The following is a 72,089-nucleotide window of genomic DNA, read 5'->3' as shown; positions in this document are numbered from 1 at the left end:
ATCATAGTAGGGCGATCACCTGGATTCTCTTGTACGCATAATAGGCCAATATTTGCACACTTGACAAATTGATTTGCAATACAAGTATCTTGTAGGGTCTCGTCCATTAAATCCAAAACCTTTTTGTCTGTCCACAGTCTCCATGCCTGTGACAATAAAATGGTATGAATAAAAAATGACCAAAGCGTAGAATGATCCTATAATTAAGAAAATTATGCACACTTACATAACCTAGAAGGCTCATTGCTTGTTCTGACTGATAAAAACTTGTGTTCTTTTTCCACTTATAATCTCAAGTAGAACAACTCCAAAACTGAAAACATCAGATTTGACTGAAAAAATTCCTTCTAATGCATACTCCGGGGAGATATAACCACTGCATTGCAATGGTCATAATAAATTATAATATTAGCAAGGAAATTATGGGAATATTCTCTAAATAATGTTTTAGGATTTAAGATTTTCAAAATGTTTTTTGATAGATAAGATATGCCATAATATGTAGTAACATAAACAACTGACTACAATAATCATGTTGTTTGTAAGAAACATACTGTGTTCCAACTATTTTAGTTGTGTTTGCCTCAGTTTGTGTGCCACCAACAATCCTCGCCAATCCAAAATCAGATATTTTGGGTTCATTTCTGATCTAGAAGAATGTTACTGGTTTTCAAATCTCTATGAATGACCCTTAATCTAGAGTCGTGGTGAAGCTAAAGAAGTCCTCGAGCGATTCCCCAAATGATGTTGAAACGCATCTCCCAATCCAAAAGTACGCTTTGCTTTTGATCTTGCAAGTTTTCATTTCCATTTCAAAGAACGGTTTTAGTAACTATAATAAGCAATCAATTACTAAAATAAGAAACAATGTGAACATAACATGGATAGTAAAATATTAGGGAGTAGGTTTAGAAACTAACCAAATATAAAGAAGTCTAAACTTTTATTCGGCATGTACTCATAAAGTAAAATTTTTTCAGTCCCTTTTATGCAATATCCATAGAGTTTGACAAGGTTTCGATGTTGAAGTCTTGCAATCAGTACCACTTCGTTCTTAAATTCTTGTAAACCTTGACTCGAGACCCTTGAAAGCCTCTTTACTGCAATTTCTTGACCATTTGGAAGTTTACCCTGAAACCGAAATTCCAATAAACAATATTACCATTAACCAAAAACTATTTCATGGTATGAACATTAATGACCAATAAATGTTGCTGAAATTACCTTGTAAACAGGCCCATAGCCTCCTTCTCCAAGCTTGTTTTCATTTGAGAAGTTATTTGTAGCAATTAGTATGCTTTCCAAATCAAAAAAAGGAACATCTATGCCTTTTTCATCTTCTTCAGTGAACTCACTTGAGTCTATCAAATCTTGGACATGTCTTTCACTGTTTAACATCCTTTGTGCTCGATTTCTTTGATCAATGTTTCTATTTTCTAAATTCAAAAGATACTTCTATGTCTTAGTTCACATCTTAATCACATGGAAGAACTTATAAATATTTGTATTCATATTCAAATTGACAAAAACTATAAATTGTGCATAGCATGCGTTTTGTAAGGTAGTTACCTTGTCTCTTGGCTATGTTTCTATGCCATATGTAAACAGAACTAATGGCACAGAGAATACTCACACTAGTTATTCCAATAATCAGAAGCAATGTCACCCACTTTTCTGATGGCAAAGAATAGACAGGAAAGAAAAAACACTTTTCATACTTTATAAAATGAATGTGAACAAAAGCATCTTAAATCATATTTTGTTATCATGAACATGCGCAAATGATTGGCTTAAACGATGATAATTAGCAGGATTCAATTGATGTTGCTTTCATCAACTGTGTAATTATAATGTTATTGTTGTGGAAAATACAAACTTTGCAGTGACGTAGTTAGAACTCTTTTTTAGGGGCGACCTTTAGGGAAAAAATGAAATTGTATATATGAAACTCAAATTACACATAAATGCGTGCGCAAGCAAGTGCGCACACATACACACAATATATACTATCTTTCATATAAAATTGAGTAAGTCATATATTATTGAGTAATGGCAAAACCTGTGAGTTTTATTTTTAAAAAAATTTTAAATTGAACATTTATATGATATTTGTAATGTTAAGATCATTGAGTTTAATTTAATAATGTGTTATTAGATGATTTTGCTTTATTGAAACTTTTAATTTCTTGAACATTTAAATTGTTATTTTTGAAAAATAACGAACATTTATCATTCATAATACTAACAAACTTATGGAATACACTGGTTGCCTTGCATATATAAAAGTATTTGACCCACAAATAACAAAGAATACATCAATTAAAAATCATTTTAGGAATACTATCATTCCAATCTATTTCTCGAAAAACTTAATTTTCTTTTAAATTGACATGTCATGTAAGATTGCACTCTAACTCTTTACTATCCCAAATCTCAACAAACTATATACTAGAAAATAAGAAAAAAATAACAATAAATAAATTAAACAAAAAAATTATTTTATTCAAGAAAATTATGATAACTAAGTATGTTAAACACACAAACCAAAAAGTGCATTGTTGGAATTTGGTTACAAAACCTAAAACTCAGACAATATTTTTATCACTCAAATCAAATAGGAACTTTATTTTAGAATTGGCATTGAAATTTCTTTAGCTAGTGCCTTAAGGAAAATTATATTAAAACCACTGAAGATTTGTTATGCACATTTTCATAAAAACAGAAGTTAAAGAAAAATAAAAACAAAATTAAAAAAATTAAAAAGATAAAATGATTTCTAATTTTTTAAGAAATGATTTTTAAATTGATAAATTAATTTTTTTTAAATTAGACGATGACATGGCATGCTGAGGTGGTTTTTTTATTATTATTTTATTAGCCACATCAGCATCTAGTCAGCAAACAGTGCATTCCGTTTGCCACGTATACATTTTCTGTTACTGGGGTGACGGCAGGGACCAAAATAAAAACGATTTTCTGAAATCAGGGATTGACCTAGGAGATAAATCAATTTAGGGACCAAATTGAGAATAGGTCCAAAATGTAGGGACCAAAAGTGCATTTTCGCCTTTTTTTTTTTTATTGTCTTATAATCTCTCTATATTATAAAGTTTTAATTATTTTGTTATTTTAAGTAGAATTAATAAATTTAGCACTTTCCTTTTAGAAATACGGAAAATATGGACCTTGATATGATGATATTGACATGTACATGTGGTCTTACCAAGGGAGTCATTACTATACTGGAAGCTGCTTCAGTCTAGTCAGGAAAATGAAATATTTCGGTATCATTTAATACCAATGTACTATTTTGGGATTACCGCTAATTTGATATAATTATATATAAAATTTATATATATATATATATATATTTATTGAAAGCTCAAAAATGTATTGAAAACAAGAGCTGTTTAGACCCTCAAATAAAAGTTACGGCTCAATAGATTTTATACTAACTTAATACTAAGTGCGGAATAGTGTAAATGTCAGTGAATAAACAAACAAGCTATTTTAATTCATAAATATAGTAACATAGTAGTAAAATGGAATGTAAAAGAGTAAGGAAGAAAGATACAAACACAAAATAACACATCGATGTGTTATTGAAGAGTAAATCGAAGAACTCGGTGACAAACCTCTCTGCCGCCCTTCAAGCGGTAATCGATTCACTAGATAATCAGTTGGGATACATGGATTAGCAAAAGACCCTCCAAGCCTAATTTACCCGATGTACCTAAGCACCTACTCTAACAAGGTTTCTCGAAACCATGTCTTGCCTAACTCTCTGGATCCCGCAACAAATTCCATGTTGCATCTGTCATCCTTGTCTTCGTCCAATACTTTCCAGCAGCACCAAAACCTCACTTGACACTCTAAAAGGGTGTGGTAAGTGTTTGGGCTAACAACTTCTCAATGGTATGGAAATGGAGAGGTAGGAGTTGAGGAAATTTCACAAGCAAATGTGTAGAGGATTGTGGGTACAACAATCTCTAACTCTCAAGGTGTTTGGTTAGTGTTTTCTCTTAAAAGCACTCCTTAACATTTGTAGGTAATGTGGGTATAAATAGTGTAGGCATAGAAAGTGTGTATCAGAATTGACAGTCTGGCAAAACAGAATGTCTTGCGAGTGTCTCGTGGGAAGGCCTTACCTGCGAGCTACTTACCTGCGAGACACTCGCGAAACACAACTGTTGCCATCTGTCCTGATTCTTCGCATTCTAGTCATGTGCAGGGCACATGGCTCACTTTGCGAGATGCGTAGTCGCGATCTACTCGCGAGAATTCCTCATTCTTCAATTGCTTGAGTCTTTACACTCTCTCTTTCTATTACACAACCCTTACAATTAAATCCCACAATAAATACAGGGTACAAAAAATTGAATGAAATCACAACCAAATTTGGCACGGAAGAAAAGCCAACAAAACACATAGTTGTAAATCACAACTCTACAATCTCTTCATTTGGCTATTTCATGACAAAACCCCTAAAACGGGCTCTAAACTTAAACGTAAGTTTGGGAACAATGGCAAAACTCACTCATACCTAATCTAGATGCTGTGAGGCACTTTCACATGTATACCTGTAACCTGAAACATTTGCACACAAACAAAAACTTTCATTAAGCTTATGACAAGTTGAACACAAGGTACGTACATGAGCAAGTAAAATGCGATCAAGTTTGTAAACACTATAAAACATGTAAGCATATCTTGATCATACAAAAACAGTCATTAAAGAGTGACTACAATGAACATTTAGCTAGTAAATGCTCATCCGGACACACAATGCAATTAAGAACAATCACAAGGATCAATTGCATGTCCAACACTCAACCAATGCAAAATACACGAAGTATTAGCATCTAGGATACAAGATCTTACTAGGATACAAGATCTTACTAGGGTACAAGAGTGAGGTACTTAAGACATATTAATAATATCTTAAAAGTACAAAAAAATGCTACAAAGCATTGAGATAAACTCAACTGAATATTAAACTGAAATAAGAACAGAGTATTAAAGCTTTAAACAAAAACAATAAAGACAATAAACAAACAACAACTTCAAACTTCTCCTCCCCCTATCACTACACTCCCCCTATCAACGACATCATCTCCCCCTTTTTGTCATGGAGTAGCTAGTCTCCATGTTCTTCTAGCTTCCTTTGAATTTGGTCCATCTGAATTTGGAGAGAAGTGAACTTTGTGTCGAAGCGAATGTGCTGGGAGTGCATGATGGTAGCTAATCCAAATATTTTGGTATTAATTTCTTGAAGTACAGCCATGATGTTGTCTAGCTATTCATCATAGGCATGGGAGGTAGAGGTTGAACTTCCCAGAGCAGCATGAGTTTCTTGCTTGGTACTCTTCTTAGTGTGACTCATACTTACATGGAGAGTACAAATGTTAATCGAACTTGACCTTGGATATGGGCGCTCATTTTCCAAGGGATGGACACCATTGAGCTTCAAAATCCTTGAGATAAGGCGACAAAAAGGAATACAATTCCTTGAGGCAGTCCAGTCAATCATCTTTGCCAGAATGTGAAAGATATGAGAACACACATCAATCTCTTCGTCAGTGATTAGATCATGTAAGAATAATGCTCGACCGAGATTCATGTAACCGATGCTAAACAGAGGATAGAGGTTGCTAGACATGATCATTGTGAGCAGCCTTAATTCGGGAGAAAGAGATGCTACACTTATTGACTTCCCATTGGAGGAGAATTCCAAATTAGCTCCTAAAGCTTCCCTTAGAACCTCCTTATCCGGATTCAGTTCATCATATATCGATGGGATAGGTAATATTGGCCTGTTGATGTGTAGAATATCAGCCAAGTAGACGGGTCTAACTGAGAACCGCTTACCTCTCACCCATCACTTGATTTCCTCTCCTTCAACAATGGCATTGGCATAAAATTCTTTCACCAAGTTTTCGTATGCATCCTCAAGATTTGAGAGAAGAAAATTTCAATCCTTGGTGGCAAACCATATGGGAATATTGGTGTCTAGGAGAGATGGCTGATCAACGGCCCTTTCAACCAGTAATGGAGCATCTCGAAAGTAGTTTGTATAGGTCTAAAATGCAGCATAAGATCTGAACAAGTCAGGGTCATACACTCCCGTTGAAAAACAAGTCCTCTTTGACCTCGGTGACGGGTCATCAACATCAATTACCAGCTCTTTCCCTTTGTTGCTGCCTTCTTTCACAACTGAGCTTTTAAACGGAGAGATCTGCAAATTTACACAGAGAACTTTTGGAGAAGCTTGCCAAACAGGTGGTGAATACATCAATCATTTTCATCACATCCATCACACCGGAATCACCATCTCGACCTCTTGATTGCTCAACAGCCCAATTCCGTTTGTCATTTCTTGGTCCTCTTGACCTATGATCACTTGCATTCTTCAATGCCCTCAACTTATGACAATTTGGTCTGGTGTGTCCTTGAAGTCCACAGTGATGACAAAATGTTGAATTCTTGGACCTCTTTGTGATTTTGGAAGTGATTTCCCTTTGACTTCAGACCTACCCACTAATTGGTTACGAGGCTTATTCAACACCCTTTGGTCAGCCACATTTCTATTCTTCTCCGGCTTTACTTTGTCAGCCTTCGTGGTAGCTACAATTGGCTCCTTGGCTTTTACAAACTTCACTTCTTTGGTTATATTGACAGCTGAACTACTTTTTCCAGTATATCCCAATCCGGTTTTGTCGGAGAAAGGTTTTTGATGAGAAAGGACTTCATCAAGCTTCTTGGAGGAGACTCGCTTTACTTTTACATTGGCTTGAACCACCTCAAGCTCAAGGAATTTTATCTTTGAGTAGGCTTCGGTCAGCTCTCCATTCAATGTCTCTATTTCACATTTGGCTTCCTTATATCGCACTAGGAGACTTCTATAGTCCTCCTCTGCCTTCTTCATCTTTTTAACTACTACCTTGGCCACCCTTGTATATTCTCCTGACTTCTCAAGGAGGGAATTGTAGTTTTCTTGAAGTCCCACTATACTTTCATATTCTTCAACATCAGATTCTTCAACTACTCCCATTGACTCTACTTTATTATGTTCCCCGAGCTCTTCCACTAGCAAGCTCAAGTCCTCCGAGGACTCAACATGAACAATAGTCATAAATGGGGAGTAATTCCCTTCTCCATCACAGCTCTCTTCCGAATCTGAATTGGAAGAATTCGAATCACTAAGTGTTGTCGCATACGTCTTGCCCTTCCCTCTTAGATAGTTAGGACACTCCTTCTTGAGATGTCCATGACCATTGCTCTGAACAATTTTAGACCCCTTAACCTAATTAGATTAACCTAGTCAATTAGCCAAGTGATTAACTTAGTCAAATTGTTCAAGCCTAGGTTAACAAATCAAAAAATCATATTAATTATATAAAGCAGCGAAAAAGTAAATAACACAATGATATGATGACCCAGAAAACCACACGGTAAAAACCTAGGGAGGATTTGACTTAGCTATCCTCAAGGTAAACTTGAATCCACTATATGAAAGAATCAAAGTTCATACAAAAGGACTTACAAGCACCCACGCTCGACTTCCTAATGCTACCCACCAGTAGAACTTACTGACACGACCACGTGCAAGCTCTGAATCCACGGACTCCTTCTTTCTTAGATTCTCCACCAGATACAAGCACCTATGCTTGTTTTTTTTTAAGATTCAATGGCAACAACTGAGTTGATCATCAAGGTGTTGATAATATCTCTACCTTGAAAACCCTAAGTTTATGTGAAGGAAATCTCCTCAAGGATCTCACAAAAGATTCACACAAACTGCAAAATATGAGCAACAATACACCCAGAGCAACTCTAAAAAACGTGGCTAGGGTTTTGCCTTATATACTAGGACAAAAACATAAAAACCAAAACATTTAATGAGATAGGGCTGAGTTGGAAATTCTGTAGAAAAAACATTTTGGCCGACTTTCGATCGATCGAGTCTATCCTTGGATTGATCGAGCCAGGCCGAAATGCACCAATACATCTGCAGCCTCTCGATTCCAACTTTACATGAATTACACAACTTTGAGCAAGCCTAAAACAAGAATAAACATATTGTTTTGATCATGGTTTGCCAATATTACACATTAGAGTTCTAAATACATCAAATGCTAAGTCTTTAGAACCTAACAAACTCTCCCTTTGGCAATCCGTGACAAAACTCAAATTAAAAGCTCAAAGTTTACAAATAAAAGCATTTTACAAAAATAATGCTCATAAACACAAATTCTAACTACTATCCATCAGTTGCAAGAGTAGACAACAGCTCAATTGAATCAACCTGTATATTCTTGAAACACTCAACAAATGCATAAACGCATGTGTGACAGAAAAACAGTAAATCAACAGATATGTAAACTAAATCTCCCCTTAAGTTAGATACAACAAAAATAAAACATTCTTGCATGTTTCACACAACACATAATAAAGACATATATCAATGAATAACTCATAAATATAAATCAATAAGCAGTGAACACAAGAAACAAGAATCATATATATCAAAATCAATGTAACTCCCCCTAACATGAATAGCCCCAAAAAAATGATATACAAAGTGAAACACCTAAATAAAATCTAATATCTCCACTAGCTCCGTAAAATAAAAGAAATACTCCCCCTATCTACAAAAACTCCTCTACAAGTGACAAAACTCTACTCCCCCTTTTTGTGACGAAATGCCAAAGGACAATCACACGCCATCATCAAAAGGAGGTGGTAAGGGTGAACGAAGATGCACTAAGTCAGCTCGCAAAGCACATACCTCATCAAGCAAATCCACCAAAACTTGACCATGAGCCGCTTGAACGGTCAGGACAGTCTCCAAGGTACGACATATATCAAAGTCATCTGAAGGACCGAATGAGGTGGAGGAAAATCAGCAGCAGCAGCATCACCAACAGGATTAGCAACATCCTCACCAGCAGGACCTGTAGAAGAAGAAGGAGGAGGTGCGCTACCAGAAGGCTCAGACCTAGGGTGTTTAGAGCTAACTTGAAGATGAGTAGCCCTCTGTCTAAGAAAAGACACACCTATGGGAGCAATAACATGTACGAGCTCAGAGGAAGGAAAACCATCTAGACTAAGATATAACAAAATCCTATGAATAAAAATAGGATGGACAAGAGCATGAGAAGAAGATGAACTCCTATAAACTTCGTTCAAAGAACGAAAACACAAGTGAGGAAAACTAATAGGAGCATCAGTAACAAGAGCGTACAAAAAGACACACCGCTCAAGAGGAATGGTGTGAAGATGAGAAATGGGCCAAATAGAATGACATGCTATCCTAAAGAAGAGATAATGCAACTCAGATAGCTCAACAATGGTGATCTGAGGATCAGAACCCCACTGGATAGAAGACCCAATGATGTATGACATGACATCACTCAAAAGAGGAGACTCATCATAAGGGAAGACAGGGTGCTGGACCAAGGGTACCCCTAGAGTATCAGTCACTACAGTAGGAGTGATGGTGTACTCTACATCTTGTATCCAACTCTTTACTAAAGTGTTGGAATTATAGATGCGGATAGAGATGTTTGAAAAGAACTCTCTAATCAGGGTAGCAGGAGGAGGAGGATCAGAAATATTCAACAGAGGTAACCAGCCCCGACGCTCAAAATTTGCCCTAATGGCAGGATCAAGCTCATCTAACACAACAGAACGCTCAGCCCAAATCTTTCTCCTAAGGTTCAATGTATCAAAAATCTCTTGGTTTTTCTCACTAAGAAACTTCTCACAATCAAAAGAAGACGGGGGAGGTGAAGGTGAGGGGACAGACCTATGAGCTCTAGTCTTCCTAGGCATGATGCTAAGGAAAGGACAAAGACACAAAGATAGAACCAAAAGATCAAAAAAGCACAAACCAAGGGCAAACTACAAGTTAGCATAAAAAAATATAGAACAAAAATCTATATGATGCATGATCAATTACAATGTCATGATGCATGTTCTAATGCAGTAAAACTAAGTTCAATTTAAGCTCAATTTCACAAAATTGGCTTGAGCACAGAGTTTTTAATAAAAACCCCAAAATTGAAAATCACTTGTTAAGATTTTGAAAAAAAAAAAATGACAAATTGATCATCACACAAGCTAGAAAACAAAATATAATGATCAATGATATCAATTCAACAAGCCAATTTCATCAATTGAACCCAAATTGAACAAATCTCCAATTCGGATAAAAAGCGAGCCCTAGAATTTTCAACATTTCACAAATCACAAAATTTATCAAATTAAACCATCAACATCAAGTTTATATCATGTTCCAACAAAAACCCAATGATCAATTTTACTTGAAAAGGCTTGACTCATCAAAAACCCTAAAAAGAAATATGTTCGAAAATTTCAATGAATAATGTATGAAAAATGCATGAAACATGAAAATAAGAGAAAAAAGAGGGGTATAGTGGACATACCAGCCTTAGAGGACAAAAACCTTGCAAAAGATTTGGAGGAAAACGACAAAAATTTGAGATTTAGCCTTGCCGAGTCAGAGAGAGAGAGAGAGAGAGAGAAAAAGGTTTGAAACTTTTTGAAAAGTGATTTGAACAAGTCAAAGTCTGATATTTTAAAAACCTGATTCGCGATATTCGATTGATCGAAAATTACATTCGATCGATCGAATCAACCCGAGACTTTTAAAAGAATTTTAAGCACATTTTCGATCGATCGAAAAATAGAATGGATTGATCGAAACAAGAAGAGGTTGACAAAAATTTTGAGAAAAAACACAGTTTTAAAAAAAAAACTTTTTGCCCATAAACTTCTCAAAGTATTAAAAAAAGATGAACAAAATGCATGAGTATGAGATGAAATGCTTTTTCAAAATCCCAAAATTTAAACCCAATACTCCCAACGATTAAGGTTTCAAACAAACTCCCTTTTTAATTCTAAAGCAACAAGTCAGTTGTGCATAAATCTCAAGGTATTTTTCAAACTTGGTTGGTCAGACCAATAACACACACAATAACATGTACAATGTTTAGCAAAGAGTAACTTGTGTAGTGCGTGCAACTAGCAAAAGCTTGAGATACATGTGAGGTGATATGTGAATAGCAATCAATCACAAAGTCTACAAAATCTATAACATAGAATTCAAAAGAGACTATCATCTAAAGAGTTACATCATATAACTCTCACATCTCCTAGAACATAAGCTTGCAATCATATAAGTTTCTTGAATTTTGCCTCATAATGTACACACAGATTTTAGTTATGTGATTTGGCATCAAGCCTAATAGTACACACCAATTTTAATTATGTGATTTGGCATCAAGCCTAATAGTACACACCAATTTTAAGCATTAAGCAATTAAACCGAGGCTACACCTTATGTTCTTTTTTGTGCATGTGTTACACTTTCTCGAGTACAAAATCTTACGATATGCACTAAGGTGTTCATGATTGGCTAGTGAACAGTGGTGAGATGGTTATTTATGCATTTCTCAAAAGGATCAAGTTCGACAGTCAACTAACACGTGACTTCAAGATTAAGACAAAATGATTAAAAATCATAAATATCTTTCCCACACAACATGCACTACAAAGTTTCAACTAGTCAAGTGCAATAAATAAGCTCATCAAAGCTAAACAAGGTACACAAAACATGTTATGTGTAAATAAATTGACCAACCTTGTTTACAAAAACTAAGAAAAATAATGCCAAACACAATTTGCTTTCCCTTTTTTTTTTTTTTTAATTTTAAAAAAGAAAACAAAAATAAATCCTAGAATGAAATGCATGAATGTTATGCAATGAAAATCCTAGAAACAAAAAAAACACAAAAACCAAAGAACAATGGTCACAAAAGAGAAGAGCAATGAAGCACAAGGACCATGTCAAAAAGACTCAATTAGATCGAGTTTTTTGCATCCAAAACCTTTTAGATGCACCATGGGCATTGGAGTTCCTATTCACATTCGAGTGATTTCCAAATCCAGGAGTAGAATAAAGGTTTAAAGCCTTTACCAATTCACCAATGAGTGCCATAGGATCTTGTGCTTAAGGCACAGACACTTCTGGTTTGTTTGCTCTCTTAGCAACTTGAAGCTTGTAACAGTTAGGACGAATGTGTCTAGACTTTTCACAAAAATGACAAACCTAAGCAGGTTTATCATGCATCTTATCCTTAGAAATGGTAGACTCCTTAGGTTTAGACTCATTCACATCAACCCTAATCTTCCTAGATGGTGAAACTTCTATAGGTTTGACAACCTCACTCACAGGGGGTTTGACAGTTTCACTCACAACCTCACTCATGGAAGGTTCAGAAGAAGATGAAGGAACAAAGTTTGTGGAATTAGGTGTAGAAACAAAGATACTTTCAACAAAACCTAATCCAGATTTATCAGAAGGAGCCTTTTGAACATTCAGCATTTGATCAAGTTTAGAACTAGCAGATCTAGCAACAGATAAATCATGTTCCAAAGTTTTAACTTTTTCAAGTAGGAGCATATTCTCAGATTTCACATGGTTCAAAAGATCGTTAGCATCAAATAATTTAATAAGCAAATTCTTCTTATCAAGCTCAGGAGATTCAATTTTCTTTAGGCTAAGTTCAACATTCATAGCATCCTTTGCAACAACTTTGCAAAGTTTATTATAGGCCTCTTGAAGATCTGCATCCTCAGAGAGTTCCCCATCAAAAGGGTTCTCTTCAACAGACACGCTTTCATTGACTACAGCAGTAGCAGTGAAAGCAATGAAGTTTCCATCCTCATCACATCCAGACTTATCATCAGAAACCTCATTATCACTAAGGGTTACAACCATAGCTTTACCCTTAGATCTCAAGAATGTAGGACATTCAGATTTAACATGACCATACCCTTGACATCCAAAACATTGAGAACCCAAAGAATTATTGAAAGATTGACCTACTTTTTCTCTAGGTTTGTCAGTGTTACTAACCTTTATGGGATCATTCTTCCTAAAATTTCTAGGTTTAACAGTGTTTGTATTTCTTGCCTTTCTGTTATTGTTCCTAAGAAAGTTTCTAAAGTTCTTGGCAAGGTAAGCAATCTCTGTAGCAGATAGCTCATCATCAAATCCACCAACCTCAACATCATCAACTGACTTAGGAGCCATTGACTTGGATTTGCTAGCTTTGGGTAGGTCTAACTCATAGGATTGAAGAGATCCTACAAGTTCATCAATAGGGATGGAGTCCACATCCTTGCTCTCAGTGATGGCAGTCACTTTGGGCCTAAAGTCCTCAGTCAAGGATCTAAGAATCTTCCTAACAATTTTAGGTTGATCATAGATTTCACCCAGATTAAAAGCAGAATTAACAATATCATTCAGTTTAGCATAGAACTCATCAAAAGATTCATCATCAGACATCCTAATGCTTTCAAACCTAGAAGTTAATTGCTGTAATTTATTAATCTTAACTGCCTTTGTGCCTTCATGCACAGTCTGGAGGATTTTCCAAGCAGTATGAGCAACCTCAACATTAGAGATTCTCTTAAATTCCTCCATAGAAACAGCGTTAAAGATGGCATTCATAGCTTTACTATTGAACCCAGCTGCTTCTTTTTGAGAAGTTTGCCACTCACTCACAGGAGTAGTGGGCTTCTCCCATCCGTACTCAACGGAATTCCAATCCCTCTCATCAATAGATTTCAAGAATGTTTTCATCCTTACTTTCCAATAAGCATAGTTATTCCCATAAAAGTGAGGAGGAACAACCAGAGAGTGTCCATGTTCCATGATAACAGGGGTCAAGGATCAGCTCAGAGATCAAAAGATCTACAACAAGAGAGCTACCCGCTTTGATACCACTTGAATAGTTTTAGACCCCTTAACCCAACCAAATTAACCTAGTTAATTAGCAAAGTGATTAACTTAATCAAATTATTCAACTCTAGGTTAACAAATCAAACAATCATATCAATTATATAAAACAGCGGAAAAGTAAATAACACAATGATATGATGACCCAAGAAACCATACGATAAAAACCTAGGGAGGATTTGACCTAACTATCCTCAAGGTAAACTTGAATCTACTATATGAAAGAATCGAAGTTCATACAAAAGGACTTACAAGCGCCCATGCTCAACTTCCTAATGCTACCTACCAGTACAACTTACTGACACGACCACGTGCAAGCTCCGAATCCACGGACTCCTTCTTTCTTGGATTCTCTACCAGATACAAGCACCCACACTTGTTTTTCTTTAAGCTTCAATGGCAGCAACTGAGTTGATCATCAATATGTTGATAATATCTCTACCTTGAAAACCCTAAGTTTATGTGAAGGAAAACTCCTCAAGGATCTCACAAGAGATTCACACAAACCGCAAAATATGAGCAACAATACACCCAGAGCAACTCTAAAAGACGTGGCTAGGGTTTTTCCTTATATACTAGGGCAAAAACATAAAACCCAAAACGTTTAATGAGATAGGGTTGAGTTGGAAATTCTGCCGAAAAAACATTTTGGCTGATTTTCGATCAATCGAGTCTATCCTTCGATTGATCGAGCCAGGCCAAAATGCACCAATACATCTGCAGCCTCTCGATTCCAACTTTACATGAATTACACAACTTTGAGCGAGCCTAAAACAAGACTAAACATATTGTTTTGATCATGGTTTGCCAACATTACACATTAGAGTTCTAAATACATCAAATCCTAAGTCTTTAGAACCTAACACATTCATAACATACAATGCCTTGAGGGGATTGAGAATCCTTCCTATCTTTCTTTTTAAACTCCTTCCTATCACCTTTGGAGGATGAAAACTTCCTTCTGCTAAACGGTTTCCCACTGTTCTTCATCTTCAGAAATTTTCGAAAGTTCTTTGCAAGGAATACTACCTCCTTCTCCACATCATCTCCTTCAGAGGAATCATCCATTCTCTCGGTGATGGTTTTAAGAGCAAGAGATTTGCTCGATTTATGAGAAGGCAGACTCAGCTCATACGTTTATAGAGATCCAATGAGCTCTTGGATTTTGATCTCATCCAAATCTTTATTTTCCTCTATAGCTGTGACTTTTGCTCTGAAACTCTTCGGCAATGATTGAAAGATTTTCCTCACTATCTTTGAGTCCTTCGTTTTCTCATCCAAGTTGAACTTGCCAATAACCACTTCATTCATCTTACTATAGAAAGAGTCAAATGACTTGTCCTCGCTCATTTTCAGCTCCTCAAATTTGGTGGTTAGCATCTGCAACTTTGTATCCTTCACTTTCTTTGTTCCTTCATAGGTGGTATCCAATATCTCCCAAGCTTCCTTGGCAACTGTTATGTGAGAAATCCTGTGAAACTCATCTGGAGAAACACCACAAAAAATTGCATTCAAAGTTTTACTATTAGCGTTAGCTGCCGCAAGTGCTGCTTTATCCCAAATGGATTTAGCAGCCTCCGGCCTAGTCCATCCTACTTCTACTGCATCCCAAACAGTATCATCAATTGAACACAAGAATCCCCTCATTCAGACTTTCCAAAAGGCATAGTTACTACTATCAAAATATGGTACAACATTTAAAGATTGAGACCGGTCCATCTCAGACAAGGTCAAGGATCACACTAAGATAATTAAACCACAGCTAGTATACCCGCTCTGATACCAGTTGAAAGCTTGAAAAATGTGTTGAAAACACAAGAGCTGTTTAGACCCCCAAATTAAAGTTACGACTTGATAGATTTTACACTAACTTAATATTAAGTGCGGAATAGTGTAAATGCAAGTGGATAAACAAACAAGCTACTCTAATCCATAATCATAGCAACACAACAGTAAAATGGAATATAAAAGAGTAGAGAAGAAAGATGTAATCACAAGATAATATGCTGATGTGTTATCAAAGAGAAAATCGAAGAACTCGGCGAAAAACCTCTCCGCCGCCCTCCAAGTGGTAATCGATCCACTAGACAATTAGTTGGGATACATGGGTTTGCAAGAGACCCTTCAAGCCTAATCTACCTGATGTACTTAAGCCTTCCAAGCTCCTACTCCAACAAGGCTTCTCGGAATCGTGTCTTGCCTAGCTCTCCGGATCCCGCAACAAGCTCCATCTTGCATCTGCCATCCTTGACTTCTTCCAATGCTTCCCAGCAGCACCAAAACCTCACTTGACACTCTGAAAGGGTGTGGTAAGTGTTTGGGCTATCAACCTCTCAATGGTATGGAAATGGAGAGGTCGGAGTTGAGGAAATTCCATAAGCAAATGTGTAAAGGATTGTGGGTATAACAATCTCTAACTTTCAAGGTGTTTGGCTAGGGTTTTCTCTCAGAAGCACTCCTCAACATTTGTGGGTAATGTGGGTATAAATAGTGTAGGCATAGAAAGTGTGTATTAGAATTAACATTCTGGCAAAACAAAATGTCTCGCGAGTGTCTCGCGGGAAGGCCTTACCCCACGAGCTGCTCGCAAAACACAGATGTCACCATCTATCCTGACTCTTCGCATTCCAGTAATGTGCAGGGCACATGGCTCACTTCACAGGATGCTTAGTCGCGATCTACCCGTGCGAACTCCTCATTCTTCAATTGCTTGAATCTTCACACTCTCTCTTTCTATCACACAACTCTTACAATTAAATCCCACAATAAATACGGGGTACAAAAGATTGAATGAAATCACAATCAAATTTGGCTTAATAGCCAACAAAACATATAGTTGTAAATCACAACTTTACATATATGTTCAATAGTAAAAAAATATATATTTCCTTAAAAATATTTAAAATTATAAATCTGTCTCATTTAATATGTAAACTCCTGATTGAAATGCTAGTTAATTAAAATAATATGCAATCTACTTAGATGATGATGATGTAATTCAGCAAAAAAGAAAGAAAGAAAGAAAAGGTGATGATGATGAAGATTTGATAGTCACCAGTAGGGTTATCCACGGGTCAGGCCGGGTCGGGTTTATGCCCAACCCAGACTTGACACAAATGATTCGGGTGGATGGAAATTTGACCCGAAATCGACCCGGCTTATTTGGTCGAATTTTTTGGTTCGAGTCTTGTCGGTTTCGGGTTGATTCAAGTTGGCCTCGAGTTTTATCACCGAGGTTAAAATCTGGCCAGCTCCATCAAGATCGGATAGAAATAACAGATTTATCCTAGATTTCATCGGATAATGGCGAGATCTCGCCGGATCTGGACTAGATCTCGATGAGATCTCACCGGATTTGGTCTGAAATTTGTAATAATTCGTTGGAAAGGATAAAGGTTTCGGTTCAGGTCGGGTGTCAGAGATTTTGAAACCAAAAACCGACAACCAACCCACGTGGGGTCGGGTTAGAGAGTTCGGAACCTACGTCTGACCGTCAAAGTCATTGGATTGGGTGACGGCGGGTCAAACACGGGCGAGTTGACCAAGTTGAGCAGGTTGGCGGGCTGTGTGGACTGCCCTAGTCACTGGTAGATCACATGTATATAAAAAAATTAATTAGTTTCGCACTATATTTTTTTGAAACTTGAGTTCTAAAAAAGAAAAAAAAGATAGCTCTTTGGAAGTTGTAACTTTGAAATGTTAGCACTTTGTTCACATGGGTAAGTGTTAATGCACACTTGCCACACCACCACACGAAATAAAGATACTTTGCTTTTTATAAAAACAAATGAAAGTCTCAGAATGCATTTAAAAGAAGCGCAAGAGTCGGAGAGAAGTGCAAGAAGAAGATGAGTAGACAAGGACGACGGCAAGATGGGACCAGTGCTAGAAAATTAGTGGCGTCGACAATATGTGGGTTATTTTTATTTTCTTTTCCGTTTATATATTTTTTTATTTGTTTGAATTTTAGTTACTGGCTGACTTTCATTTTTCAGCCAAAATCTAGTATACAACCTGGTACGGCCGAAACGAGTTCGATATGACCGATATTTGAACCAGCGCAAAACACCAGTGTTCTTGTACCAGTGTACATGCCGGAACAATAAATACCGGCCATTCCAGTCGGTATGGTACGAAATCGACTTCCTTGGGCATGACTCATTCATGGGGAGATGCTCAAAATGCTATTGAAATTTTAAGACTCTTAACTCATAGATGCCTTTTCTTCATATTATTTAGCTATAAACAAATCAAGTTGCTTGAGTTAGTTACCATGGCTTTTGAGTGGAGTCGTGGTATGCCTTTGTGTTAAAATCACTTTCCCTCTCTCCTGTGTGTGTGTGTGTGTGTGTGTGTGTTTGTTTCTCAAAAAAAGAAAAAGAAAAAGAAAAAAAGAATTGGTAATTGTCTCACATTTGCTTAAAAGAGTGTGTTGTATGTAGTATAACTTACCCACCATCCCTTAAAAGTTATCATGGCTTTTGAGTAGAATTGTAGTGTGCATTTGTGTTAAAATCCATTTTCCTCTCCCTTGTGTGTGTGTTTGTTTCTAAAAGAGAAAAGAATGGGTAATTGCCCCACATTGTTTAAGAGAGTATGTTTTGTGTAGTATAACTTGCCTCACCCTCCCTTAAAAGTTACCATAATTTTTAAGTGGCGTTGTGGTGTGCCTTTGTGTTAGAACTCCTTTCCTTCTCTCTTGTATGTGTGTTTATTTCTCAAAAAAAAAAAAATCTCAATTCATTATTTTTATTGAATTGATGAGTTGAGTGTTGGATATCGCTTATTTTGCTGAAAATTAAAAACTGAAAACAATAAAAAATAAAATAAAAAAGTTACTGTAGAGGCGTGTGTTACTGTTCATTGGCCTAAATGCATTGTTCATATCCCATGAATAGTGCAAGAGGCGCTGGTTCAAAAAAAAGAAAGAAAAAGAGGCAAACGCAAGAGAATAATTTGAATCTAAACGCTCACTAAGTCTTGCTTTCAAAATTGTTTTTTAAACATGCCAACTAAAATAAATAAATAATAACATGGTTGATCAATTTATAATAAGAACCTTGACCATATATCAATAATAAATATTTTTGAAGTTGATTCAAATTTTGTGTAGAAAGAAAAATTGTTGCTTATCAAATAGATATTTTAATATTCCTTGTCTAAGAGGAATTGAAGTATAAGTTAAATAGAGTTTGAAATTAAATATATAGGTTGTGACCTACATGGGGTGACGAGAAGACTCTTATAAGAGTTTCGTAGTTTGCTTTGGGTTGAAATATATTTGTGTGTGAGAGGTAGAATACGAAGTTTTGTTTAGTTGATTCATTGTGGAGATTTGTTGGTAATCAACTCATATTCATAATTGGGCATAGTTAGCAATTTAAGTATTTCTAATGTGGAAAGAAAGTCTATCTCTTATCAAGGAGGTAATATAGTGTTCATTGTCCATTAAGAAGTAGGAGTTGGAATGTCCTATGAATGATTTGATTTTTTTGACCCACGAGGTATTCTTGATTTTAAAGAGAAGAAAAATTTTAGAAAAAAACAAAATGAATTTTTTTTTTTTGAATATATAGTAGTTTGCTAGTTCTTTTAAGGCTAAATATATTCATGTGAAAGTATTAGAAGACAAGACTTTGTCTAATGTGTTAGTGTGGAGCACTTTTGATTTGTGTTGCTAGTTAATATAGTCATAGAAACCAATAGTTTTGTAGCTCAATTGACACCTCTTGGTGTTTTCAATAGAGATTTCCTAGGTTCAAATTTGCCACTCTCAATTATCAAATTTTCAAAAAGAATGTATAGTCATAAAATTTATCATACCATAATAAATTTTGTATCTTATGGTGCTTCTTCCCCCCCACCCCCCACCCCCTTTTTTTTCTTTTATTGCATATTGCTCATAGCAAAAATTGTTTACAACAAACAAATGATTTACATTGAATTTTATTAATCTTATAGGTAAAATTCTTTTCTGCATCTTTTAATTTTTTTTTTCTTTGTTATTAACCATCTTTACTTGAAAAAAGTTAACGCATGGTGTGAGGAAAGAAACGCAGATCATATATAAGCTCAAAATCAGAGGAGTCCGATCATGCGCATGGCAATTATATGTCAACAACGTGCTTGTGTTGATTTGATAGTATTGAAGGTGCAGATGCTGGCATGGCAAATGATAAAACGTGATTTCGCCTTGTCAATATGTTCCTCGTTAGTGTGATGGATGACCTTTATATCCTGTATGAGAGAAAACACTAAGTAGATAATGACACTGGTTTGGGGCTTGCCAAAGACCCTCTGATACTTAAATTAGCTTAAACTCTTTAGAAATCTATAATCTGTAGAGCAATTTGTGTGTGTTCAGCATCAATCACTTACTTGTCTCTCCTGACTTTATATAGCCTTTGTGTGAGTAAATGTCCAATCTATCAGCCTCTCTTATGTTGTACTTGAGCTGGAGGATTTATGGCTCAATAATGACCACTTAATCACAGCCCTTTAACTTTGTAATGGCCATTAAATACACATCATTGGACAACAGTAACAACTCCGCGCTCATTCATCACTTGGTCATTAAATGCTGTCTAGAATAAATGCGCTTACGCTTGTCCGTACTTTTACTTGTCATTAATTTGGACGGTTTGCAATATGGACGAGCATTTTATCACTATCCATCAAATGCTTTGTGCATTTATCTTCTCAGGCGTTATGGTTGAGCTGGAGGGTTAAATGGCTCATTTAATAGCCATTTAACCTCCCCATTCAATGTCTTGTAACGGCTGCGTAATGGTCAGCTTGAGGTGGTTGTAACAGCTGTGAGTTGGTGGCTGGAAAGGCTATACGTCCATTACACTTGTGCCATTTAAGTGAGAAATTTATATATGGGTATGAATGTGTGCTTACGATCATCCTTACTAATGACAATCGTCCTTAGAAATAACGGTCACTTTATAGATGACCATTTTACACTACTCATCAGTTGTCCCCTTATTCCTACGTTGACCTTTTGGACGGTTGTAGGAATATTGACAGTTTACACCTGTTTTGATGAAGACTCCTATCTTTGGATGCCATTTATAGCACATGCTTCTTGCTAATCTTGATAATTAGGTAGAGCTTTTGTTTTTTTCGATCTTGCTTGCTTCTTTGAAAATTTCGCCGAAGCAGTTATGCCCTTCAGTTTTTATAGTTATGACTTTAATCATACAACTTTTTATCGCTTTGAGAATTTGATCGTCATATGATTGAACTCGTTGGTTTTTAACCATGCAAATTTAATCATATGACTTACTCTCACTTTGACCATGCAAATTTAATCATATGACTTACTCTTACTTTGAGAATTTGATCGTCATTATGATCGTACTCGTCCGAATTGAACCTTATGTGACAATTTTACTCTTATCGAGATTTTTATCGTCAACTTGGTTTTACATGTTGGACTTCAATGATAGGCTTTCTTCTAGAATTTTTTTTTCTCTTGTATGGTAAATAATACTTTCAGATATTTCAAGAGAACGACATTTATTCATGTGGGGAAAAATGCCCCCTTATTCATTCCTGCTTAGAAAACAGTTTGATGAAAGAAAATTGAAAACGTCATCTAACTAGCGATAATATCTCTTGAAGTGCTCTACATTCCATGGACGAGGTAACTATTTGCCGTTGAGTGATTCGAGGTAACGAGTTCCTCTTCTGGAATATTTGACGATCTTGTATGAGCCTATGTATTTTTGTTGTCATTCTTTTGACTAGGGGAACAATCCTTCTTCTCCTTCTTTTTGTGTTGGAGCTCGTCGATTTCTTCCATCTTTTGGTCAGCTTGAGGTGGCTGTAACAGTTGTGAGTAGGTGGCTGGAAAGGCTGTACATCCGTTACACTTGTGCCATTTAAGTGAGGAATTTATATCTGTGTATTAATATGTGCTTACGATCGTTCTTAATAATGACAATCGTCCTTAGTAATGATGGTCACTTTATGGATGACCATTTTACACTACTCATCAGCAATGATTAGCAGTGGATTTGGTAGATATAAAAGTGACAAAAATGCTAACATTATACTACTAATGCGGCAAGAATGTTGACCTAGATACTTTTGTGTCAATTATGGCTGACGTGGCTGAGCAAGTGATAACAAGTGAGCAATGTTGTGTCTTAACGAGTGTTGTCTATATGAATTATTATTTGAATCACCAGCATGGGTGGGTGTGTGACTAAAGTTGGCGAATGGGTGGGAAGACAAGCAGAATCTTCTAGAGGGTTTTGAGAATGGTAAATCCTCAAAACTAACTCTGGTTTGAGCTGAATGATCAATCTACCATTTGGAATTGATTTTGGGATCAATTTGGACAAAAGTTGATCATTTATGGTTGCAAATGGTCGATCTCATTGAAAAATGTACAGGAATGGTCCTGACTCCAGAGTAGGTTTCGAGTGTTGTTGGAGCAGAGCAACCAAAGCATGCTCAAGTGTAGGAATTTGGCACAATGACCGAAGAGGACTTCTAAAAGCAACAGAAACGCAATTCTAATACCATTTTTAAATAACAAGAAAACAAAATCAAATAAAGTTTTAAATAAAACTTTTAATATACTAGCATAACTCTAATATTTTAAAAAAAATTTAGAATGGGGGAAAAATGTATACTTACTCACATTTTTTTTAATTAAAAAAAAAAAAACGGTTATTGCCCCCATATTTTGGGCCTTTCTATATTAGGAGACCTTTTGCCATGACATAGGGATAGTCCTGGTTTTAATCTGTGGCGTCCGCTCTTGATAATTATATTTTGGGTAATTATATTCTCCTCCCTTAAGATTTGGGGAAAATAACACTTCACCTCAAACTTGAAAGGAAAAAACAGTTTCCCCTAAACATTCAATTGGCAAAACTTTATTAAATTAATATTGAAAATGTTGCGTACTAACCAACCCTTTGCTTAAGCGCAAGTTTCTAAAATTATTTTATTTCATAATTAAAATTCATTGTTTTAAATTTTTAAATAAAGTGTATTTTAAAATATTAAGTGTGAATTTTAATTTTTTTTTCTTTTTTCAACAGGTTATGGAAAGATTTGTCATTGCAAGTGTTTTGATAATTGATAAATTTTTGCATTTTTATCCTAAATTCATTAGCTTTTTTTTTTTTTTTTTACTAATAATGGTTAAACTTTTGAAAAGAAATTCTTATAAAAATTTAGAATATTTAATTACTATTATAAAAATTTAGAATATTTAATTACTAATATAAACAAAAGGGGAAGAGTGTTAATCTTTTCAAACCTCAAAGGAGTTAAATGTTTTTTCCCTTCAAATTTGGAGTGGAGTGTCATTACTTATTCCCCAAATTAAACCTCAACCCCAAACCTCAAGGGAGTGATGTGTAATCAGTTACCCTATTATTTTTTTATCATCGGATCAAAACACAAATTGGTTTTTTGGTGTAATTAAGGATCCAACCTCATATTTTTTATTCAACTACAAAAGACTTTACCAGTTGAGCTAACTGGAACTCACTATTAACAATTAAATGTGTTTATCATATCAAAAAAAAAAAATTGTTTTTCAAGATGTCAAGAGATTCAAAATTTATAAAATCTAAGTACCCTTAAGAAGCTAATAAATGAAGATGAAACAAAGATGCATAACTTGAATGAGAGTGTCACAAGTATGGTGTGTGATGGTGGTAGCGACTAGGGCTGTAAACAAGCCAAGCTCAAGTGAGTAGTGCCTGTTTGAGCTTGGCTCGAGCTTGAGACAAGCCTAAATGGAAAACCCAAAAGCTTGAGCTCAACTTGGCTTGGCTTGATAAATTAATCAAGCCAAGCTTGAGCTTAACATCAAGCTAAAACTCAAGCCCAAGTCAAGCTTTTTTGCTTGGGATCTAACAAAATTGAATTATCAAGTGCTCAAATCTGCTCAAATCTCCAACAATCAAGTAAACAAAAATAAGAAAATAATATACTCATTTGTTCATGCTTCTAATTCCACCTGTGATTAGCAATTGCTCAAATTAAAAGCTTTACATAATTAAATCTATCCGTTCATACTTCCTTGTCTCTAGCTTTAATATTTGTTCAAAATACAATTCTTAAATCCACATTTCTCATCTGTGCAGCTCTAATCTTCAAAAAAAAAAAAAAAAAAAAAAACCCTCTTGACATGACATTTCAAAAGTATCCATATCACCATATGCTAAGTTATCATATGCTAAGCACCATGCCATTAACAAAAAGAATATTTAGTTTTTTTTAAAACAAAAGACCATCTATCATTCACAAATCTAGGTCTTTATGCACCAGATCAAAAAACTAGATCAGAATATATTCTACCGAAAGTCTTTAATATGCACCAGATCAGAAAACCAACAACCTGCATACAAAACAACCAAAAATAATAAAAAGACATTATAAATTATAGGGGAAGATGATAATTATAGTCAATATTCAGTAAATTAAGAGAAAATCAATTTTACATTATTATAGTTATATTATCAATATGCACCATATCAACATAACATTCCCTCCCCTCTCAAAAAAAAAAAAAACATAACATGCCCTTTGCAAGTATAAGAAAATCATAGATATAAAAGACCATTATCAAATAACAAAGCACATACCAATTACACCCTCTTGCAAACACAAAAATCTAACATCCATAACAAAAAATCCTTCAACTCATTATCCTTCCAACTGTATGCAAAAGCAAATATAAGCTTTCAAAAACATTATTAAAATAAAAAAAAGAACTATAAAAAAACATTTAATGAAAAAAAAAAAAAAAGACACACGCACACATACTAAACAATACACTTAAGATAGCATCATTTTGGAAAAGGTATGGCTATCTCCGTGATGCTAGTAGACCCCGGTTCAACCTACAAAACAAAATTTAGAAGCTTTAGATTCCAAGTCTTTGTTACAATAGAAAAAAATAAAAATAAATTTAAGTTGTTTTTTGGAAAAGAATTAATAAATGTGATGAACACTTACTTTTGATTGTTTCTTAGTTTTGTAAAGAGGTCGCACCCAATCACCGCCATAAAGTAAAGCTTGTACAGTTTTTGTTGATAAAGAAGCTCGATACACATCAATTACTCTACCTCCTATAGAGAATGCAGATTCTGAAGCTACTGTGGTTATGGGGATGGAAAGTATGTCAGATGCCATTTTTGAGAGAATACGAAATTTTAGGTTGTTAGCCTTCCACCATTCCAAAGCATCAAAGTCTAAGTCTGAATCATCCGAGCATAAAAAGACACCTTCTTCCAAGTACACATCCAAATCTAATTTTGCTGGTTGTATGTTATCAACATTTCTAATAAACTGATCAAACTCCATTCTACCTCTAGTTTTAAACTTTAAATTATTGCCACCAACACTACTTCTACCTTCAGTGGATTTAGATGCACTTTGTCCAGCATTGCTTGAATTATAATCCACAACATATTCATTATAAAGTTCATATAAGGAATCATGAACACGAACAATGTTTCTAGCTACTTCAAACCCTTGATAGATCTTTGGAAATGAAAAGTTTATCAAAGTCATTTTGAACCGAGGATCTAACACAACAACTATGGCCATTACAAAGTTGCATTCACCCCAATATTTGATGAACTTTTACTTCATCTTACATGCCATAGCACTAATGTAATCATTTTCATCAAGTGACTTCTCATTTAAAACTTCTTTTATCTTCCAAACCTCAGGAAGGAATATATTTGTAGTTGGATATTCACTTCTTGATATGACATTTGTGACTTCTTCAAAAACTGATAAAAAATTACACACGTGTTCTATCCTATCCCAATCTTCATAACTAGGCAGCCAATTATACCCTGCATCTCTATCTTTGTACCTAGGGAACACCTCTCTAAACTCCAAGGCAATAGCCAATAGTGCATATGTTGCATTCCAACGTGTGCGACAATCTAAGATCAACTTCTTGGACAATAATTGCAATTGCTTTGCAATCTCACCAAACTTTATAAGAGGAGCTTCTTATGCAAATAGATACTTCACACTTTCACGGACATTTTCAATCACTGTTTCAATCTCACTCAACCCATCTTGTACCAACAAATCAATGATATGTGCACATCAACGTACATGAAAGATCTTGCCACCCAACATGAGCTTCCTTTTTGAACGGTTTTTAGACCCCTTAACCCAACCAGATTAGCCTAGTTAATTACCCAAGTGATTAACTTAGTCAAATTATGCAAATCTAGGTTATCACAATCAAACAATAATATCAAGAATATAAAGCAGCGGAAAAATAAATGACACAATGATATGATGACCCAGCTAGGTTCTAAAGACTTAGGATTTTATGTATTTAGAACTCTAATGTGTATTGTTGGCAAACCATGATCAAAACAGGTTGTTAGTCTTATTTAGACTTGCTCAAAGTGTGGGCGTTTTATGTAAAGTTGGAATCGAGTGGCTGCTGAAGTATTAGTGACTTTCGGCCTGGCTCGATTGATTGAAAATTAGACTCGATCGATCAAATCTCGGGCAGAACGTTTTTCTGCAGAATTTTCCCACTCAGCCCAAGCCCATTAAGGATTAGGGTTTCAGATCTACTTCTCCCACTATATAAAGGAAACCCTAGCCACGTTTTTAGAGTAGCTCTTGATGCTTTTGTTGCCCAAAATTGCGGTTTGTGTGAATCTCCTGTGAGATCCTTGAGGAGCTTTCCTTCACATAAACTTAGGGTTTTCAAGGTAGAGATATTATCAACACCTTGATGATCAACTCAGTTGCTACCATTGTAGCTTAAAGAAAAACAAGCGTGGGTGCTTGTATCTTATGGAGAATCCAAGAAAGAAGGAGTCCGTGGATTCGGAGCTAGCACGTGGTCGTGTCAGTAAGTTCTACTAGTGGGTAGCATTAGGAAGTCAAGCGGGGGGCTTGTAAGTCCTTTTGTATGAACTTCGATTCTTTCATATAGTGGATTCGAGTTTACCTTGAGGACATCTTTCAAAATTCTTACAGTTGCATCATTGTTGTTAGCATTGTCCAAGGTTATTGTACACACCTTGTTTTCAAGCCCCCAATCAAGCAAAGACTTAAAGATAGCATCAGAAATTACAATTCTGGAATATGGAGGTGGTACATAACAAAAATTTATAATTAGCTTTTGTAATTTCCAACTAGAGTCAACAAAATGATAGGGGAGACACATATACCCAATTTTTTGTCTAGATTTCCAAAAATCTGTAGTAAGGCTAACTCTATTGACATTGCCAAGCATAGTCTTCAATTTTTTCTTCTCCAACTCAAAAGTAGAAATGCAATCATTCCTTGTAGTATTGCGTGAAATTTTCTAGTAATATGGAGTAGTGGTTTTCATAAAAACATTAAAAACCTCATGCTCCATCATATTAAAAGAGTATTCATGCACAAGGATCATATGTGAAGCCTTTTCCCTAACCTTGGCATGGTCATACTTAAAGTTTGCTATTGCCACCTCACTTTCCACCCCACCTTCATTTATAGCTAACTGTTTTTGCTTCTTATCAGCTAGTTTACGACTTAGACAACATTTCAAGTGCCTATGGTATTGTGTTGTTGCACCATTATTACTATAGGCAAGTCTTTTAAGGCAATGAATACATTGAACCTTTTTTGTTCCATTAGGAAGAATAATTTCATTAAAGTCATTCCAAATCATAGAAGTCCTTTTCCTTTTCTTTTGTATAAATGGATTTTCTTCAAGTTTAACATCATTATTTTTTATAGATTCTTCATTCTCATCAATATTAATTACTGCATCTAGATTTTCAATAGCAGGAGCATCCATTTGTTGACTCTTCACTTCATAAATCTAAATAAATTAACATTCCAAAAAATATATGAATAAACAAGAAATCAAATTTGATATCCAAAAACACATAGCACATAGCACAAAACAAATCTACGTACAAAGAAACTATAACATTTTTAGTAGCTAACCACAGAGGACTCTGCACCTTAGGAAAAGAAAAGCACAAACCCATTCCAAAACATACCAGACTCCACAACCACAATCCACTAATTACAAAGTTAAGTTATTATCAAACGAATTCAACCAACAAGATTTTTCTAAGTTATATAGAAATTGCATAAACAACTATAACTTGGAAATCAAAACGATTTTGCAATATCAAACAAACTACAGTGCAAACAACTATAAAAATATATAGAAAATTTTTAAACATGAAAATTTACCTATGGTGAAAGAACGCCATGAACGTCTTGGAGGAATGAGGTAGAGAGTGAAGATGGTAGTGATGCCAAATACTACACCAGATTTAGAGCTGTTGTCAGAGCTCTTTGCACACCCACTAGAACCCTTAAATTACATGGTGATTCGGTAAACACCGGACTCTAAATCCTCTTTGCTAGCATCTAACTCTTCCAAATCTAGGACTTGTTCATTTGTTGCAAAGAGATATAGGGCAGATTTGGTGGAATTTACTTGGCCTCACAAGAGAGAGAGAGCTAATCAATTCTTTGTGAAAATTTGGGGAAAAGAAAGAAACTAATGATAAAAGAGAGAAATATTGAAGCTTCTCAAAGAAACTTCGGTCTTTCCAAGAGAGCCTAAGAGTTTTAGGTTGCGGACTGCATAGGATAGACATGGACTCATTGAGTGATAGCCGAGAATTTCAGTTTGAATAAAACTGAATTGGGTTTTTTTTTTTTTTTTTGTTCATTGATAGAACTAAATTGTGAAGTTTCAGTAGAGAGAACTAAATTGTATTAAGATATAGTGTATTTAGATGGAAAGGATACGTAGTAGACTAAACTAGTAAACTATAACACACGAAAATAATAGGAAAATACAACAAAGGGATAAGATAGTGAAGTCCAGTTGTATGCATGAAGTACTACTATACTAGAGAACTCTAGAAGTGGAAATTGAAAAGTCTAGAAAAAGCGTGAATTACAAAATGAAGTCTCCGGTCTTTTTTTTTCCTTTTTTTTAATAAAATGTTTTTTTTTAAATAAAAAAAAGGAAAGAAAAATACTAAAAGCAATGGGTACTGAAAAGTTGTCTCATGTGGGAAATTTTATTATTAAAATATGTGTAATGTAAAAATATTTAGTTTATTTAGCAAATATTTAGTTTGTGTAAAAATATGTGTAATTTAAAAATATATACGAGCTTAAGCTTGGCTTGTGTTGTATCGAGCCCGATTGTTCACGAGCTTGTTCACGAACAAATTTTTTTGCTCAAGCTCGGCTTGTTTATCAAACAAGCCAAAAACTAAGGCTCAAGCTTGGCTTATTTATAAACAAACAAACATGAATGAGCTTTTTACCAAGCCGAGCCTGAATTGTTCATGATCGGCTTGGTTCGTTTATAGCCCTAGTCACCGACTAGCGACAATAGGGGGAGACAAATTGGAAGGGACCAGCAGAGGGGAAACCTTCTACCTTACAACTTGTCCCAATTAATTGGCTCATCCACGAATCTTCCTCATCCTAGTTTATCTCGTAAAAGTGGACCACAAGACCAAGTTCACAAAGTTGCCTAATTGAAAGAAAATTAAGAGAGCTTTGAAACAAGATATGTGTCACCATGATAGATAAATGTGAAGAGGAAATGAATCCTATGTGGCTTATATAATTAAAAGATTGGAAGCTAATGAATACTTGTGTGAAATTAATAAATTAGGTTCATATAATTGCATGTGCATGGTTAAAAAACCAAAAGGTTATACTTATGGCAATGGAAAGGTAGTAGAAGAATGGACCAATTTTGGCCAATCTATGCTCAAAGTTAGCTAATAAGGGTAGTAACTGATGAAGAAGAAAACTGTAGCTCGTCAGTATGTTCTTCGTCACTGGTATGGATGACCGTTAGTGCCTGTTTCAAAGAAACAATGTAAGAGGGCACCAAGCATCCCTAGGGAGCCTCCGATGCTTAAGTCAGTTTATCTCCTTGAGAAACAGAGTAATGTAAGAGACAAACTGAGCATAGAGTGTATGTGTATGTGTACCCCCCCCCCTGCTTTTACTTGTTGTTGTTTGCCTTTATATAGCATGTCTGTGAATAAATGCTTGGGGCATTTATTGTGCCAGATGTTGGAGCTTTGATTATCCTGTTGAATGCCATTATATCCTCGTATAAAGTCTTGTAACATTTTTACAACGGTCAGCTTAGTTGTCTGAGGCTATTTGTTGAAGTCCGTAACGTTCAAACCTTGTTAAGGAAAGGATTTAAGACCAAGTCATTAATGTGTGTAACGGCCATCAATACTATTGACGACTTATTATACTGATGGTCTGTAATCTTATAGTCAACCAAATTCACTGAAGGTCTGCTAATCAAATGTGGCTCTTTAGTTGCCCCCTTATTCCTTAGTCGTTACTTCTTTGATACGAGTAAAGGAATAACTCTGGCGGTTTTTTATTGTTTTTCCTCTTCCCGAAATTTTCGTCCCATCACATTAATGGAGACGTGATTTTTTGTCAAGTACGAGCCACCTGTAGGTTATGCCTTGGTTGTGCGTGTGAGGGGTTTTATGTGTTTTGAGCTTTTTGGCGCCATAAACCAAGCTTTCCTTTTTAGAGAAAAAAAACTCTTCATCTGCTTCCTTCCTCTCTCTGCGCCAATTTCATATTTGAGGTCTAAAGTATCAAAACTCCTTGCTTCTCAAAATCTCAGTAAGATTCTTCTTCTTAGAACTCCATTTATGGTTGATTTGTCTTTAGTTTAGCGTGAGTGTCCTTCTGTTTCCTTCTTCTTTGCTAGATTGGGAGTTTTTCTTGAGAAGACTGGTGGAAAACGCCCTTGAGTTGGGTTGTTTCTTCCCCGTGATTGTGCTACTTTTAGGCCTGTGCTTCTTGATTTTTACCCCTTGATCTCTTATTGCGTAGAGATGGGTGATAGAGAAATTGAGGCTAGGGTTAGTGAGTCTGAGTCTTGTTCCTCTTCTAGTAGTGACTCTGTTTTTGAAATTACTCCGGTGAAGCCATCCTCTTCTTTGAAAACTTCAGTTTCTTCTAAACTTCTCAAGTCCTCGACTCTTTCTTCGTGTACTTGCTTTTCTCTGCGAGCTTCTTCATCCTCGTCTGTGATTCCATTCCATGTTCTTTTTATGCAATGTTTCTTAGACGACAAGGATTTGGAATCTATTAGGGGGAGATTTCAAATTCCTGATGAGGCCATCTCTATATTGCCTTATACCAGTGAGAAAGCATGTAGCTTTGCTCACGAGGAGGTGAGCTNGTTAGGAAGCATTTGGGAGGACCTAGCTACCTCCGTTGGCCAAGCCCATAGCGTCATCATTAACGAAAAGCTAAGGGACCTCTTTGCTATACCTTCTCACGAGCTTGTTAGTCGTCATATCCACAAGTTGATGCAGGTACGTTATTTATTTTTCCTTTAGCGCTTCCTTGGATTTCATTCTGCAGAGATGTGAGATTCGGCTATGTCTTTATCTTCCAAGTCCTTAGTGAGTCCTTTCGACTGACGACTGATTACCTTAGTATTAAGGAAAAAGTGGTCGTCACTTAATTTAAGGTCGAGTCTGCCGAGGATGAAAGCTCACGTCTGAGGAAGGACTTGGTGGAAGCTATAGACCAAGCCGTGAAATCCAAGAAGAAGGCAGATGAGCTCAAGAAGGCCTTAAAGGTTGAGAAGAAGCTCATTGCTTAGAAGGATGATGAACTCGAAGCTGCTCTCCTTCGGATTGTTGAGGCCAGAGACGGGGTGATCGCTTAGTTCCAAGAGTCTGAGCATTACTCTGACCTTCTATTCCCCAGTACTTCAAGGGATTTAAGCTCCTCCATAGGTGGATGCTGAAGCACCAGGGTGAAGTCATTGACCTCTCAACTTCGGATTTTGAAACCGTTGACACAAAGTTAATTGCTGATGAAGCCAAGGAGGAGGAGAAATGAGTTACTGAAGAGGTTGCTTCTGTTCTTGCTGATATTGAAGCTAAAGTTAAAGTTGAAACTGCTGCTGTTGGGCAGAGATTGCTACTATTGTATGAGGTGAGGCTACTAACGAGGGTGTTGACAGACAGACCATCATTGCATTTACAGATCATCCTTCAAAGCAAGCTTAGTTTTTTTTTTTCCCCCAAAGTTATGAACAATGGGTGCCTCCTGTTTTGAGGCTTTTATTTCCAAATAGTGATTGCCTTCATATTTTGAGGCTTATTTTGCTTGAAAACGACGACTGCCTCTTTGTTTGAAGCTTTTAAATTTCGTGCTTTGTTTGTTATCATGATTTTTTGCTCTACTGTCTGAATTAAAGCATTCTGTTTAAACTTTGGTATCATTCCCTTAGGAATTTTACAGCTTTGAAGTTTGTTATGTGATCAATAGAGTTTGTCACATTGTTATGTTGCAAATAAGTTGTCAAAGCTTTATAGAGGGAATGTAAGTTGACTATGTTTAAGCTCACCAATAGAGTTGGAATGATGTATATTGAGCTTTAAGCTTGTCAATAAAAGACATAGTTCAAGCTTGTTCGTGAAGTTTAGCTTACCAACTGAGTTTGTACCATTAACTGTGGTGAAAACATGTTGTTGAAGCTTCGTAAAGATATTGTGAACTTATGCTCGTCAGTGAAGTTTGAAGTTTTGAGGCGATGTAAACTGACTATTGAAGATTTGACAGTAGAGTTCGTATCATTGCGTTGATTTAAAATGGCTACTAAAGATTTGCTATTTCACAATAGGGTTTGAATTTCAAAGTTGATCTTGGCAATAGAGTTTGTATCACAGATTGCCAACTTGAGTTGATACTTGTCAGTGGAATCTATTTTGATGTAGTTGACTGCTTGAGCTTATGCTCATCAATAGAATCTATATCGTTGGTCCGGTGTAGATTGACTACCTGAGCTTATGCTCGTCTGCAGAATCTGTATCGACGATTTGATGTAGATTGACTACCTGAGCTTATGCTCATCAGTATAATCTGTATCAACGATTTGATGTAAATTGATTACCAGAGCTTATGCTCATCAGTAGAATCTGTATCATAGACTTGCTACTAAAGCTTTGTGCTATCCTAGGAGCTTATATTATTTTTGAACAATCAAGTATTTGAGTAGCTTGGAAGTTCTTTTATTTCATTCACCTTAATAAGGGAATTGCAGGGGGAATAATCTTGAATAAAAATAAATGCTCAAAAGAAATGCATAAATAAAATGTCTGCTTATCTAATACTTCGACATCCTTTGGTGGTATCAAGCCATTCTTTGAGCTGCCTCGTCTCTGACTTCAGGTAGGTAGTCCAAGTTTAGCTTTAGTGTTGAGGGCCTCGTCATAATGAGTTCGTCTTAGACGTGACAATCCAACTTCAACAGGAATCATAGCTTCGATACCAAAGACTAGCCTAAATGGAGTTTCTCTTGTTGGTGTTCTTGCAATGGTTTGATAGGCCCATAACACTCCGGGCAGTTCTACTGGCCATAGCCCCTTTACCCCTCAAGTTGAGCGTTGATGATTTTCAACAAAGTTTGATTTTTTTTCTAACGTGGCAGCAGTGCACCACCTCCTTAAAGGCTTCTACTTTTATATATAGTATTAGATTTGTTATTAGTGCATATCATATATTTTACTTTCTGTTAGTGTTTCTTTTAAATGTGATATGTAATCTTTTGATTTGAAATTTTACCCTTTTTGTTGTGAAGGCAATAACCAGTGATAGAACATCATATTATTTTTCATCTACTCAAATTGTAAATCACAACAACAAAAGGTATGTAAGCTTCTGCCTAGAATGAACATTGTAAATTGCTTCAAATGGGCAATAATTTGCTTTGTTGGCAGATTAAGAAATATATATATATATATATATATAGACACACACACACACATACCTTGGTTGACCAGCTTAAATCTTAATGAAATTTGTATATTCCTTTTTGTGTGGGTTATTCCTTAAAATCCAAAGCGAAAAGGTTCATTTAAGTTAACTAAATTTCCCTCAACCTGATTAAAAATGCATTTAATTTGATTAAAAAAAATATTTAGCATTTCTAAGAACTTTCCCGTGCATCGCACAGATTAGCGACTAATTTGTTCTATACCTTAACTGACACCGTACGGTAACGGCCGATAACATTTCCCTTACTATATTATAAGTTTACAATAACGCGTATGGCTAGTTTTATATTTGTGTTAGTTTTGAACTGGAAAATGCAGCCTTGCGGAAATTACAATGGGCTGAATATTTATTATTGACCCTTATCGATCCCAGAGTCCTCACAAAGTTCTAAAATGCTAACGGACATAGGCAGGGCGGCTCCATAAATTCAATTAAATTATTATTTAGTGGGCTGTTTTAATATTTAAATATCAATTAAATTCAATTTATTCAATTTTCTATATTATATACATTTTTTCTATTTTAAAACTGTTCTTCAAGTGTTTTGAGATTTAAAATTTTTAATTAAGTTTTTTTTCACAAGTTAAGAAAATTTTGTCAATAATTATTTTGGTACACTCATAATATTTTTGGGGGGGGGGGGGGCGGTAAAATAGGTTATAGTTTCAATTGTGTTGAATTTTTATTATTGGCTCAATATTTTGGATCTTCTTGGAGGTATAGAAAAAAAAAAGGCAAAACCAACCTATATTTTTTTCATTTAAAAAATCAATTACTATTTTAAAAGAAAAGAAAAAAATGATATATTCTTATTCTTAATCATTATGGTCAGTAAAAGAAAAGAAAAAATGAGAACAAGCACCAATAGTGGAAGATCGTCTGCTAACTGCATGCTGTCTTCCATATTGATCTTGTACATGCCACTGTTGTGTTCCTTTTATGCATATTGCGAAGCTAGAGATACGCTGAGGCAAGGAGAGTGGATTAGCGACAATGGAGAAACTCTGGTTTCGGCTGGAGGGATGTTTGAATTTGGATTCTTTAGTCCTACTGGAAGCTCTGGCAACAAAAGATATGTTGGAATATGGTACCACGAGTAGGATAACAGAACAGTTGTAAGGGTTGCCAACCGAGATAGACCAATTATCAATGCCAATGGAGTTTTCAACCTTACAGAAGATGGCGAGCTCAAGGTATTGGATACGACTGGAAAGGTATATTTTTCTACGAATATTCGAAGCTTATGTCCGTGTAACCGGTCCGTGACTCTCACAAATTCGGGAAACTTGGTTTACGGAGATTATGGAGTGCTGCTGAAGAATATTCTGTGGGATAGCTTTAACACTTCAACTGATACACTTCTTCCAGCCAGGGTTGTGCATGAAAACATGGTTTTGACTTCTTGGAGAGGCTCTGATGACCCTGCAATAGGGGGCTTTAGGCTTTATCTAGGTCCAGATGGTTCCGGGACCATTTACAACGATTATAATATTTACTGTAATCACTTTAGTTCAGACGAAATGGATAATAAATTACGAAATCATTCGAGGGATTTTAGAGCAAGGTTTGTGATGGGTTTTAGTGGGAAGCGTGAGTATTGGAGATGGGGTGTGCAAGGTATGAATTGGTCCTTGATAATGGCAGAGCCTGGTAACAAATGTGCTTTGAATAATTATTGTGGAAACTATGGTGTTTGCAATCCAAACAATAAATTGGAGTGCAAGTGTTTGCCTGGGTTCAAGCCCAATGCACCAGAGAAGTGGCATTCTGGAGATTTTCCAAATGGGTGCGACAGAAACTCGACACTATGTGGCGAAAACGATGTGTTTTTTCCCGTAAACATGTTGAGTGGGGACAATACCTTAAAGACAGTTTCGGTCGTAGACGAATCGGCTTGCAAAAAGGAGTGTCTTAAAAGCTGCGATTGCAAGGCTTGTTCCTATGACAATGACACTAATGATTGCTATATTTTGACGCAAGATCCATTTGATCTTCGAGAGTATGCCGATGGTTATCTTACCGTTTTCGTCCGTGTGGCAATATCTGATATAGGTACGAATCCTTTTCACATGAGTTTGCTTGCTTTTACTGAGTTTTTAAAATTGCAACCACCTACTATTTTATTGCAAAGCTTCCGTTATTTTATATAGTAGAGATATGTAGAGATAATTTTTTGATCTTGATTCTTCATTAATTTCATTTTTTAGTTATGAACATCTTTTTTATTTTTTTGGAGAAAATTATGAACATCTAAATTAAAGTAGGTGAATATATATTAAAAAAAAAGTTATATATAAAGTTAAAACCACCCCAAGATGAATGTGTAAAATCAATTTATTCATATATATAATATTGTCAACAAAATTAGGAGTAAAAAATAAATAAGAAAAAAATTATTATGTGGCAAATGAATTGGCGTAATAGGAGTCTAACAACGTTAAATACTACGATTCGAATTTTATATGTTAGGTTCTAAAGATTTAGAATTTTATGTATTTAGAACTCTAATGTGTAATGTTGGCAAATCATGATCAAAACAATATGTTTAGTCTTGTTTAGGCTTGCTCAAAGTTGGGTTTTTTTATTTAAAGTTGGAATTGAGTAGCTGCAGAAGTATTAGTGACTTTCGGCCTGGTTCGATCGATCAGAAATTAGACTCGATCGATCGAAAGTCACTTATCAGCAAAATCAGCAAACGTAAAAAGACCATAACTTATTCGTTTGAAGCCCAAATCGCGAGCTGTTTTTTCTAGTATTTAAAGGACATCATAAGCTAACCCTAGAGAGGGTTTTCAAAGCTTTTTAGAGAGATTAGAGTGCCTCTTGTGCCTCTTGTGCCTCTTTGGTATTTTAGGGTTTTGTACCCAAACCTTTCTAAGGTTGTTGCTCATATTGTTGTTTTGTGTAAATATCTTGTAAGATCTTTAAGGAGCTTTCCTTTACACAAAGCTTAGGGTTTTCAAGGTAGAGATATTATCAAAACCTTGATGATTATTCAGTTGCAAATTCAAGAACTTAAAGATACACAAGCGGGGGTGCCTGTACTTGATTGAAGAGTCCAAGAAAGAAGGAGTCCGTGGATTCGAAGTTTGCACGTGGTTGTGTTAGTAAGTTCTACTGGTGGGTAGTATTAGGAAGTCAAGCGGGGAGCTTGTAGTTCTTTTGTATGAACTTTGATTCTTTCGCATAGTGGATTCAGGTTTACCTTAAGGATAGCTAGGTCAAATCCTCCCCAGGTTTTTACCGTGTGGTTTCCTGGGTGATCATATCATTGTGTCTTTTATTATTCCGCTGCTTTATACTTTTGATATGATTATTTGATTGCTTTAACCTAGAATTGCATAATTTGACTAAGTAACAACTTGGCTAATTAATTAGGCTAACCAATCTGGTTGTTTTAAGAGGTCTAAATTTCCATCAAGTGGTATCAGAGCGGGTAGCTCTTTTCCTGTAGATCTTTTGATCTTTGAGCTGATCCTTGACCCCTGTTATCATGAATAATTTGAAGTGTCCTTCTGCTCATGCTTTTGCTGATTTTATTGATGCCTGTGATGTTTTGAATAAAAAGGACACTATTGTTTCTGTTGATTTTTTTGATGCTTTTGAAACTCTTCGTAAGGAATTATCTAAATCTTTGAAAATTGCTAAGAAATTTAAAAGAAGAGTTAAAATTGGCTAATCTTGAAAAAGAGGAATTGATTGTTAGATTAGATGAATCTAATAAAAAGAATGAATTTTTGAGAAATCAAATTTCCTCTCAAGATGAGAAGATGAAAAGCTTGGAACAAGAGTTAGTTGAGTCTAAAGTTAAACTTGAAAATTTGACTAGTTCTAAGCCTGCTGTTGATAACAGAAGTATTTCTGTTTCTCTTAAGCCTAAAACTGAGAAAGTTTATATTCCTCATTTCAAGAGGAATAATAAAGAAAAGGCTTATATTGCTAGGTTAGACAAAGGTAAAAGTTCTGATGTAGACGCTGAAGTTTCTAAACCTATGTCTAAACCTATTGTTAGAGAGCATAATAAATCTATTTTTGTACCTACTTGTCACGTTTGTAGTGTTGTTGGTCATATTAGACCAAACTGTTCTTTGTTGAGATAAAAACCAAAATCTGAGAATAGATTTGCTGTTAAGAATACTAATGTTCTTAAATTTGTTCATGTTTGTCACTTTTGTGGAGTCCATGGTCACATTCGTCCTAATTGTCATAAGTTGAAATTTAAGCATTCTGTATGTCAATCTAGGATATGTGATGATATTTCTCCTGCCATAAGTCCATATAAATTGTTTCATATTCTTTTGAAAAATTTGAACCTGTTGGCTTGTGAAAAGAATTTGCAGGATTTCAATCTTTCTCAGAAGATTGGTATAATCCCTCAAATACACTCTGTTTCACATGGATTTTCACCTACAAAGCCGAATACTCGTGCTAAATGGATGAGAAAAGATTCTCCAAGGTGAGTGTTGCTAACTTGTCCTTGATTTAATTCTTTTAATTATTTGTGGACATGTTTTGTTTTTGTTTTTGGTTGTTTTGTTTTTTTAGGTTGTTTTTTATTTTTAAAAAAAAAATCCAAAAACATTGAAAATTTTCAAAAAGACAAAAATATTTTATTTTGTGTCTTGTTTTATTTGTTTTGAGGATTTCATGAATTATGATACCTCTCTTTGATTTAGAATATGCTTGACATTGTGGAGAAACTTGAATAGTTTGTGCTAAGCTATTTTTGATTTTGTGACAGTATGTACTAGTTTGTACATGTACTCAAGGGTTAATTAAGAAATTGATATTTCTCGTTTGTGTACCCTCTATAGCTTAGTTAAGCATTGTCATGCATTGCTTTTGCACTGTTCATTTAGCATAATATGTGCTTTTTGTTTTTGGTCATAAAGTTTGTTAAAACCAAAAAGATTTTTGTGTTTTGTATTATAGATCTTGGATTTATAATCAAGGTTGGCTATATTATCTTTACATAACAAGTTTATGTACCTTGTTTAGCTTTGATGAGCTTATCTATTGCACTTGACTAGTTGAAACTTTGTAGTGTATGTTGTGTGGGAAAGATGTTTATGGTGTTTATCACTTTGTCTTAATCTTGAAGTCGCATGTTATTTGACTATTGGACTTGATCCTTTTGAGAAAGGCATAAATAACCATCTCACCACTGTTCACTAGCCAATCATGAACACCTTAGTGCATATCATAAGATTTTGTACTCGAGAAAGTGTAACACATGCACAAAAAGAACATAAGGTGTAGCCTCAGTTTAATTGCTTAATGCTTAAAATTTGGTGTGTACTATTGGGCTTGATGCCAATTCACATAATTAAGAGGCTAAATTCAAGAAACTTACATGATTGTAAGCTTATGTTCTAGGAAATGTGAGAGTTATATGATGTAACTCTTTAAGTAATAGTATCTTTTAAATTCTATGTGATGAATTTTGTAGACTTTGTGATTGATTGCTATTCACATATCACCTCACATGTATCTCAAGTTTTTGCTAGTTGCACATACTACACAAGTTAATCTTTGCTAAACTTGGTACATTATATTGTGTGTGATTTTGTTGTAGCCATCCAAGATTAAAAGTTCCTTGATTTTAATGCAAAATGTGTATAATGTTTGCGCTTTGAGGACAAATTGATTGAAAGTCTTGATTTTGGAAGATCTTGGTTAAATTCAAGTGTTTTTGAAAAACTTTTCGTCTCATACTCATGCATTTTTTATAAAACAATGTGCTTTGAGGAGTTTCTGCATTAAAATGCTCTGTTTTTCAAAAATCTGATTTTTCCAGACTTTCAATCGATCGAACCTGTTTTTCGATCAATCGAAATTGCGATTAAAATTTTTGGTTTGAGTCTGCCTAACTCGATTGATGTTCGATCGATTCTCGATCGATCGAAACTGAAAAATTTTCAGTTTCTATGTTTTTGACTAATATTTTTTTCATGCATTATTTGTGTTTAGGATTCACATGCATTGCATTGTTTTTGTATCTATCTTACAGTTTTGTAGTCATATCTCTCATTGTTTTCACACATAACATGCATACACTTTGCTATATTGGGTACTCAACTTGATTTAAAAATTGATTGATTAATTTTTGAGTTTTGTACATTCTAGTATATGTTATTTCTTATGTGTGAACTGTAGAAAATATTTTTCTTAAGAGATATGATGGATAATCAATGTGCAAATATTTTCTCTACTCATGCAATTGTTTATAGGTCACATAGTGTCATGTTTGCATTTATTGAAAGAGAGAATATTTTTCTTCATGTGTATCCTCACCTTAGTTTTTAACTTTGGTTTGTATGTTTTTAACTTTGATCCTGCTGGTGAGGATGTTCCTGATCCTATTGGTGATGCTGCTGCTGCTGCTGATTCCCCTCCCTCCCCCTCCTTTATTTTTCCCCAAAACTATTTTTCCCAAAACTTGTTTTGTTTTTCCTATTTTTATAGGGGGAGAAAAGTTTTTTTTTTTTAACTTTGTGGTTCTTAGGGAGAGTTGTTGCTCTTCAAAGGGGGAGTTGTCTCTATTTTCTCTTACTCTGTTGCGTATATTTTCTGTCTACCTTCTGATTAGGTAGTCTTTGTCAATACGTGACAAAAAGGGAGAGACATAGATAACCTGTTTGTTTTGTTTAGGGGGAGAATATAAAAAACTTTTTGATGTATCTAACTTAGGGGGAGAGTTAGAATTTATTTTGATTTTTATGTTTCTTGTTCATTGCTCATTGATTTATATTTATGAGTTATTCATGATATATGTCTTTGTTTTGTGTTTTGTGAAGTCAAGAATTTAATTTTGATTTACTTGTATTTTTTCCACACATGCGTTTATGTGTTTTGTTTAATGTTTCAGGAAATATACAGGTTGATTCAATTGAGCTGCTGTCTACACTTGCAACTGATGGATAGTAGTTAGGTTGGATTTGTTGCTATGAGCATTATTTTTGTAATGGGCTTTTACTTTGAAAACTTTGAGGTTTTAGTTTGTGTTTTGTCACGGATCGCCAAAGGGAGAGTTTGTTAGGTTCTAAAGATTTATGATTTTATATATTTAGAACTCTAATGTGTAATGTTGGCAAACCATGATCAAAACAATATGTTTAGTCTTGTTTAGGCTTGCTCAAAGTTGGGTTTTTTTTATGTAAAGTTGGAATTGAGTAGCTGCAGAAGTATTAGTGACTTTCGACCTGGTTCGATCGATCAGAAATTAGACTCGATCGATCGAAAGTCACTTATCAGCAAAATCAGCAAACGTAAAAAGGCCATAACTTATTCGTTTGAAGCCCAAATCGCGAGCCGCTTTTTCTAGTATTTAAAGGACATCATAAGCTAACCCTAGAGAGGGTTTTCAGAGCTTTTTAGAGAGATTAGAGTGCCTCTTGTGCCTCTTTGGTATTTTAGGGTTTTGTACCCAAACCTCTCTAAGGTTGTTGCTCATATTGTTATTTTGTGTAAATCTCTTGTGAGATCTTTGAGGAGCTTTCCTTTACACAAAGTTTAGGGTTTTCAAGGTGGAGATATTATCAAAACCTTGATGATCATTCAGTTGCAGATTCAAGAACTTAAAGATACACAAGCGGGGGTGCTTGTACTTGATTGAAGAGTCCAAGAAAGAAGGAGTCCGTGGATTCGGAGTTTGCACGTGGTCGTGTTAGTAAGTTCTACTGGTGGGTAGCATTAGAAAGTCAAGCAGGGAGCTTGTAGTCCTTTTGTATGAACTTCGATTCTTTCGCATAGTGGATTCAGGTTTACCTTGAGGATAGTTAGGTCAAATCCTCCCCAGGTTTTTACCATGTGATTTCCTGGGAGATCATATCATTGTGTCTTTTATTATTCCGCTGCTTTATACTTTTAATATGATTATTTGATTGCTTTAACCTAGAATTGCATAATTTGACTAAGTAACAACTTGGCTAATTAACTAGGCTAACCAATCTGGTTGTTTTAAGGGCTCTAAATTTCCATCATTATATATTATGTAGATATAGATATAAATTGGTGTATTTTAGAGTTCAACTACAAACTTGACTATAGCCAATTAGCCATAAGCCAATGACTACAACACTTAATAAAAAAATTAACATGATTACATATTTTGAAAATTTTAATCATTGAATTGCATGCTCTTTATGTTCTTAACACACATGCATGTCAAATTTTGTGTCAATCAGATATTATTTACCATTCAATTTATAAACTTATTTCTTATGCATAATTTTATACTAAAAAACTTAAAATTTAAACATTTAATTTTTAGTATAACTATTAATATTTGATTTTCTAGAAATTTTGCAGGTATAGAAGATATAAGAAGAAAATGTTAGTTAGCAGTATATTTTTTCAAAATTCATATGCAATAAAAATATACTAAATAGAGTTGTAGCCATTGGATGCAACCAAGTTAGTAATCAAACTTGTCATTTAGAAATTACATAATGGAATATTTTAGGAACGGCAAAGTTTGGCTACACCTCTAAATAAAATAATAATAACACAGCTACATATTTTGAGAATGACAAAGTTTGGCTACAATTTGAAACCTAAGGCTATAAGTTCCATTAAAAAAATTAATATAACTACTTATTTTGAAAATGTAATCATTGAATTGCATGTTCTTTATATTCTTAAACCAAGAGTAAAAAACTTGTAATTTAAACAATTAATTGATGACATAGCTATTAATCTTTAATCTTCTAAAAAAAATTTGCAAGCATGGAGAATATCAGAAAAAAATATAATCCAATAATGGATGTATCAAAATTCACATCCAAAAAAGATATTAAGTGAAGTAGTAGACTTAAGTTAAAACCAAATTTATAGCCAAACTTTGTCCTTAATTTTGAAAATCTAATCATTGGATTATAATTGCATGTTTTTTTTATTTTTAACACAAGTAAAATTTTGTGTTCATCAAATTTTATTTATTATTCGATCCTAAACTTATTTTTTATTCATAATTTTAGAGTACAAAAACTAAAAATTTAAACATTTGATTGTTGACATAGCTCTTTAGTAAATTTTGCAAGCATGAAAGATATAAGAAGAAATGTAATCCAATAGTGGATTTATGAAAATTCACATCCAATAAGAAATAATATTGAGTGAAGTTGTAGCTAAACTTTGTCTTTTTAGGAATCAAAAAACTTTGTTAGGGTTTAAGTGAGAAAGTAACAATAGAGGATATTTGCTTATTTCCAAAAATTTAGGGAGATATTGATTGATTTTAAAGTTTAGAGTGTGAAGTAGACCAAACTAAAAGAGAAAATTTTTTTTTTTTCCCCATAAAAGAAAGTTAGAAAACTATCTTTCGGGCCTTGCCTAATGACAAATTGTTGAAGAGACAGCCACACTCTGTGGATGTTCTGAAGAAATAATGATGGTAGTACTGAGTGCAAAACAACCTTTATAATGAATTTCACAAAAGCTTGTTTCTATCTAAATTTTGTCAAGATGAGTTGATAATTGAATACAATGACATTGTCTTTAATCTTTATATGATAATCTTTTGGATAATTTTTAGTTATTTTCAAAGTATAGTGAAATGGTATCCCCTCCTCTCGTATTTATGGTGGACCTCACTATAAATTTAAAGAGTGAATTCCATCATAAATGTAAAAAGAGAAAGCATCATTTTTCGTGCTTCGAGAATATCTAAAAATTACTCTAATCTCTCATCCATCTGTTGATAAATTGTCAAATGTGTCAACAGATGGATTTGACATGTCACATAAAAAACATTTATGGATTTGATATACAGCTCAAAGCAGTACTGCAAAGCTAGACAAGTCACAAGTTTGAACTTTGAAGTTCATTGTTTGGAAATTTAGACCCTAGTTGATAGAATTTACAAGTTTTAAACCCAAGTTGTTAATTAGATTTATTATGAATAAAACTTGTTAAAACAAACAAACATCAATATCATGTCAAAATAATGAATGCAGCGGAAAAGTAAATAAGATAAGATATGATAACCCAAGAAAACCAATGAAACCAACCAGTTTCACAGTAAAAAAACCTAGGGGGAAACCTTCCCGAAAAGCAATCCACTATAGCAAAGAGAAGTTTCAGATCTAGTGCAAAACTTTTGTCCCTAGACTCTACAATCTCCGTAGATGAACTCACAGCAGAAATCTTCTACCGCTTCAGAACCTCTGAACTCTTTAATATATGAACGCCACCCTTTTTGTTGATGCACGAATCCCAGTACGTGACTAACCAATTGCGCGGATCCCAGTACGCGACTTCAATCACCAACTAGAAGAAGATGTTGGCTGCAAAGTTCTTCACTTCATCAACAATGAAGATCAAGAAGCACTTGGTTACAAAACTCTAAAGCGCAAAGATGCAGTGGCTTCTTTCAAAGAGAATAAGGCATCGGTTACCTTTTGCATATGTTCTCCTTGTATTCTCTTATGTGACGGCCTCTAAAATAAGCCTTATATAGGTCTAGGGTTGTGAGAAAAGAAACCCTACACAAATACAAAAGCCTGGCCTAAAAATAAAAAATCTGAGTTTTCGTAACTTCGACAGATAGCAGGCGTCGAGGTTTAATGAATCTCAACAGATACAGCTATCGAGGAGGTGTCGAAAAGGTGTCGAGGGGACAGAAACTTTCTCGATCGATCGACCAACTATCGAGAAGCCATCGAGATTGCAATAAGAATCAGTTGAGGAGCTTGACAGATAGCCAGGTGTCGAGAAGTTATCAAGCTATCTGTCCACAGGTGTCGAGCTATTTGTCCAACTTTATTGAACACCTTTTCTTCACTTGTTTCTTGGTTCAATCTTCATGACTTTAATACTAGACTTGAACAACATGTTTCTTCAAGTATTAAACACAACTTAGATCTACCCAAATACAAGTAAAGTGCGTTTTGTCAAAGGCTTAGTCAATTTACATAAATAAGTGACATATATTCTTAACAAGTGAAAACACATATGTCCTAACATTCATCATGTTAAATAGGGCTAATTATAACTCGTATGTATTTAATGACTATTGACACTTGATACATTTGTAGAATTGACTGTACAAAGTTGTGAGCCTTGTGGCATAAACATGATCCCCTATCCATTGAGCACTGGACCAAGTTGTGGTGATCCTAATTACTTCAGTTTCAATTGCAATACTACCTCACGCCAGGTTAGTTTCATGGCACCAAGTGGCACATATCGAGTCAGTAGTATTGATCCAGATACACGAACCTTTTTAATCCAAGTCAATGACAAAGGAAATTTGCGGCTCAACTATTCGTTGCCATTTGATTTAACTAGTCCAAGAAACTTTAGTTCTGAACTTTCATCTGAAGTTACAGATGAGGTTGAGATTGCTTGGGAGCCACCACTGGAAACTATTTGTAATTCATCTGCAAATTGCTATGGTTGGTCACATTCGACTTGCAAATCCGCAAGAGATGGGAAGAGGAGGTGTCTTTGCACCTGTAGCTATCGATGGGATGGCGCAATGTTAAAATGTAGAAAAGGTTAGAATTCTATGTCGTTTGCCTTGTTGCGGAAGCAGTGATTTTTTTACTTTGCATTTCTTCCTTCTAAATTGTGATATTGGATGCTTTGTTTCTTAGGACTTTGCCTATTAACTTAGAGATTAAATTCTATAAAATATGTGGAATTGAGTTTTTTGAGAGATATATTGGAATGATAGTATTTCTTAAAATGATGTTTAATTGATGAATTCTTTGTTATTTGTGGGTCAAATACTTTTTATGTATGCAAGGCAGCTAGTGTATTCCATAAGTTTATTAGTATTATGAATAATAAATGTTCATTATATTTCAAAAATAAAAATTTAAATGTTTAAAAAGTTAAAAATTTCAATAAAGCAAAAATCATCTCATAACACATTATAAAATTAAACTCACTGGTCTTTCCATTACAAATATCATATAAATGCTCAATTTAAAGTCAATTTTTTAAAATAAAACTCACAGATTTTTCCTTACTCAATAATATATGACTTATTCAATTTTGGGTCCGTTTGGATAAGCTGTTTGTAAAAGTGCGTTTTTGAAAAAGTAGCGGTTTTAAAATGTGTGTTTTGAAAATGCAACTTCAGTGTTTGGCAAAATTTGTAGAAGTGTGATTTTCAATTGTTGTTTTAACTGGAAATTACCAAAAAGACCTATATACACCAACATTTTTAAATTCAATCTTATATATAAAATTAAAGTATTCCAATTTTTAAATTCAATCTTATATATAAAACTAAAGTATTCAGTTCTCCAAAAAAAAAAAAAATTAAAGTATTCCATTTATTAAAAAAAAAAACTACATGTAGAGGGTGAAGACACCACTTCACATGAAGTACTTCACCTAACAAAAATTCCCTATCACCTGCACACCTTTCACTTTACCAATTTCATTTTACTCTTACAGTCTTACTTCTGCACTTATCCTCCAGTAACACTAGCAACTATCCTCACTGATCAAACACTCATCCTTTTGTTCTCCATGATACTTTCCATTTGAGTCTTGAAGAAAAGAAAGAAGATGAATATGAGTGCTCTAGCTTATTGAGGATTTAGCAGGCTATGGTGAGAGTAAGAGAAGGGCGAAAACAAAATGGAATGTGAAGCAGAGGTGAAGGTATGATGGAGGAAAAAATGAGAAATATTTATCTGGGTTCTTTGTTCAAGTTTGATGGAGGTATTTGTGGTAAATTGTATTTTAAAAATGCATTTTACTGCCCCTCAGAATGGTGTTTTCAAATTCACTGGAAATAGTTTCGTTTTGAAATCATGTGTTTTAAAATCACAAACGTTAGAACATGCATAGCCAAACGGGCTGCAACTGGCGTTTTAAGTCCAAAACGCCCATTTTTATTTTTAAAATGCAGGGCCAAACGGACCCTTTATATGAAGGATAGTATATAGTGCGTGTGTGTGTGCGCGCGCACTAGCAATATGTCTAATTTGAGTTTCATACAATTTTATTTTGGTCCTAAAGGTTGGCCCCATAAAAAAGAGTTTTGGCTACGTCACTGCAAAGTTTGTATTTTGCACAACAATAACAATATAATTACACAATTGATGAAAACAACATCAATTGAATCTTGCTTATTATCATTTAAATCAATCATTTGCGCATGTTCACGATAACAAAATATGATTTAAGAGGCTTTTGTTCACATTCATTTTATTAAAGTATGACAAGTAATTTTTTTTTTTTCTTTCTTGTCTATTCTTTGCCATCAGAAAAGTGGATGACATTGCTTCTGATTATTGGAATAACTAGTGTGATTATTCTCTGTGCCATTAGCTCTATTTACAAATGGCGTAGAAACATAACCAAGAGACAAGGTAACTACCTTAGAAAATGCATGCTATGCACAATTTATAGTTTTTTGTTAATTTGAATATGAATACAAATATTTATAAGTTCTTCCATGTGATTAAGATGTGAACTAAATATAGAAGTATCTTTTGAATTTAGAAAAAATCAAAGAAATCGAGCACATAGCATGTTAAACAGTGAAAGACATGTCCAAGCCTTGATAGACTTAAGTGAGTTCAAAGAAGAGGATGAAAAAGGCATAGATGTGCCTTTTTTTTATTTGGAAAGCATACTAATTGCTACAAATAACTTCTCAAATGAAAACAAGCTTGGAGAAGGAGGTTATGGACCAGTTTACAAGGTAATTTCAGCAACATTTATTGGTCATTAATGTTCATGTCACGCAAATTGTTTTTGGTTAATGGTAATATTGTTCATTAATTGGAATTTTGGTCATAGGGTAAACTTCCAAATGGTCAAGAAATTGCAGTAAAGAGGCTTGCAAGTGTTTGAAGTCAAGGTTTACAAGAATTTAAGAACGAAGTGGTATTGATTGCAAGACTTCAACATCGAAACCTTGTTAGACTCTATGGATATTGCATAAAAGGGACTGAAAAAATTTTACTTTATGAGTACATGTCAAAAAAAAGTTTAGACTTCTTCATATTTGGTTAGGTTCTAAACCTACTCCCTAATATTTACTATCCATGTTATGTTCACATTGTTTCTTATTTTAGTAAACAATTGCTTATTATAGTTACTAAACCTGTTCTCTGAAATGAAAATTGTTAGGTTCTAAAGATTTAGGATTTTATGTATTTAGAACTCTAATTTGTATTGTTGGCAAACCATGATCAAAACAGGTTATTTAGTCTTGTTTAGACTTGCTCAAAGTTGAGTCTTTCATGTAAAGTTGGAATCGAGTGGCTGCAGATGCATTGGTGCATTTCAGCCTGGCTCGATCAATCGAAGGAAAGGCTCGATCGATCGAATCTCAGGCAGAATGTTTTTCTACAGAATATTCCAGCTCAGCCCTAACTCATTAAACGTTTTGGGTTTTCTGTTTTTACCCTACGTATATAAAGAAAAACCCTAGCCACGTTTTTAGGGTTGCTCCAGTTGTATTGTTGCTCATACATTGCTGTTTTGTGTAAATCTCTTGTGAAATCTAGAGGAGCTTTCCTTTACACAAAGCTTAGGGTTTTCAAGATAGAGATTACTTCAACTTCTTGATGATCAACTCAGTTGCTACCATTGAAGCTTAAAGAATATCAAGCGTGGGTGCTTGTACTTGATTGGAGAATCCAAGAAAGAAGGAGTCCGTGGATTCGGAGCTTGCACGTGGTCGTGTCAGTAAGTTCTACTGGTGGTTAGCATTAGGAAGTCGAGCGGGGAGCTTGTAAGTCCTTTTGTATGAACTTCGATTCTTTCATAGTGGATTCAGGTTTGCCTTGAGGATCGGTGGGTCAAATCCTCCCCAAGTTTTTACAGTGTGGTTTCCTGGGTGATCATATCATTGTGTCTTTAATTTTTTCGCTGCTTTATATTCTTGATATGATTGTTAGATTGTTTTAACCTAGAATTGCATAATTTGACTAAGTAACAACTTGGCTAATTAACTAGGCTAACAAATCTAGTTGTTTTAAGGGGTCTAAAACCGTTCAGAAATGAAAACTTGCAAGATCAAAAGCGAAGGTGCTTTTGGATTGGGAGATGCGTTTCAATATCATTTGGGGAACCGCTCAAGGGCTTCTTTATCTTCACCAGGACTCTAGATTAAGGAACATTCATAGAGATTTGAAAACCAGTAACATTCTTCTAGATCAGGAAATGAACCCCAAAATATCCTATTTTGGATTGGCAAGGATTGTTGGTCGCACACAAACTAAAGCAAACACAACAAAAATAGTTGGAACTTAGTATGTTTCTTACAAACAACGTGATTATTGTAGTTGGTTGTTTATATTATTACATATTATGGCATATCTTATCTACCAAAAAAACATTTCGAAAATCTTAAGTCCTAAAACATTATTTAGAGAATATGCACATAATTTCCTTGCTAATGTTATAATTTATTATGATCGCAATGCAGTGGCTATATCTTCCCTTAGTATTGAAAGTAGTATTACAGAAATTGAAGAAACAGAGGTTGAAGACTCAAAGCATATCGGCTAGTTTTGCAACGGCTATTTGTGAAGAGTTAGAACGTAGCATTTTACTTTAATGAGACACGACGTCGTTTTACATTTATACACGCATGTCACGTTAAACCTTTAAACCAGACGGTGTCGTTTTGATCAAAGGTTTTTCCCTCTTCACAGATTCAAGACATGCTATATTTCTTCTCTCTTGGGTTCAGTTGTGAATGAGAGTAGATATTTGTAGACATTTGTAGATATTTATCTGAGATGAACAGCTGTAATCTTCAGTCAGTTTTGGTAGGAGTTTGTTACAGGTTGTTAGATAGGAACCTTCTAGAAGCTTCCAGGGCGGTTACCATTTTTTGTAAGATATAAATAGAGGTTGTGTACGTAGTGTTCATTTATCAAGCTTGAATAGAAATCTTTTCTTGATTCATCATTTTTCTCTCTCTATTTTTCTCTCAATCCGCCATTGTTAAAGCTTCAAGCTTGTTATCTTTCATGGTATCAGAGCCTGAATCCATGGCTTCCACTACTCCAGCGAACACTAATCTTCCATCACCACAGATCACTACTCAAGCACCCTCACCATTATTGCTACTGTCTAATATGTCAAACTTGATGTCAATCAAGCTTGACTATACGAACTATATTCCTTGGAGGCACTAGTTGATTACAATACTGGAAGCTTACTCTCTAGTTGAACACATTGATGGTTCAACCTCACAATCTGGTCAATTTCTTCTTGATGCTCAAGGGCACTTGACCGCAAATGTGAATCCAGAGTTCCAAACCTGGAAAATCAAAGATAAGGCTCTCTTTTCTTTGATCAATTCAACACTCACACCACAAGTTTTCTCTCTCATGGTTGGAATTACCACCTCAAGAGAAGTGTGGAATACTTTAGAGCAGAGGTTTACATCAACTTCAAGGGCTAACATACTCAATATGAAATTGGAACTTCGAAGTCTCAAGAAAGGTTCAGATTCAGTGAACAACTTTCTGCAGAAGATTAAGATCGCTCGTGACAAACTTCTTGTAGTTGGAGTAGTGGTAGATAGTGAAGAACTCATTTGCATTGTTCTTCGAGGTCTACCTAAGGATTTAGCTCACTTTAGTTCAGCAATCCGTACTAGGAGTGAACCAATTACCTATGAACAGCTCTCAATTATGCTGCAGAGTGAAGAACAGGCCATGGCTAAGAATCTTGATAGCTTTTCACACTCTCTGGCCATGTTTGCTTGTGGAAATAAGGGATCCACTAGTTCTCATCTCCAGCCACACAACCATGGTGGTTTCAATGGTGGCTTTAATAAAGGAAGAGGAAGCAACAATGGTAATAGAGGTAGAGGTGGAGGAAGGTTTAACAACAGTCATGGTGGAGGCCAACACCAGTTTTTCAATTCTCATCCTCAACAGAATTGTAACTTACCTCAGAATTCTCACTTTGGAGGTTAATTTGGTGGTCAATCTGGTGGTCAGAACTTCAAAAATGATAGACCTAGCTATTAGATTTGTGGCAAAGTAGGTCACCAAGCTCTTGACTGTTATCATCGAATGGACTTTGTCTATCAAGGCAAGAATCCACCAACCAAACTAGCAGCAATGGCTTCAGCATCTAATGCAACCTTAACCAATTGTCAAGATCATTGGTTAGTTGACTCAGGCACTTCAGACCATCTCACTGCCAACTTGAACAACCTTTTTGTTCAGTCACAGTATAAAGGTTCAGAACAGATCACAGTTGGCAGTGGACAAGCCCTTCCTATTAACCATATTTGTAATACTTCCCTCTCTACTAAATACCATAAATTTCTGCTTAAAGATGTTCTTCATGTCCCTAGGATAGCCATGAACCTTCTATCTGTTCACCAGTTTTGCTTACATAATAAATGCTCCTGTCATTTTGATGCTAATCAACTCACTGTTCAAGATGTTCCTACGGGGAGAATCTTTTACAAGGGCTTGAGTGAGAATGGAGTTTACCAAATCTATCCACAGTTTTTCAACAGACCTCTTCCACACTCTACTTCATCCACACAGTTCAATTCCCCTTCAGCACAGAACAACTCATCTTCTACTTCTTTTCATGCACAGAAGTCACACAAGTGGTTGCTTTGGCACCATAGACTAGGTCATCCTAGAAATAATGTACTTCAAAGTGCCCTATCTTCCATTTCTTTTCCTGTTGATTGTAATAAACCTGTTTTTGATTCTGACAATCATTGTAAGCATTGCCTCAGTGGTAAAATGTATCAATTACCATTCAATAAATCTAATTTTGTTGCTTCTAAATCCCTTGAACTTGTTCATAGTGATGTATGGGGACCAGCACCTATTACATCCATTAATGATTTTAGATATTACCTAGTCTTTGTTAATGATTACTCTAAATTCTCTTGGCTATATTTGCTTAAACATAAGTCTGATGTGTTTCCTGTGTTTAAGTATTTTAAAGCTTTGGTTGAAAATCAACTTCACAGTACTCTCAAAATTTTAAGGACTGATGGAGGGGGTGAGTTCACCTCAACTGCCTTTCATCAGTTTTGCTCCAGTCATGGTATAATCCATCAAACTTCTTGCCCTCATACCCCACAATAGAATGGCATAGCTGAGAGGAAACATAGGCATCTTGTAGAGTGCTCACTTACTATGCTTTCTCATTCTTCATTACCCCTCTCTTATTGGTCTTATGTTGTGTCCACAGCTACACACATCATTAATAGACTTCCCACACCTTTACTTCATCACAAATCTTCCTAGGAGGTTTTATTTCAAACTAAACCTGACATACTTCATCTTAGAACTTTTGGCTGTTTTTGCTTCCCACTTCTCAGGCCATACAACAAACACAAGCTCCAACCTCATACTAAACCTTGTATTTTTCTTGGCTAACCTACCCATTCTAAAGGCTATATCTGTTTAGAACCTACCACTCATAAAATTTATCTCTCTAGACATGTGCTTTTCAATGAAACTGAATTTCTCTCTAAACCCTTATCCACTCCAGTCTCTAATCCTTCACTTTATTCTTGTCCACTCTCTGACTCTAATGCTCCTACTCTTTGGTTAGCATCTCTTTCCAATCTCTCTTCACTCAGTTCCTCTCATCTCCCTACATCAGCCCCTCTATCTGCTTCCACACCTCATCAGTCTACCTCACCTACTTCAATACCTAACCAGTCCATCTCCACAGACATCATACCTGACCCCATTTCTATTCCCACACCCTTACCTATACAATCCACCCAACCTGCTACTCAATCCAGTTCAAGTCCATTTGCTGACTTGACTGTACCAAATTCTATGCCTATTTCAAATGTTCATCCTATGACTACCAGACCCAAAGCTAGTATTTTCAGACCCAAAGCCTTTGGTACATCAAAAACCAAGGCTGCTTCCTTGGATTACACCATCACTGAGCCTCCATCATTTAAGGTTGCTGCTAAGTATATTCAATGGTGTACTACTATGGATGAAAAATTTGATGCTCTCACCAGGCAAGACACTTGGGTTTTAGTGCCTCCCTCACCAACTCAAAATGTAGTGGGTTGTAAATGGGTCTGCAAGTTAAAACACAACAGTGATGGCAACATCAACAGATACAAGGCTAGACTTGTGGCTAAGGGTTTTCATCAATAGTATGGTCTTGACTTTGATGAAACCTTCAGCCCTGTGATCAAGCCTTCTACTGTCAGAATTATCCTCTCTCTTGCTGTCCAATTCAATTGACCTCTCAGGCAGTTGGATGTTCGAAATGCTTTTCTTCATGGTGTCTTGAAGGAGGAAGTATACATGGTTCAGCCACAGGGTTATGTAGATCCTATCTTCCCCAATCATGTTTGTAGACTCCAGAAGTCCCTTTATGGTCTCAAACAAGCACCAAGGGCTTGGTTTGAGAGATTTTCTTCTCACCTCCTTCATTTGGGGTTCCTAGCCTCTTTGGCAGATTCCTCTCTTTTCATCTTGAGGCATGGGAAGTTTCTGGTGTATCTGCTGGTCTATGTTGATGACATAGTCCTTACTGGCAATTGCCCTTCCTTTTTGCAGTCCATTATCACTCAACTAAGCACTGAGTTTGAGCTCAAAGATCTTGGCCCCTTACGCTACTTCCTTGGGTTGCAAATTACGAGAACTTCTGCTGGTCTTTTTCTCAATCAATCCAAGTATGCCCATGATCTTCTTCAGAAACACAATATGCTTAATGCTAAGGCTGCTAAAACACCTTGTGCTCCCAATCTCAGGTTGGTTCCTGCCTCAGGGTCCTTTCTGGCTGATCCTCACACCTATAGAGGCATTGTTGGCTCTCTTCACTATTTAACCTTCACCAGACCAGATCTCAGCTTCGCAATTCATCAAGTTTGCCAATTTATGTCTGCTCCATGTGAGGCTTATTTGATTGCAGCCAAACGCATTTTGAGGTATGTGAGTGGCTCTCTCAATTTAGGGATTTTCTTCCAACATGGTCCTTTATCCCTCTCTGCCTTCTCAGATTCAGACTGGGCTGGGGATCCCTATAGTCGTCGCTCTACTACTGGGCTCTTGGTCTACCTTGGTTTAAACCCAATCACTTGGAGTGCTAAGAATCAAGAAACTGTTTCTCGTTCTTCAACAGAATCAGAGTATCGTGCTCTTGCCACCACTGCTATTGAGTTGGTTTGGATTCGTCAAGTTTTAAAAGATCTTGGTATCTTTCTTTCTTTTGCTCCAAAGCTCTGGTGTGATAATGTCTCTGCCCTTGCTATTGCCTCGAACCCAGTATTTCATGCTCGCACCAAGCATGTGGAGGTTGATTATCACTTTGTGCGTGAAAGAGTACTTCGCCGAGATCTTTAGGTTCGGTATGTGGCCACTGGTGACTAGCTTGCTGACATCTTTACGAAGAGTCTTCCTTCTTCACGTTTTCTCTGGTTACGTGACAAAACCATGGTGTCTCTGGACCCTTTGGTTTTGAGGGGGGATGAAAGTAGTATTACAGAAATTGAAGAAACAGAGGTTGAAGACTCAAAGCATAACGGCTAGTTTTGCAACGACTATTTGTGAAGAGTTAAAACGGAGCATTTTACTTTAATGAGTCACGACGTCGTTTTACATTTATACACGCGTGTCACATTAAAACTTTAAACCAGACGGTGTTGTTTTGATCAAAGGCTTTTCCCTCTTCACAGATTCAAGACGTGCTTTGTTTCTTCTCTCCTGGGTTCAGTTGTGAATGAGAGTAGATATTTGTAGACATTTGTAGATATTTATCTGAGATGAACAGCTGTAATCTTCAGTCAGTTTTGGTAGGAGTTTGTTACAGGTTGTTAGATAGGAACCTTCTAGAAGCTTCCAAGGTGGTTACCATTTTTTGTAAGATATAAATAGAGGTTGTGTACGTAGTGTTCATTTATCAAGTATGCTTCAAGCTTGTTATCTTTCAAGTATGCATTAGAATGAATTTTTTCAGTCAAATTTGATGTTTTTAGTTTTGCTGTTGTTCTACTTGAGATTATAAGTTGAAAAAAGAACACAAGTTTTTATCAATCAAAAGAAGCAACGAGCCTTCTAGGATATGTAAGAGTGCATTGATTCAGCCAAGTTATTTATTTATTGTTGAAAAGCTAATTTTTATTTATTTATTTATTTATTTTAGTTGGCATGTTTGACAAACAATTTTGAAAACAAGACTTGGACTCAACTCATCAGTTCGATAAAAATAATGAATTGAGTTTTAAATTAGCCAAACCCAAGCAACTTGATTTTTTTATAGCTAAATAATATGAAAAAAGGCATCTATGAGTTAAGAGTCATAGAAATTCAATAGTATTTTCAGCTTCTCCCCATGAATGAGTAGGGCCACATGTACATGTCAATGTCATCGTATCAAGGTCCATATTTTCCTTATTTCTAAAAGGAAAATGCTAAATTTATTAATTTTACTTAGAATAGAAAAATAATTAAAAAATTATAATATAGAGAGATTATAAGACAATAAAAATAAAATTACTTACAAGTCAAATCAGGGGCAAAGGTATATACAAGCCGGGGGGCTATGACCCCCCAAACTTTTCAAGAAATGTTAATAAGAAAACATTATATTTCTATTTGTGGGTGAAATTTGCATAAGTAATTAAGAGATTTACAAGACTCATGAGAATCTTTACCATGCATCATCGTCCTTCTGGAGTATTCGTTAATTCATCATTTGATTCTGTTTGATTAGAAGAAGTTGCCTTGGATTGGTCTCTCCTTTTGAAAAAGGTGGTCCTTTGGGAGTTGGAAGGTTCACAGTTTCAATATCAAACATCTTGATAACCTTCATCATAGTAGGGCGATCACCTTCAGCCAATGAAGAATCTGTCATTGATGAACTGAAAAGTCTCGAGGTAAATGTGGGGCAGCTGGACGAGCAGGTGTCTTGTAAAGAGATTCTTTTTCGTTTATGTTATTCTCTTCCACATTTGCCTTCTGCAATCCTGCTGCTTCAAATACATAATCCTTCACCAATTGAAACCTAACTTTTGATAAAGAAACCTCAGCAAGAAGTCTCCATGCATACGCCTGTGATGCATCATCAAAATCCTTCCTTCTTTTCAGCACAATGTGTCCGCTGATCTCCCATACTGCTGGATTTACTTGAGTGTCCAATATCTCCTGGCTTACTTCTCCAAGTGCTTGTTTCTCAGCAAAACACTGAACATACACGTGAAGCAACTATATTAGTTCTTTCGCTAAAGAAATTATATTAAGCACAGCAAGTATTACTATTATGTAATTCAACTGTTATAACTACTGGGGAGAAGGAGACTTAAAACCTTGATTCTCCTATAAAAGAAGGAGACCAAAAAATGCTATCAAGTTACAAAACTCTTGATGAAAGCGCTCATCAATGTATCACCTTTGTGTGTGCGTGAAGGCACACTACATACGAAATCTGAATAATTTTAACAATAGGTTTAGATACACGGTATTTTCAAAATGATTAATATATGACATGTTGTGTTTGATGAATATAGAAAGTTGTGTCAATAATGAAACCAAGTAAAAGGGATGTTGTTCTAGTCACAATAGATCATGTCAAAATTTGTGAAAATTGTTGTATGCTTAACATTAGTCTAATTTTAATGAGAGTCACAATCACAAATGAGTGTTTTAATAAAGAAGAAGCCTGAACTGAAGTCTAATTTAAACCCCACAAAGCCACTAAGAACGTACGAAGTCAGCAAATGTGGTTATAAGAAATAACAATACCTGAGGAAACAAAAAGATCCTTTTCCCACAATCTGAGATGAGCACATTGAAAGGGATATTTTTGTTCTGCAGGCAAATGCAAGAACTAGCAACTACATCAGATAAATCGCTTATCGTATTTCCACCCTCAAAAACGAGACCTCGTGTTGGATAATTCCACAGCTCTGAAACAACCACTCCTTTATCGCTCAGCCCCTTCTCCTCACCTACTCTTCGGTTTGGAGCTTTCTCAACTGGTAAAGGCACTGCCAAGTAATATGCCTGTAATCAAGTAGAACAATAACAAAATTTGAATCTATATGATCTTGTATCAGAAATTAATAAATAGGTCAATTGGATAGGAAAAGATAGATGTATACTTGGTAGTGCAGGTGGTTAATAGTGGCAAATGCACCCAAGCTGTTGTAACCCACTCTAAAAAAGGGATCTGCTGCTTCTCTAGTCATATGAACTGCAAATAAGAAGCTCTTATGGTCGATCCTCTGTGGCAAGTAGTCGAGAAGCCGAGGTATCATTAGAACATGTCCATACTCAATAGGGCTCACCTGAAAAACAAATTAAGTTCATACCTCAGTTAGTCAAGACAAGTACTAAAAGAATTCGTTCAAACACAAAGTAAAGATCCAAGTAGAACATTAAAAAGCATATAAATAAGGTCATATATAATCTAACAAAAGAACAAAGTAGCTACTTTTGTTATAGATCATTGTGCTTACATTGATGGCAATAACGCTAGGAGAGTTCAAATCTGAAGCTATATCTGCGCTAGGGAAGAAGTGGCTCTTGTTGTCATTGCTTGGTTCAAACCTGAACAGCACTTCTTCTTGGCCAACTTTGGTGAAGTTGAATTTACTGTCATCAAAGGGCTGAAGAACCTGATCGACCCGAAATTCAGTGAGCCGTTTCGTCAGGTGGCGACCTTCGTTTAGCTGGGCAATAAATCCGTATTTCCCAGGGATAACCTTTGTCTCACAATTGGTTACGTCGTAGCGAAAAAGGCCACGCCTCATTCGATCCTCCCACTGTCCAAGCAACAAATTGTGAAGGAAAAATACCTGAGGTAGTTCTTCAGACGAATTCACATTCACATTTCCATCTTCAATAGGATGCTCTCTCTCTATCTTGAACGTATATAGAGGAAGCTTTGAGACTGAAGCCAGAAATAATTAAGACCCAATAAACAAACAATTTGCTAAGAAAAAATTAACATAACAATGAACATGGTATATGCTTGTTTCGCCAAAAACGTAATTTTAAAAATGTCTTTTGCAATCATTTTCAGTATGTTCTTTGCTTGCTTATCATATTTAACTTATTATTCATAAATAAAAATTTATTGGAAATAACCCTTCCATATTTCCAATTTAATTAAATGGATAACATCACTAAATTCAATTTTCTTTTTCTAATTTTTTCCTCAGATACCAAACAACCAGACTCTTAGCTTAGTTTGTGTACAAATATATGGTTTTCCTGAAAGAAGTTTAAACATAAGTAAAGCTAAAAGTCTCTTTGCAATGCTGACTACAAATTTGGAAAACAAGTAAATGCTTAATCAGTAATAGCTTTATTTTCTTTAAAAAGTTTTAGTTTATTTGTTAATGTTATTTTTTTTTTCCTTAATTAGCTATAAGTCTATAACTATATATACTTTAACATTTTCAACAAATCAATAATAATTTTTCCAAAAAATAAAAACCTTCAAATGGACTTTATATTATTATAGTAATAATAAAAAAAATAAAATTAACAATAAAATTAAAAGCATCCTTAAAATCAGAACAAAACCAGTCCATTTTAAGCATGGTTATGCGAAATGGTTTTCAAAGAACATCCTAACAACCTAAAATTCTTTCATTTGATGTTGGTAGCACCCGCATTCAGTAGCACTGTAAAAGGTCATAATCATATTCGAGGGAGAGAGACATTATTATCATTTTTATTTAGTTTCTTTCTCGTTCAAGATGATGCACTTTTCCAACTGTGATCGAATGCTTTTATTGATCACCAAACCATAGCTAAATTTCTAGTATGGTTATACCATTAAGCCACGCATTTAAGGCTTAAGTTTATGCTTCAAAAATTTGTAATCCTAGCAAGTAGCAACCACGTTTTCCTCTAATTATCACTTCAATAGAATTTTGGAGAAAATCCTCACTAGACAGACAATATAAGAAAATTATACACTCAACATTACACATTCATAGAACATGTATGTACTTCCGCCACAGCTGAATGAAGGATTTGTCTCCATAATCAGAAAATTCAGAGACACCAGGCCTACTTTACCTAAGGCCTGGTTGTCAAAGTACATTCAAAAAACTGAAGCACTGGTAAACTCTTTTTTTTTTTTATAAGTTGAAGCACTGGTAAACTCTGATCTGCTGGTTAATCCCAGCTGACCTTATGGTCCAACTTCTGAATAGCATATGAAGGAAGTGAACTAGCCATATATAGGGCTTCTTGATCCAAAATGCATAATCAAAATTTTCTATGCATGCTATGGCAAGCAATTAAGGGAATATGTGACATAATTCTATACAGCCTAAAGAATAAGCAATTTTTCTATTGATACACAGAAATACTTCAAGATTCAATTTTTATTTATCTAAGTGAAGTGGGAGATGTGGCATCAGAGAGAATCGTAAAGTTAAAAAATCCAAAACCTTAGGAAAACATAAAACATCTTCCAAAGGAAGAACCTAATGTTAATAGTTAGTTAGAGAACAGTTGTCAAAATTGGTTGCTGGTTTCTGCTACACTCTATATCAAATCAAAAACCAAATCCGAAATCAATGATACTTAACCAAAATACAAAATTTACCCTCTATTGCAATCATCACAACCATCTAGGCTTGCATTGATTTTGCTTCTGTTAAATTACCGATTGTCCTAAAAACTTAAGCTATTAGGAAATAGTGAATTTAATCATTTTATTACAAAAATAAAATGTACCCTCTATTGCAATCATTATCATCATCATCATCTAAAGGCAACGCAATCCTCATTTTCTTAGTTGGAGCCTCGAATTCAGGGCTCACCAATACAAAGTAAGAGCAACCACATCAGTGGGTGCAAAAGATTCCGTCTATTTTACACAAAAAACCTACTTTTTCTATTTTGCACAACTAATTTTACAAAACACCCACATCAGTCTATCTATTATACACTATATTTTATATAAATAATATTTTTATATTCTTTTTTTAATATTATTTTACCTACCCGTTTCTTTTTCCAATACTTCATTTTCTTTCTCTTTCCTTTTCTGTGCCATTTCCTCTTTCTTTTCTTCCTCTTCTTTCTTCTTCTTTCTCTCACGGTCAAAACCCAAAAGCACCAGAGCAAGAACTCCATCAACACCATAGCCATCACAAGCACCACAACGCCTCTCCAATCCACCGATCTTCATCAACCCACAAAACTGATCTTCATCAACACCGATCTCCAACAACCCATCACAAGCACTCCATCAACATCGATCTCCATTAAAACCGATCTCCATTAACATCGATCTCCGCCAACCCATCACCGATCTCCATCAACACCGATCCAAATCGCTTCTCCAATCCACGATTCACAATCATCGATCACTGATCCAACGATTTTGTTCTAGTAGTTGATTTTGTGGTTGATTTTTGATGTTTGTAATTGATTTTTGATTTTGTGTCTATAAGAGTGTGTGTATCAAAGGAAGAAAGAACATGATGAGGGAGGGTTAGTTTTGCAAAGGGAGAAGAGAGAGAAAAAAAGGAGCAAATCAAAAATTATAAAAATATTATATACACATGCTACAGTAACCGTGTATATATGCATGATTACTGTAACTCGTGAATAAATATACAAGATTATACAAGATTTTAGAAGCACTGATATAGAGTAATTTTGAGACAAAATGCGTAAAAATAGTATTTTTTTCTATTATACAAAATTTTGCATCCACTAATGTGGATCCTCTAAAGATCTTTCTTTTATGGGAAAATTCAATTTCTTCAAATCCAAGGGCTCGTAGTTTCGAATCAGAATGAAGCCTCCCATTATCGCCGGCCCCACATTATCATCGTGATAACCGAAAACCATCTCCTCTGATTTCAATCCGACGAGTACTAGCTCCTCTTCCGGAGCTTCCCGCCGAACAGTTCATTAATGGCGATTGCTCCGGCGGCGGCGCTAGATCCGAGTTCATTACCTAAAGGCAAGCCTTTCTCTAGCGAGAGAGAAAGTCTTACCGATCGGATTCCGAGCATGTTCATGACCTCGATCGCAGCGATTCCGGCACAATTGGAGAGAGGATCGCGGCTGAGTTTTTCTGCGGTGTCACCGAATATTGGCATGATGGCAATCTCTCCGGGGCGGACGGAGGAGTCAACAGAGAGGGAGATGAAGTCTCCGAGACCGTCAACGGCGCAGCCGAGGAAGTCGAAGCCGGGGCCGAGGTTGGCCACGGTGGCAGGAGCGAAGGTTTTGACGGAGGTGAATACGGGTTTGGGTTCAGGTTCGGGTATGTGGGTGGGTCTTGAATTCGAAACAGAGAAGTTGCAGTTGCAGCGTAAAGAGTTGAGTTTGAGAGTGGGTGAGATAAGATTCAATGTAGAAGGAGGCTGATACCAAAGAGCCATGGCTTTGTTTTGCAAGCTTTTTGCTTTGCTTTAGCTTAGCACACAAACACTGTGATTGGGAGAGTGAGAGAGGCTTTGGATCAATGTCTAGGTGCTACTATTTTTTTTTTTTTTTGAAGAACAAAAAAATTGCTACTCTCTCTCTCTCTCTCTCTCTCTCTCTCTCTCTCTCTCTCTCTCTCTCTCTCTCTCTCTCTCTCAATTGAAAACCCCAAATCTTAATGGTTTTGTGGGTATTTTGTTCAATTTTGGGTGGGAGTTGTGTTTGTTGTTATTGGTATGGTTAAGGGATTAAGCTAGGTTTGTTCGATTTTTGTAGGTATTTTGTTCATGATTGTATTGATTAAATTTAATAATTTAAATCTATTTTTTCCTTTGTATTTAACCTAATATGAATAGTTAGTTAGAGAACGATTGTCAAAATTGGTTACTGGTTTTTGCTACACTTTATATCAAATCAAAAACCAAATCCGAAATCAATGATGCTTCGCCAAAATACAAAATTTACCCTTTATTGCAATCATCACAACCATCTAGGCTTGCATTGATTTTGCTTCTACATCAAAGCCAAACACCAAACCAAAACCAAAACCAAAGCTTTCACCCAAAAAAACAAAATTTACCTTCCATTGCATTCATCATGATCATCCAGGCCTAAGATTAGGAATAAATTTCGTTTTTGGTGAAACCACTGATTTTGATTTGGTTTATGCAAAACTCTACAACAAAGCAAAGCAAAACCAAACCAAAACCAATGCTTTAAAATAAAATCTACCTTCTATTGCAATCACCATCATCATCATCATCTAGACTTGCTATCAACAAGCCTAGCACCCACCCGATCAAGCCGATTCACTGCCACCACCGCCTTTAATCCCCCTTTTCTCCAAAACGCCTCCACCATCCTCTCCACAATCCTCACCCCTCTCCTCACAATCAATCATCGCCACCGCTGTTGGCCTCGCCCCACTTATGGTACAACCAAATGCCCCGGCCTCAATTGCCACCTTTTTCACAACTTCCATCCCCAAAATCAATGGTGCTTGTCTTGGCTCGACAATTCTATCCCCCGATAACGCCTTCCCCAACCCCGCCACGTCGCCTTCCAATACCGCCGCCGCCAATGCCACCGCCTAGCTTGAATTCCACACAAAATCAGCCATTCCTATCTCTAAAGGCAATGTAGCCCTCATTTTCATAGTCGGAGCCTTGAATTCGGGGCTCACCAATACAAAGTAAAGATCTTTCTTTTCACGGAAATTCAATTTCTTCAAATCCAAGGGCTCGTAGTTTCGAATCAGAACAAAGCCTCCCATTATCACCGGCCCCACATTATCAGTGTGATAATCGGAAACCTTCTCCTCTGATTTCAATTCCAATGAGTACCAGCTCCTCCTTCCAGAGCTTCCCGCCGAACAGTTCGTTGATGAAAATTGCTCCAGTGGCGGCACTACGGCGCTAGATCCGAGTCCACTATCTAAAGGCAAGCCTTTTCTAGTGAGAATGAAAGTCCTACCGATCGGATTCTGAGCGAGTTAATTACCTTGATCGCAATGATGCCGGCGTAATTGGAGTGAGGATCGCAGCTGAGTTTTCCAGCGGCGTCACTGGATACTTGCGTGATGGTGATCTCTCCAGGGCAGACGGAGGAGTCGACGGAGAGGGAGACGAAGTCTCTGAATCCGTCAACGGCATAGCCAAGGAAGTCAAAGCTGGGGGAGGTAGGCCATGGTGGTAGGACTGAAGGTTTTGACCGAGGCGAATACAGGTTCGAGTTTGGGTTCGGGTATGTGGGTGGGTCTTGAATTCAGAATAGAGAGGTTGCAGTTGCAGTTGCAGCGTAAAGAGTTGAGTTTGAGAGTGGGTGATATAAGATTCAATGTAGAAGGAGGTTGATACCAAAGAGCCATTGCTTTGTTTTTGGGATTTTTTGTTTTCAAAATAACACTGAATCTCAAACAATTTCGTTAGTTAGCACATTTTCAAAACAATTTAGCAAACTAACATCTCGAGCGCAAGGGACTTGATTTTGCTGTGCTAAATCGAGTGTGATGAACTCGAGTTCCATGAAACTTGAGTCTTCAAGACTCGATTTCCCTAAGATATCATCAAACCAAAGACCCAAGCTCAACGAAACATTATCAAACGGCATCACCTAGAGCTTTGTCGCTGCCGCCGCCGCCGCCTCCGCCTCCTCCTGGAACCTTTGCCGTCGTTGCTTAGGTTCAATATGAGTCGAATAGTTTGGGTTTGGGAGATCTAGGTTCGTGGGTTTCTTCCTTCTTTGTTTGGTCTGGGTTTCTTCGCGTTTATTCCTTCTTCATTTGATCTCTCCGGTCTGTTTGCCTTCTTCATGTTTCTTCTTCGTTTGGTTTGGGTTTTTGGGTAATGCTCGATTTAGCGCACCAAAATCAAGTTCCTTGCACTCGAGATGTTAGTTTGCTAAATAGTTTTGAAAATATGCTAACTAACAAAATTGTTTGAATTTTAGTATTATTTTGAAAAAAAAAAAAATCTCTTTGTTTTGCAAGCTTTTGCTTTGCTTTTAGCTTAGCACTCACTAACACAAACACTGTGATAGTGAGAGTGAGAGTGAGAGTGAGAGTGAGAAAGGCTCTGGGGCTAATATACAATTTACAAAAAAACTACCTTAAATTTTGGATCAACGTTTAGGTACTACTATTTTTCTTTTTTTTTTAAAGAAAATTTTGATTTGCTCCTTAATAAACAAAAAAGTTACTTCTTCTTCTTCCTCTTCTTCTTCTTCTTCTTCTTCTTCTTCTTTTTATTTATTTATTTTTTTATGAAGAACAAAAAAATTGCTTGATATTGTGAAAATTCCCAACATTTTTCTCCATTTTTTACAACTAATTTTTAGCATTAGCTATCTATATACTACATTGCGCATAAATTGTCTTAATGTAGTGTGAGATCAAGTGTGAGACTTATGCAATTAAAACAAGCTATTGGAAGTTTTGTTTTGGTTTAAAAAAAATGATAAGACAATCGGTTGACTTGATGTAGGAAACTCTTAAACCGGGGAAACTTTTAAACAGTATTAAGTGTCTTTGTACTTAGAGAGCAAATTTGATATACTTTGAAAAATTTTGGTAATATCTTGTATTAGCCAAAACTTTTACCATAGATTAATCTAGTAAACAGTACTTTGTGTAACATCTAAATTTTAGGATATGTTTGAATGGAGGGAGAGTTTCTCCTTGGTTCCTGTCTCTCTCTCTCTTTTACCTATCTCTCTTCTGATGGTTTTATCCCAAATATAAATAATTTTTTTTTTAATGTCTCTTTTAATGGTCAAATTATTACAAATTTGAACTAAATAGAAATGGAATCAAACATTGGTTTAAAGGGCAGGGTCTCTAACCTTGGTACAAAAAGAAAACAACTCCAAACTTTGAGTCTTAGAATTGTAAGAGCATTGGCATAGGTGTGCCAAATGCCAAATTTTTGGCATTTGACACATCAAACACCAAAATCTTAGCTTCATGAAGTGTTTCAAATCTCAAAAAAAATTTCCAACATGCTATAGTATCGTTCTATCAATAGAACGACACTATAGCAAAATCTCAAAAAATTTATTTCTTTTTTATTCACTTTGGTGAGCCCTCTCTCTTGCTCATTTATTGTTTATTCTCTCACTCTCTTTTCCCCTCACATGTCTGCATTTTAATGTATAGAATTGAAGAATAAAAAATGTGATATATAATGAATTGTAAACTGGCATGTTAAAATAATAAAGTAGCATTTTTTATGTGTTAAAATGACATTTTTAGAACATTTGATGTTGATGCTTACAAAAGAGAGTATTAATATTTGAACCAAATACATTTGTGTAGACCATCAAACACTTACAACAATACAAGCTGAAGTATATACCATAACAAACGAAATGATCTCTACATGAAAAGCTATTTGAATTTCATAACCCGTTGTACCTATATCTTGCTTGAAAGTTAGTGATATAATTAGGACAAATTAAAATTGTTAGTGAACTGAAATCTCGCAGTCATGCCTCTGCTGAGAATTGTCCATTTGAGTTCTCTTAGATTCATCTTCTTTCACACGACTACTTGATAGCATTTCCTCACGTTTTCTTTTTGACTTGCTTTTGTACACTTCTTCCTTTTCATCAGCAAATGATAGGAATGTCCGCACACGTGCTGAATGGGAGCCGGCACCTCTAGAAGGATCGGATTCTTCAGGAATTCCATGCCGGCGGAACTGCCATAACATCAAGCAAGAGTATATAAGAAGAGCAAGAAAACATGCTGCTCCACAGATGAGAAACAGCCCCAAGAAGCTTTCTAATTGAAGCTCATCTGATTCATTAGTTGTTGCCTGGGAACCACAAGATTTCCTTGACAACCACTTGTCATGGATCCTTTGGAGTTCACCATTCTCTGATAGGGTGAGTATGGCGGTAGACAGGTCCAAGGCAAAAGGGGAGTCTCTTGGAAATGCCTTAATAAGAACACAAAAAGTATAAAAATCAATTGCACTAAACAAATACGTTTAAGGAGATTATATTGGTATCAATATTGACTGTCAAAAATAATTACAGGAGATACTGAAAAATTCCCAGACATGAGCCAGTTAAATTATGGTTTCTGAGAAGATTGATGATGTGTTATTAGAAAACTCAAGCAAAGATATATTTCAATGGCCATGAATATCGGTTTTTGTGCTCTATTTCAAATGCTTTATACTGAAACAAAACTGAGGGTCAGGATATGGCCAGCCTTTAAAAGAAAACATCTCATATTCAAAGAAATCACTCGTTAGCTTTTCTTAAAGAGAAGTATATCACCAGCTCTTAGTGCAATTATTTCAATGGTAAATATACTTGAAAACTCTTGTACTTAAACCCAACCTTGGAACTTCTTTGGTTTATAGTTCATCTAGAAGCCATTCTTATTTCTTTGCTACCAAATAAACCCATATTCTTTTTTGTTTACCCCATCTCTGTGTAAAGAATATGGTTCTATCCACCTTGATACTGTCACATAAAATATTCTATATATTTTTTTAAAAATTTTAACTGTCAGTGCTTTGGTTACTTATCAATTCACTTCTGTGCTAACTAACCTGCACACACATCAACCTTCAAGCATTTAGAATCCAGCTAAAATTTTACACAAGTTTCTATTACAGGCCATGTAATTTGAAAGATAATAAAATCAACTGGATGAGCAGGTGTAGAAATGACAACTAAATTAATCAACATGTTGAGATACTTACAAATCCCCACCCGCTTTTGGTGAACTCTTGACCTCTAATTTTAAACTTGCAGTGATCTGACAGGAAGAGCTCTATATATGGCTGTTCATCAACCACAGCAGCAACAGTTCTGTTCTCAAGTGCAACAGCATATTCTTCCGGTGAGCCAAGAGCAACTAGTCTAGATTTTGGGATGTTGAGTTCCTCCATCAAATAGTTTTCAGCAAAAGATCCTACTTGGAATCCTATCCGTTCATTGCTAGTCACCAAGGAATCAATTCCTGTGATGGGAGAGGAAAGCTGTTGCACTGTGAGTATTGATGTCAGGCTCGCTGTATAGCTTGAGTTGATTATGAGAACCACAAAAAGCCAGATGATAATCACAACACGACCAAGTGTGCTCACTGTATTTTCTCCTGGAAATTTGAAGAATCCAGAGTTGGCACTATTGGGTAAGGTACCATTTAAGAACCAGTAAAGTAATATATTGTAGACTGTCAAAATGGAAATACTTACTATGCGCAAAAAACATAGTAGAGAAGCTAAACCTGCAAGATTAAAAAAAAAAAATGGCAGATGAGACATTACAGAAAGAACTATGTTAAGATGATGCAAAAATTCACTTGTCCGTGTTGAACCCCATTGTCAGGTTAGATACACCATGACTGGTTCTTTTATTGTTCATTCATGTGAGGTACACAAAATTTTTATTTTTATTTATTTTTGGCACATTCAACAGAAGTTAGATGCTGGTCTATCCTTAAACATGAAAGCCATATGTTGATACATGTACACAAAAATTTCTGTCTTATATGTCCAATGTACAGAGTACTCACCATAGTATTGTGGCTATTTGTTTCCTAGGAGGTCCTCGGAATTCATCATTTATTCTATGTTCAAGAATCCACACAACAGTTCCAATAATAAGGAAAAAAGCTGCTGTGACAGCCCACATGTATGGAGTAAATGGTCTTAAGAATGCCCAGGCACTTGAATTTGACTTCCTGACTGGGGCCACCACAACTAGTCCTGACTCTATATATGGCTGAGTAAAATCCACTATCTTTGTTCTGTTTGGGACAATTGCAATGTCACCTACAACAGCATCAAAAACCTACAAAACAAAGTCACAGGATCAATTGGAGCCATATACAATGTTTTATCTGTAATTGTAAGAAAAAAAAGTATTTTTTCTCATTAAATTATACTCACATTTGTTGTGATCATATTTACAAGCTCAGAGTAGCTTGGATTTTTATGAGCATCTCCAAAGAGAATGAACCTATATGGAACTGCATAAGGAAGCAACTTTATGGCAGCAAGGAAGACATCTATGCAATATCCTTGGACTGTATCAGTACCATTTACTCTTGATCGTGAGACAAAGTCCTGATAACTAACTCGGTTTGGAACTCCAATTCTCAACTGCCTTCCATTGTTTGCAAAAACCCATCCACGAGGCTTCTCTGTAGTTCCTCCAGGCCATACCACACTGTCTAATTGCTGACTTGAACTAGAACGGTTTGGTGGTCTTGTATAAAGTGTCTCCGGGGTCACAACAGATAGTCCAGAATAATTAGACCAGTATCCAATCTGCCTATGACCAGTTTCAATCACGTTAAGGATATCAAATGAAGGATGGAATGGAGATCTGTCAGGACTAAATTGAATAGGTCCCGTCAAACCTGTCATATTGGTCCGCAATATGTTGTCAAGCAGTTGCTTCCCCCCATCAAAAATGCTTAACGCACTAAGATTCAGAGTCCCTTTCCCCAGATGATTTAAATAAGAACCGTTGGAGAATGAAATTGTTCCATGCTGATCAAGCAACAAATCTACTGCACGAGCAATCATCCAAACAGTATCATAGGCATATAGACCATAAGGGTTGAACCCAATAGAATTATTACTCAGCTTTTGCCACCGTGACATAAAAGCACTTTTCCTTGTTGAATTTGGTGTGTGTGGACGAAGTGTCAGAACTCCTTGGATAGAGCGTGCAGTTTTTGAAGTAAGTGGTGAGACTGAATCTAGAACAGTAGATAGCCAAGTGGAAGCTATCCAAACATACCCATGATCCATCATTCCAAGATTCTGGGCCTCCTCAAAAACCAAGAGACCTGTTTTGGAGTAGGTATGTAAAACAATTACTCGAGCTTCCATCATTTGAACCTTTACTAGTTGATCTTTAACGTCACTTTGTGTTGCTGTAGGGTCAGGGGGAAGTGCTGCTTTATAAGTAATTTTGCAGCGTCTTTCTGCAAGTTTATCACCTAAAGCAGTAATACCATTTCGGCTCTGATCATCATCGCTATAAACTGCAACAATCTCTCCCCAACGAAAATAACTAATCATTTCAGCAATAGCAGTCATCTGGAATTCATCATTGGGTGCTGTTTGTACAAAGTAAGGGTATTGCAGACGTGATAGGGTGGGATCCAGTGCTGTGAATGACAATAAAGGAACATGGAGTTCATTTGCAAGATGTGAGAGTACATGGGCCATCACAGAATTTTGTGGACCAATTATAGCTACTGTGTCAGTCTCCATGTATTTTAATGCTGGAATCAATGAAGAAATGTGAATCATGAAAATTATTATCCAACCAAAAATATAAACTTCTACTTAAACAAAAAGAAGCCAAGTACTTATGAGGCCAAATTAAGAAGAAAGCAGACAGCTAAAATAAACAGGCAAGAAGTATTCACGAAAAAGAAAAGTAGAGAAGTTTACCACCAATGATGCCAAGAAATCCACTAAAGTTGGAATCATGCATAAGTATAGACAATTTAGTTCCACCAAGAATGCTTGGATCAGAATTTATGTCATCCTCAGCAGCCTTCATTGCAATCCGTGATACCTTCCCATTGATCGTGCTAAATGTGAAGATAGCTCCAACATTAACTACATCAGGTCTTGAAGCCCCTTCAGAGAATATTCCAATATAGAGAACAAGAATTGACACATGCCAAACCAGATTCATGGTGATACTAATTGATAAGCCTCACTGCTGACTGTCCTGAATGAAACAGACCACACTTGCCAGAATGAAAATAAAAATAGGAAATTTGCAAACAAAGCTACCAAAAGGTCCAAAACACACTGAAATCTCCCACATCGGCATTATAAGCAACTTGTATAGGAGCATCTCCAATCCAAAGAAAATGAACTTAGGAAATATGCAAACAAAGCTACCAAAACACAATGAATATCTCCCAAATCGGCATTAGAGGCAACTTATACTAGTATGGTAGCATCTCCCATCAAAAGAAAATTTAGAACACCACCTTAGTGTCCTTGTTCAAGGAAAGTGATATAGCTTAATAAACTCAAAGACTAAGAAACTGAAAAGCATTAGGCAACCCAATATGCTCAGGAAATCTTGAAAAAGAAAAAGAATCACCCTTTTAAGTTCTGTGTGACATTCAGGGCCAAAGGCAATTAAATTAATTAAATTTACAATTTGCATTACTTTTAACCCCCAAAAGCAACATGCAGATAATGAGAAACAAAAAACACAATTTTGTCTTATAAAAAGCAGCTAACTTTAAATATAAGAAGTACCCATCAATAGTTAGTACAAGGAAAAGTGAAATTTCAGGCAATTGCAAAAAGTTCACAGAGAATAGATACGCACCTTAAAGAGAGAACATTTGGAAGGTAGAGAAGTTAGAGCTGTAAGACAAACCACCTCCGATTCTAAAAAGAAGGAAAGATACATTAATGCAAAACAGTAGCGAATACAAATATAAATAAACAAAATAAAAAAGAGAACACTCACAACAGAAAAGCTTGAGTGCAAAACATAAGGAGGGAACAAAAGCCACTTAGCTCAGCACTAACCACTTTCCCATTATTTAATTACAACTTGGTGAGTTGGGTTTCCACCTTGTGGAGGGTGTATCTGAGTCATGACTTCTGAGTTATACTCTACTTCTTGTGTCAGTCACTCTCTGACAAGGCCATGGTTGAATCGTTTTGGAGAAAAGAGACAATGACAACAGAACATTTAAGGCAAAGTGTGGGATGGAAGTCCAGTACCACTAAAGGACCATGTTTCTTTGATAGGTTGAAAACGAAGGGAGTGGTGATGAAGCAGCGATGTTGATGCGCACATTGCGAAGGCAACTAGCAGGCCAACCAGAAAGGAGTTCAGCTAAAATGAGCAATTACTATAATCAATCTAGGTTAAATCAATGAAGCTTTTTGAATTTGTTATTAGTTTTATTCAAAGTAGTAATTTTTTTTTGTATTCCAAAGCAGTAATTATCATACGCATATTCCCACTCATGGTAGATTCTTTCTATATTGTATTACACCCTCCTCTCATGTAAATAGATGATCTTACTATGACTTTAATTATTCAAACTTATTATTATATGAGAGGATGTCCTCGATATATCTGGTGTATAAAACACCTGATGTTCTATGTTTGTAGGGTCCACTTTAATGTGAGGGGAGCATTATACCTCATTACACCTTATAAAACCTGTTTGTAAAGCCTATAACTATATGAAACACATACTGTGAGAGAGAAAATATATATACAGGGAGAATGTATTTTTTGCATCAAATATATGAATCATATGTGAATCCACTATAAGAAATACTAGCCGCAAACCCAAGCGTTGCACGTGATAATTATTTTTATGGTGATTTTATTTTATTTTTTTACAATTTAAACTAATATAATAAAGAGTAATGTATTTTGTAATCATTTTTTTATTTATTATAAGAACACTTATAAATGTAATATAAGAATAATCATAAATATAAATTTTGTCGCACCAAAATGAAAATAATACAATTTTATCCGAAATTCAAAAGGCAAGTTAACAAAAATATTCATTTTTTAATAAAATTTATTTATAACATTTATGAATCATTAAAAAGAACATAAAATTTGGAAATTATTCTTCTAGTTTTAAATAAACTTTTTCAAACTTTATTTGTTCTGCCTACAATCCGAAATACCGAAAAACGTAACTAAAAAATTAATAAAACTTAACCATGATTAATTGGACCAATTAGGAAAACAATTTGCTATTGATAATCTATTAAAGTTTTTTTTTTGTAGAAATTGTAATTTCATCCACCCAAAACATATTATTAGATAAACAATTATTAGCAAAATCTAAGAATTAAAATTTCTATATATGCATTGTTATAAAATAATAATAATAATAATTAAAATAAAATTGCAAAAGCTAAAATTTGTCACCCATCCAATTATTTTCGTTTGGCTACCTTTTGCTTTTCTCTAAATAAATGGTATTATAGAGTACTTCTAATACAACTATTAAGAGTACTTTGTCCACCACAAAGGATTAAAAAATAAACAAAAATTAGAAAGTCTCATAGTTTAACATCTAAATTGAGCACTACAAAAAATCATGCTATGTAATAGAATAAATACCAAAATACGATAAATACCAAATTATTCAAATTATGCTATGTAATATAATTATATTATATTTTTATGTGCTATATTTAATTCTTTATAATGGAATAGGATAACATTTAACAATAAAATAAAAATTTTAAAAAGAAAAACACTAAACTAAACTAAATCGCATTAACCCAAAGTAGAGTTTTAAAGAATATAAAAAATTATCAACCTAAAGCAGAGATGCAAGAAAAAAAAAATCCAAGAACAAAAATTGAGAGAGAGAGGGAGAGAGAGAGAGAGAGAGAACCTTTTTATTGTAAGAGAAAACTATGCATAAAATGGAAGAGACAATGACAAATTTATAGTTGATGATGTGAATAAAAAGAGACAAAAATAGAAGAAGATAAAGGGAAATAGGAAAAATGATATTAATGTAGAGAGTAGTAGGAAGATGAAAAGGTAAGGAAGAAAAGAAAGGTTTAAGAAATAGTGAGGAGATG

The 72,089-nt window shown here is 35.5% G+C and overlaps 3 protein-coding genes and 3 pseudogenes across 9 annotated transcripts; 1 reads left to right on the top strand and 5 right to left on the bottom strand.

The window, feature by feature from the left end:
• Positions 1–25,450: 25,450 nt before the first annotated feature.
• Positions 25,451–27,635, bottom strand: LOC136067909 (zinc finger BED domain-containing protein RICESLEEPER 1-like). Its single transcript, XM_065774350.1, has 4 exons — positions 27,267–27,635; positions 27,022–27,158; positions 26,799–26,928; positions 25,451–25,813 (listed from the first exon to the last, which is right to left on the bottom strand). Exons 1-4 carry the CDS (start codon positions 27,633–27,635, stop codon positions 25,451–25,453), a joined length of 999 nt encoding a protein of 332 aa, XP_065630422.1.
• A 6,877-nt stretch (positions 27,636–34,512) lies between these two features.
• LOC111991605 (G-type lectin S-receptor-like serine/threonine-protein kinase At4g03230) lies at positions 34,513–54,684 on the top strand (annotated as a pseudogene).
• Positions 54,685–54,958: 274 nt separating this feature from the next.
• Positions 54,959–59,933, bottom strand: LOC111991604 (GDP-L-galactose phosphorylase 2). The gene is made up of 6 exons (XM_065774349.1): positions 59,856–59,933; positions 59,572–59,791; positions 57,063–57,496; positions 56,706–56,891; positions 56,347–56,607; positions 54,959–55,788 (listed from the first exon to the last, which is right to left on the bottom strand). The coding sequence occupies exons 1-6, from the start codon at positions 59,931–59,933 to the stop codon at positions 55,456–55,458; spliced, it is 1,512 nt and encodes a 503-aa protein (XP_065630421.1). The 3' UTR covers positions 54,959–55,455.
• A 171-nt stretch (positions 59,934–60,104) lies between these two features.
• LOC112010595 (homoserine kinase-like) lies at positions 60,105–61,087 on the bottom strand (annotated as a pseudogene).
• Positions 61,088–61,767: 680 nt separating this feature from the next.
• On the bottom strand, positions 61,768–62,875 carry LOC112010586 (homoserine kinase-like; annotated as a pseudogene).
• A 1,935-nt stretch (positions 62,876–64,810) lies between these two features.
• Positions 64,811–70,399, bottom strand: LOC112010597 (glutamate receptor 3.2). Of its 7 annotated transcripts, none has more exons than XM_065774395.1 (8): positions 69,982–70,399; positions 69,838–69,899; positions 68,934–69,219; positions 67,413–68,761; positions 67,037–67,314; positions 66,717–66,748; positions 66,222–66,616; positions 64,811–65,444 (listed from the first exon to the last, which is right to left on the bottom strand). In XM_065774395.1, the coding sequence occupies exons 3-8, from the start codon at positions 69,181–69,183 to the stop codon at positions 64,968–64,970; spliced, it is 2,781 nt and encodes a 926-aa protein (XP_065630467.1). In that variant the 5' UTR covers positions 69,184–69,219; positions 69,838–69,899; positions 69,982–70,399; the 3' UTR covers positions 64,811–64,967. The 7 variants fall into 7 exon arrangements, with proteins under 7 accessions (XP_065630467.1, XP_065630473.1, XP_065630468.1 ...); XM_065774401.1 differs by having other exon boundaries at positions 64,811–65,204; XM_065774396.1 differs by having other exon boundaries at positions 68,934–69,214.
• Positions 70,400–72,089: the final 1,690 nt, after the last annotated feature.

The sequence above is a fragment of the Quercus suber genome, unplaced genomic scaffold (genome assembly GCF_002906115.3).
Source record: "Quercus suber isolate HL8 unplaced genomic scaffold, Cork oak 2.0 scaffold_91, whole genome shotgun sequence".
Lineage (NCBI taxonomy): Eukaryota > Viridiplantae > Streptophyta > Magnoliopsida > Fagales > Fagaceae > Quercus > Quercus suber.
This window is presented reverse-complemented; position numbering and strand designations above follow the sequence as displayed.

What these genes read in the sequence shown, in the direction of transcription:
- LOC136067909 (XM_065774350.1), bottom strand. Translation starts at nt 27,635, where the DNA reads ATGGATGCTCCTGCTATTGAAAATCTAGATGCAGTAATTAATATTGAT. An exon ending in AAATCTAGACAAAAAATTGG is followed by an intron (nt 26,929 to 27,021) that starts GTATATGTGTCT and finishes TCCATATTCCAG; the next exon opens with AATTGTAATTTCTGATGCTA. An exon ending in TTTTGAAAGATGTCCTCAAG is followed by an intron (nt 25,814 to 26,798) that starts GTAAACTCGAAT and finishes CCTCTTATAAAG; the next exon opens with TTTGGTGAGATTGCAAAGCA.
- LOC111991604 (XM_065774349.1), bottom strand. Translation starts at nt 59,933, where the DNA reads ATGATTGTGAATCGTGGATTGGAGAAGCGATTTGGATCGGTGTTGATG. An exon ending in ATGGGTTGGCGGAGATCGAT is followed by an intron (nt 59,792 to 59,855) that starts GTTAATGGAGAT and finishes GGGTTGTTGGAG; the next exon opens with ATCGGTGTTGATGAAGATCA. An exon ending in GGATCTTTTTGTTTCCTCAG is followed by an intron (nt 55,789 to 56,346) that starts GTATTGTTATTT and finishes GTGTATGTTCAG; the next exon opens with TGTTTTGCTGAGAAACAAGC.
- LOC112010597 (XM_065774395.1), bottom strand. Translation starts at nt 69,183, where the DNA reads ATGAATCTGGTTTGGCATGTGTCAATTCTTGTTCTCTATATTGGAATA. An exon ending in TACTATGTTTTTTGCGCATA is followed by an intron (nt 66,617 to 66,716) that starts GTAAGTATTTCC and finishes TCAAATTTCCAG; the next exon opens with GAGAAAATACAGTGAGCACA. An exon ending in CCAAAAGCGGGTGGGGATTT is followed by an intron (nt 65,445 to 66,221) that starts GTAAGTATCTCA and finishes GTTCTTATTAAG; the next exon opens with GCATTTCCAAGAGACTCCCC.